Raw genomic sequence first — 72,089 nt, forward strand, 5'->3', positions numbered from 1 at the left:
ATTACAACCTGTAAAGAACAATGATATATACAACCTGACATTAAAGCTACATAGTACATATAAGTAAACAACGTTAAGCTAAACTCAATATTAATAGCACTATTCGACACATATGCACCAACATAAACTATATATATTATATTTCGATTAAAGTCACATCATATAAAGTCAACATCAATTGCATATTATTGTATAACCAACTTTGTTACTCAATTGGACAGACGGTTCTTTAATTTTCACTGGGAACTTACCAATAAGCTTAAATCCAGCTAATTATTGGAAATTGATGAATTTATTAGTTCTACAAGTGGAAGTATTAAATTAATTAAGTCAAAAAAACTTTAATGTTTAGCTGGTAGAAATAAATTAGAAGCACCAATCTGTAATAACGATTGCTAGCTAGTACGACACAGTTTCGTAGCAGATGGTACGTACACACATATCCTAGTTACTGCATTTGACTTGGATTATTTAATTATGTCACTCACTCACTTTTAATCAATTAACTAATTATTAATTACTTTAAGTTTACTTACGAATAAAGTTATTGCTGCTTAATTTTATCACACTAATTGTGCATGCATTACGGTTATTGTATGCATGTAATGACAAATTATGGAACATGCAAGTTGCTAATCCTAACTCATAAGCTTTGTTCTAATAATGATTAATAAACTGATTAACGATAAGGTTAGTTACTTTTTGTTAATTACGCACAAAGATAAGGTATTGGATTTATGTGATTTTTAGCAGTATCTATGTTTGATTAAGGGGTCAATTAGGCAGCGTAAGCACGCACGATTCGGGCTGGTTATGATGTATACTTACTCTAAATATAATTTGATAATATACTCTATCATATCGATCGATTCAAGAAGCTGGGATGCGCCATGAATACGAATAATACAACTTCTTTTTTATTAGATTTATTTTGTATTTAGGTAGATCTTTTGGTTTATAAGCTTATCATGCTAGAAAAAGGGCCAAATGTATGTAACATGCAAAGGAGGGTTTATTTTTGAGTGTTTAGAGAGGCACAAGGGTAGGGGTGAAAATCGATCTCAGAATATTCTAAAATCGGGAGGAAACGAAGCTCTAACCTCTTGAGCTATCCCTCACTTTCATAGATATTCGCGGAATTAGCTTCAAATGTTTTGCACCATGCTTATAAAGCTACCATATGTCTAACACCAAGTTTAATTTGCTCCAATATTACAAAAAAAATGTAATCAGAGAACTCTCTAAAAAAAAAAAAAAAAAACTGCCTCTTATGCTTAAATTATGAATTAGGATAATATGCTATTATGCTCTTTTGTGGTCAGAAAGTCTTAGTTGACAAACTGTGATGTTATAATGTCATGTACAAAATCTTCTAATTACGTTTTCAAATCTTAAGACCAATGTAATTAGGCCTTAACTTATTATGCAAGTTGACAAATAAAAAGTAGTGATAAAATAACAATAACTGAATAATTCATCTATAATTTTCACACCCGCAAGTTGCAATGCCGCAGCTAGCTAGCTTAGTACTATTAATTAGGTCATCGCATTCGCATGATTCTAACAATAACAGATCTAATTATTGTCTAACTATTGTTTAAAACAACTAGCCCATTAAATAAACATAGTATGTTATGTTTCGAAGTTATGGGACTGTTCGACAAAATTAATTGTGACAGCAGCCGTAATTTATTCTTGATTATTGTTGAGATTGTTAGTAGTGGATAATTGATGTTATTCTAAAAGTTGAAAAGTAACAATAATGATATCGATTGAATTCCAAAAAATTAACCCGGTCACAACTTCATCACCATACATTAACATTTGAATATGTATTGTTTTGTCAAAGCATTAATCGTGATGACTATGGAAACTACACGAAATATGTTTTTCTTTATGTATCGAAAAATGGATATAGTATATATATAGGTCATGCTGTGAAATTTTAATTTCCTACTAATTAACTAATGACTAGCTAAGATGGCTTTATGTTCATATCCAAGTTGGCTAATAAAAATTGAGTAAGAAAATTTGATTAGTACTGCATTACTCAGCAATAGGATTGGATCGAATATACATAAATATATAACTAATCCACTTTCATACACTAATCACGATTAGTAATAATGATAATCAAGAAGTAGCTAGCCATGTAATGCTAATTCTTCATGCATGTGCTATTTTATGGATTCAATAAAATAGATGTAATATTCATGAATTAATAAATGAATATGATTTTATTTATTATAATTTATAAATTGGAAAATCTGTGGGCGTAATTAAATTGGTCGTCTTCCTCGAGGTACTATTCACATGTACTGTATGTGTAGGTGACATCAAAGACCAACGAACGTCTAAATTTTCCAAGCATCATCATTTGCATTTCAGGACTATTCTAGCATAGCAATATAGCATACACGTCTTGGGTCGTTGCTATCCTTAGTCATGCATAATACGATAAATCGTTACAGGCTGTGTATTTATTCTCTATCGGGAATTTGTAGTCACAATAATATTGTCAATATACGACGCATACTTCTTATGTATCATAATAACAGTAACATTTTTTTTTTTAGACCAAACTCGATCTTAAAATGCATTTTTTTCACTAGCTATCTAGTGTAATTTACTAATTTTGCTATCTAGATCTACTCATTTCAATTTGTTTATTGTAAATAAATCTAACTTATATTAATATGTATTTAGTTCTTGTTTAATTCACCTTAGTTTTACTTATTTCAGAAAAAATAAGTTCTGATCATATCAGATAAAAAAAAATAAGTTCAGATCAGATCATCGTTTTATGTGCAGTTTTTTTATTGCTAAATATCTTTAATTTCGTAATAAAAAAATTCTGAAAATCACATATTAATAAAATACACATTATTACGAATCTAACAAGACCCCACTTGATATATTTTTTTCCGTATAAATTATCGTATATGTAAGGTTAAAGTTTGGTCAAATCTGACATTTAGATCAGATCAGATCAAATCAAATCAAATAAGTTCAGATAAGCAAATATAAGGCAAACTAAACAGGGCCTTAGTTGATAACAGTAGATTAGTTGTCCATAATTGTATAAGTAAATTGTTGTAAATATTGTAAAATAACTAGGTATATATGACGTATTTTTTGTTAGATTGTCAAAGTAAGGTTATCACCTTTTTTATTAAGCTAGGGAGTAGTAGTTTTATGACTATATTTTTAGAACAGTTTTTTCACCACATACCCATGAGTTTTTTTGTTTATTCACCATATACCCATGAAATTTTTCAAATTCATCTTATATCCTTAAGTTATTACAAAAATTCACTATATACCCCTAATGAAAATAAGATGAGCGGAATTTGGTTAATTATACCTCGAAACCACCTTAGATCTCACCCGCTCATCCCCAAAATTACTCCTCTTCTTTTTTCAGCTCCCAAAATCACTCCAAATCTCCATAACCATATTTGTATGATTGATTTTGAGGATGAGAAAAGGAAATTTAGGGTGGTTTTGGGGGTGTAAAAAAGGAATGTGGGTAGTTTCAAAGGTAGGGGAATGTATTTAGGATGGTTTCGGTTCATAATTAGCTTTAATGATTGACAAAATTAAAAATCATTAGTCATCAAGGGTATATGGTGTATTTTTGTAAAAACTCGGGAGTATATGATGAATTTACAAAAGTTCAGGGATATATGGTGAATAAACAAAAAAAACTTAGGGGCATATGGTAAATAACCCGTTCCAAAGTGAAAGGAATTGATCAATAAGAATCGGATCAAACTATTAAGTAAAAAGGGTTTCACAAAAAAGTATTGTTATTCATTAGGTCCATATTCACAATATTGTAGAGGATGAAAATAGTTTCGAATAAGGAAGGGTAAACAAATTTATCGGTGAGTGTAATTTTTTTTCATAGTATATAGTTTTTTTTTTTTTTTTTTTTTTTTTTTGACAAAGGTTACAGACAAGAGGTACAGAATTAACAGCAACTACTTCCTTCTCTCTGCAGTTGCCAATTTATGGGCAGCTTCCACCATATCCCTCTGTACTTTGATGCATATCAAGAGATCAAAACTTGTACTCATTTGAATGATGTCTGTTGCTATTGATTTGATGTCTACTGGGGCTTGTGCTGGATTCAACAGCGCCTTCACCACCTCAGCAGAGTCCGTCTTGATAATCACATTCCTGCAAGCCTCATGGTCCTTAATAGCCCACCAGACTGCATAAGCTTCTGCCTGTCTTGCACTAGTGGCAAAGATCTTTCTGGCTGATCCAGAACTTTGGCTAGGCTCGTCCTCCGCACTCCATGCTACAGCAGCTTCCCATCCTGGTCTGTCTTTGGCATGTCTTCTTTTCCAGGCTGCATCCACCTTCAGCACCTTGGCCGTGCTCGTTCTTGCTTTCCCTGTTATGAAGATTAACGGAGCAATGGCCCTTTCATTCGAACACTCTTGCGTTAGGGTCAGAGTTCTAGCTTTGATTCTTTCTGCAATTGACCATCTATGAATGTGTACCTGCACCAAACGTAAGATAGACAAAGGATTGACACTCACATTCCTAAAGATTATATCATTTCTATGTTTCCAGATTGCCCAGATCACCAACAAAAAGTATTGTTGGGTGTTGCCATCTTTTTTATCCAGCTTCCTCGCATAAGTCAGGAAATTTAGCAACCATCTTGAAATGGGTACATCTTGATTTGCTGACACGTTCAGTCCCAGATCACTAGCTCTCCAAATCCTCTGAGTTATGCTGCAATCTTTGAACAAATGCCCTGCTGTCTCTTCCTCCCTTCTGCACAGGACACATTGAGTTGGTCCAAACATGCCTCTCTTCCTTAAGTTATCCCCTGTGGCCAATTTATTGTGCAGTATTCTCCAAGCTAGCAATATACACTTTGGCCACAGTTTAATTCTCCAAATCCCTTTCCAAGATTCACTTTGCTTACCCTCCCTTAACTCAGTATCCTGCCACCAATACCCCGATTTGAAGCTGTAGGTTCCCTTCCTTTCCGGCCTCCAAATGAATGAGTCTTCTCCTCTCTTAGGTATGTGCATAGCCAAAATATCTCTCGCATCTTCATTCTTAAACGATTTCCAGATAAGATTTGCATTCCAAGCCCTTTCATTAGTCATAAGGTCAGAAACTTTGTTTATTCCCAGACCCCTTATATCCTGTATTGGCTGTAGTTTCCTGTCTCCCACCCAGATATCCTGAGTTATATCATAGTATATAGTTAGATCTAAAGAACTTAATGATGTAACAAAGAACTCATGGTTTCCTTTTATAAGCGCACACAACATTTATTTTTATGCGGTATTTTAAGGAGACTAAAGTCATGCATGTTGTACACGTACAAGAGACTACATATTCTATTAATGCAATTCAATAATGCTTAATCCTTATTTCAAAGCCATCTCATTGTTCGTTTTATGATCGAGTTTTGTCGGGAAGAGAAACTTTTACTACATATTATAGAATTTTCAGTGAAATGAAAAGTTATAGTTTGATCGATTATTATCGTATTCAAGAAATCCTGTAGTTTAAACTAAACATTCGAGTATTACTTCTTGTAAAATTTTATTAATACCCCCGTATCATATTAGATACAGCTTTAAATTTTATTATGTTTCGTAAATAATACCCAAAGTTATATCGAATATGAAATAGAGGTAGCATATTAATTTTCAAGGTAAATGAGAATGATATAGTGATAGCAACGAACAAAAACAATAATATTACTGCGTGCCCTTGTTATTATTAATTTACTACATACTTGTACAATAACTGTTATAGTTTCTTGATTTCAGCAAATTTACTCATTCATATTATTGCCTACATCTTTTATCAATGTGCACCATGTAATATATTCAAAGATTGCTTTGTTTATTATAGGTGATAATGAAATGAATTTGCAGAAAGAACTCACTTTTGAGCAGATTATCACTTTGAAACCTTAGCTTATCAATAATCAAACCAATGCAAGTTGAGTCAAATAGTTTAATTTGGTCGGTTATTACCTTTCTACTTTGGACAGTTGGAATTCAACGTAACTCAATAATCAATTCTGCCGAAGTACCGGACTAGCTACTATTCGATCGATTCAAGCTTGACTCCAAGTTTAATTTATGTAAGTTGTGAGCAAAACCTGAATATGATACTTCCAAACTCGATAAGCTCGAGCATGATACATATGATCAAGTTATTTAATAATACGAGTGTCTACCCGAGTTCGAGATTTAAAGTTTTATTGTATTATCTTCTTCCCATATGGTTTTTAGTAGTTTTTTGGCTCAATATTTATAATTCAAATACTTGATATTATTTGATGGAGGTAAAGGGATCTTCGTCTCCAAGTACCATCATTTGGTAACTATGAATGACTGAATGAGTCTTACTTCACCTGCTAATCCTAAACCTTTAGAATCTTAAGAGATAAGACTTTTAAAAGTAAAACATACTTCTGCTTCAAAAAAAGAGTTGAACCTTGAATCTTGAAGATTTAGAGTTCGAATCTTATTAAATGAGGTAATAGCCTTTAGTTTGGTTGAACGAAATTTAAATGTTTATTAAAAGATAATACATTAATGATTTGTGTGTCAATTGGTTTACATCCCTGCAAATATAATCTTCCAAGAGTGTCCCCTCATCAAGAAAAGTATATATGGCTTTCATTGTTATTGTTATTCTTTTATTATACATGAACCACTTCCAACCAAGCACAAAACGACATTAAAAATAATAAATTCATGAATTAACATAGCTATCATTCTATTAACAATTAAAAGTAGCCAATAAATACAAAAATATATCTATCATCCCTACTAAAAAAAGGGAAAATAAACGTACTCAAAATTCAAACAAATTACTAGTAAATTAACTTGTACTAGCATCAAACTTTCATTGCCATGTCTAAAACACCCGCTCCCCCACCAAAAAAATAAAAAAATAATATGAACCAATCACATCATTCTCCATATCTAAAAACTATTTACCAATAATTTTTTTATGTATACGAGATTCGATATTACTGTCACGAGTCCTTACTGCTGGAATAATTAATCTTAAGACTCCAAACTTTAATTTCCCCATTAAGCCCACCACTAAACACCGAAATTCCATCTTCACCCTCCATTTTCGCAGCTAATGACTTAACAGGCTTACTATGCCCAGTCAAAACACTCAAACAACAGAATTTTCCTTCAAACCCACGTCTCCAAATCCTGACCGTCCGATCAGCCGAACCACTGATCAGAAAATCCGAGACATTGATCAAACACAAGATCGCCCCATTGTGACCTCTAAGGGCCCCACTAACCACCATATACTTAGCACTATCTTCTCTCTCCCAAACCAATATCGAACGGTCACAAGCACCGGAGAATAAAATCGAACCGTCAGAATTCAACGCTAACGCATTTACAGCTGATTTATGTTTCTCCAACGTGGCAATCCCTGAATGCTTCTTCTCCGACCCGGATTTTTTAGCCCAAACCCGAATCCGACCATCAGCCGACCCGGTATAAACCGTTCCGTCACTCGAAACAATAACGGCGTTAATCGCATCCTCATGCGCCGTTACAGACTCGTAACACCGTAAACTCTTTGGACCCCACACTTTCAACGTTTTATCCCAAGAAACGGAGTATATTTTTCCGTTGTTAACAGCCAAGCTCGAAACGGCGTCGTTGTGCTCAACCCATAACCGGGTCTTATGTCGCCTGACTTTCACGTGATTCTTCGGAACCGGATACCGGCGTAACCGGTCAGTTAAGGTGGGTAAAGTAGAAACCATCTTATGCTTCTTACTCGCGGTTAACTTCCACACCCGGATTTTTCCATCCTGGTGAGCGGAGAAGATTTTTCCGTCGGAGAATGTGACGGACTTAACGGCACCGGCGGAGGTTCCGTCGGAGTTGAAGGTCTCGAGGAGGGAGAGGGTGGAGGAGTCGTAGACGTTGATCTGGTGGCCGGAGGAGACGTAGAGGAGAGATGATGCGGAGGAGAGAGAAAGTGATGAGATGGAGGAAGGTAGTGAGAGAGTAGAGGAGAGAGAGTGGGTGAGGGTGACGGTAGCGGAGACGTCGAGGAGAGAGAAGTATTGAAGGGAAGGGACAGATGGCAGGGTTTGAAGGGAGAGGTGACTTTGTAGGCTAGTGTTACTTGCGGGTGAGGTGGAGGTGGAGGTGGAGGAGGAAGAAGTTGTCGCCGGAAAGTTGCTGGAGTCGTCGCCGGCGACGGTGGAGGTACAGAAACAGAAGCGAGTTTTAAGCTTCATTTTTGTTTATTTAATTTATTTCTGGAAATGGAAAATTTGAAAAGAAAAGTGGACGGTTTGAAGAGAGGAGAAAGAAGGGGTATAAATAGAAAGTGGAGGGGTGAGAGTGCCAGCGTGGAGGAGAGAGAAGATGTATGCAAGTTGGTACGTTGACAATTTTTGGAAGAGATGGGATGTCAGGTTGCATGCACTATGTATGTCTATGACTGCGTTGTGATTTGTGTGAATACTGATATATTTACTGTATCAAATTTACTCATGCATTAGCTTGTTTTTATTTTTACACTCGGATGAAAACCCTAATTACATATGGTAAAATAGATCTGACTTGACCTGAAATTGATGGTCCGAAATCAAGTAGAAGCAATTTAATTGATTAGAATTGCAGCTTGACCTGAAATATATTTATATATACCAGAAATTAACCTAAGTTGGAATTAATCCAAGTAGATCCATGCCTAACCTAAAATCAACCTCAACATATTATTGAACATTATGGACTATGTATAACATGTAGCTAGGAAATTATTTCAACTCAATTGAATTGATTTTTTTAATTTAAAAATAATGATGTTTCTGTTTAGACTCTTGACTTTTAAAAATTAGAGAGAATATTCTAAATTTCTCTTAATTTATAAGAACAAATATAATCTTATGGTATCTAGTTTAACTTGTTTTGATATGTACAAACATTATTAATACAGAGTATCTAATTTTTATATTTTTTTGCTAGTGTGAGATTAAAGATATTTACGGTCAAAGGTTTGCGAAAACTTACATTGATTTACGTAAAAAGAAATATCATTCTAAAACTAAGGGAATAACAAGTATACATTATTGCCTATAAAGTCTATTAGGGGCGTCCAAAAAGGAAAATGGAAAGAGCATTAAAAGACTAAGGTGATATTAAATACTTTAAACATAGTTAAACTTGAATATTAGCTCAAAAGCAATTATTTTATACTACAAAGTATAAATCCATTTGATAAGGAGCAACCTAATGATCGAAGAGTTAATTGAGCTGATTATTAGATATTTAAAAAGGATCCAAGAAGAATGTAAGCTTTGCGTATATAATTTAAATAATGCTTGTGTATGATAAGGGTAGATGATGGTCTACTCTAACTCTACCTTGAGGCTTGATGTTATAATCATGTCGAGTTTTTAATAGAAATTAGAAACTCTCCTAGGTCATAAAATTATTTATATGAAAATGGTGCGATACAAAATGTACTGATTGGTACTATTTGGAGTTGGTTGTAGTGATGATTTGGATAAGCATTAAAAAAAAAGGTGCGTGGTACGGTAGTTAGTCGAGTAAGGATGATGAGAAAAAGTATTAAAAAAAGTAATAGTGTGCAAGTTGGTGGGGAATTGAAGTGGTAGCAAGACTAGCAACTAGCAAAAGCAGCTTCGATGAAGTTTTGGTGAGTAGGGCCGAGATATAGCGCGCGGCTTGCTAAAGTCTCGTGCATTACCAGTATTATTCTCCGAGACCTTGTACGACGCGTTTGATTAAAGCTAACTGTGTAAAGCTAGCTGCCGTACACCACTACGTTTACAGCTTTTGTTAATTATCACCTTCTACGAATATCATCAGGCCCCTTCGTCGGGCCCGGGGTGTTTATCAGAATTTTTCTTTTAAAATAAATATTATAATTTTTTCGGTTTTTATATGTTTGTCTTATTTGAATTGTTTCATTCATTTTAATACTATTGCACCTTGTTGACTTTTACACTACTAGGGCAGCCAGAGCGCGCGTTGCGTGCGGGGTGACTAGCTCTTACGGCTTAATTTTTCTTGGCTTGAATTGTGTTTGCACTTGATATAGAGTTAATGGACTGATAAAGGAATATCTCTCTATTGCGAAGCCTTAATTTTTCTCGGCTTGTGTTTACACTTCACATGGAGCTTCATCAATCGTTGTCGAGGGCTCTTGTCTTTGATGTTGTAGGGTACTTTCGGAAATGTGATACAACAAGCTGCACCCTTTATTTAAGTAGTGAAAGAACACAACATGCTAACACTTTATATAAGAATTCATGATACTAATATGTCTTGGCACTTATTGACCTAATTGGAAACAACAAGGTACATCATATAGCAATACAGGGTACATCACAATACATAGTAGTGGCATTAATGTATAATAATAGTATTCACATACACATGATTTCACAGTGCTCAAAAGTTAACAAATAATCAGAAAATGAACTCGAACAAAATGCTTTTAATAATTTGATTTTGCAGTAAAATAAGCTTTATGCAGCCCCATAATTCCCTTGAATCCCTTTTTGCTTTCTTCCCCTTTTCACTGTAGTCAGTTTGGTTTTCTTTCTTCCTAGTACATCTATTTCGGCACAACCATTGATTAATTTCATTAGTTTCAATGTCCTTTAAACACAATTATGTATTTATGTGTCAGTCGTTAATTTTGACCTTCACAAAATATAGAAAAAAAAAAAACTGCCACATAAAGCAACAACCTTTCGTTGTCCAATGACTAATGTTGTCATGTAATTAAATCATAACCCCATTAAATTAAATGTAGAAAATTTTAAACTTTATTATTTCATTCTCCATTTAATTTTTAATTAATTGATGGGTCTTAAGAAAAATAACAAAGTTACACATGGGGGTAAGAAGGTAAACAAACATTTTGAGGGGTATAATGGTGTGCGCGTGCACTATTTATAAGAACAATCTCCTACTTTTTATAAGGTAGGGATTTACATATTCTCCTTTAACTTTAACTATGATTTATATAAGTATATACTTCGTATAATGAATGATATAGTCATGCGAGATTTTGTTAAAATTGTCTCGATTTGTACTTTTTAATTATCAACTTTTTTATAATTTTATTAATTGCAAGTTAAATTTATTGACAATCAAAGTTGTGCGTCAACAAGTGTTAAAGTCACCATGGTGTAATATTTGTTGAATGAAGGAAGCTTATCATTTGAAAATATGAAATATTTGACCTATACTTGTGAGATATTGTCAAACCCATCTTGATTTGTATGTAGTTTTAAATTATCATTTCATAATTTTACAATACAATTTTAGATTATACATTATTAATTAAGATAATATATTTCTTGAATAAATTAAATGATTTTAAAGCAGTAAAAAAAATGCTAAGTATAAAAAAAAGGAAAAATACACTTTAATAATCCCAATTTTCGATTATACTGTAATAATCCCAATTTTCACCTGCGTTATCTTTCTTCAATCCTAAACCGGTCAACAAAAATAAAAATAAAAAATCAATAGGAAGGAAAGAGAAAAAAGTTATTTTTCCACGTGTCATCATATGTTTATTGATTCAAAAAATTTAAATTAAATAAATAAAAAATAAAACTAGCCCCCACCCCCGACAACCTCCTCTTTCCTAGCCTCCACCCCCATCGACCTCCAACTTCTCAGCCCTACCCACCGCCGACAACCTCAAGCTTCCCATCCCTACCAGAAACAACACCTCCCTCTTTGCCAGCGTCGAAATCGGCCCCCTTCCCTCCCTGCGCCGCTGAAACAACCTATAATCAAATCTCCTTCCCCAAAACCACCATTAACTAAACCCCCGCCAACCAAATCACCACCGCAACACTATTGTTAGCCAAAACCCTCGAAACCATCGTTAACCAAAACCCCCAAAACCACCACCCGTGAAATAACATTAAGGGTTTTGGTTAACGGTGGCTTGGGGGTGGTGGGAGGGTGGGAATGACCTTTTGAGGAAAGAAGGGCCACCAGAGGTTTCGGGGGTTGTTCCTAGTTTCCCTGTGGGTGGTTCGAGGGTGGAAGTGGCCGGTTGGGAAAAGAAGGGCCACCAACGTGGTGCCTGGTGGTTCTATCTCTCTCTCTCTCTTTCTCTCTTTTTAATTTAGTTTAATTTAAATCTGTTAAAAAAAATTATTTAATTTAACTTTGGTTCAAAAAAAATCATCCTATTAAATTGCAACACGTGGAAGAGAATTTATTTGTTGAATGTAATAAGGGTTACTGGTAATTGAGATTGAAGAAAGAAAATGCAAGTGAAAGTTGAGATTATTACAAAATAATCAAAAGTTGGGATTATTTAAAATAAATTGAACAAAGTTGGTATTATTAAACTGAACTTTTCCTAAAAAAAAAATTACTTAACTACGGAGTTATAAAATGCTAAAAAAAAAAAGAGTGTGTTCCATTTGTCAAACTTATTTGCATATTTTAAATTTTATTCTATTTGTGAATTGAAATTAGATACCCTTATATTTCTTGAATTGAACTAATTTTTTTTTTGTGAATGTGATTAATTATATACACTTATTCTTTTCTTGAACTTATTTTTCATAAAATAAGTGAAAATGAAATAAACAAAACAAAAATGTAATATTATTGGTAAGAACTAATAAATAAAATGATAGAAGATTATTAGTGGTAGTAATACAGTAGCAAGGCCATTTTAGCCTTGAAATATTGATATTATTAACGAACACAACACTTTTTTTATCAAAAAAAAAAAAAAATAAATAAATAAATAAATTAATAATTATTTCCATCATTAAGGTGGGACAAGAAATATCATCAAATTAAAATCAATCATTCATACTGCTATATATGTGATGAGCTAGCTCCAACTAACCATTATGCTACTCGAAGAATCGTCTTCAATTCGTCCTTGTTTCCTTCTTTGGATAGATTTTGTAACGAGTGATAATCAGTAACTTCTTGTAGGTTTGATTGACAAAAAGTGTTATGACAAATTAGGAAGTCAATAAAAAGAAGAATTAAAGTGTATGTTGTTATTTGTGTGGTTTATTGGAGTAACTCCTAGTAATTATTGCTTTAAAAGAAGTGTAGTTGTTTCTAGCCACATGATAGAATACCAAGCACTAATTATATCCAAATGTGCTTTGAAAGAGAACTATTTTATCGGATCAAAACTCCATACAAGTCAACTCAATATGGGTTAACGAGTTAGGCATATTGACAGTAAGAGAATGATAAGGATTTCCCATGCGGGCTTTTCCAATACTCGTATATACTCGGTATTACATACTTCAATTCGTATATACTTATGATCAAAGTTGCTCGAATCAAGTACCATACCGACATGATCCATACTCCTCGCTAAAGGTTAATACAGAATCTAAAAAATCAACATAACCGTACGTGGTACGTCCGTACCTTTAGAGTCGGTAACTGTTTAGTTAGACATCGTGACTTGCATGTGAATGATTAGTTAATTCTTCAAGCTTTATTATAATGAAAGTATGATCTTTTAATTAAGCACAACTTATATCTGAATTTTAATGGACTAACTCACCTAATTTTAGTGAAATGATTTGTTTAACTTAACTCTAATTGTAATTCAGTTAGTCAACAACTTTTCTCTAATTATTTTGCTTTATCTAGGCTTTGGTAATAACGACAGAGGATGCTATGGTTAGTCAATTAATCACCCGATAAACACATTGATTAATTACAAACTATTTCTTACTACTATGATAGGTCGATACTTAGTAATCTATCCCCATATACTTCTTTTATACATACAGATAAATAAATTAAAAAAGAGTTAATGAAACCATGTATGTTTGGTCTGACAATTTCCCCTACAGCTGTCTAACTTTGACGGAAATTGATTTGATTTAATAAAATTTCCCGACTAACGATTTCTTCAAAAAAAATAATAAAAATTAAAAATGAATTTGAAAAGATTAGAAAGTACGACTAATTCTTTAATGAGATGCTTATACGGTTAGTCGGTTATGTACGGTATATATGGGTGACTACAGTATAATTTTGAGATTAATTGATTGATTATGATTTATGAAATGACTTTTATAGTCACATGGTGTAGTGATATTCTTCTTTTTGTGGTATGACTCAATTTGGGTGTCGGGGTTGGATTTGATGAGGTCTGATCAAATCAGGTCTATTTCAAATTTATGTCATGCTAAATTATAGTATTTATATGAGTCGAAATTTGAATCAAATATTTTCAAAACGATTTCAAATCGGGTCGATCGGGTCCTATTTTAACACCACTAAGTGTGACATTGTCTTGTATGTACAATTTGTCATTATGTAATTAAAAAATCAACCACCCAAATCATTAAATGAGTGAGGACTAAGGAGCATGGACCTTAACCGTCAAATTTCTCATATGAAATACCCTGTCATTATATATAAAATCATTAAAATCCTGTTTTTTTTTTTTTTTTTATTATTATTTTAAATCTAACAATTTTTATTAGTGTTTCAATTATTAATATATATTAATAAATAAAGTATAGCTTGAGTTAAATATAACAAGATCTCATATAATTATTATTTTCCTTAATTGTAAATCACCGAAGCTACTAAGTTGGTGAAAGTGGAGTATATGAATGACGTGAAAAATCAAAGTGTTATAATTGAAAGAAAACGGAGAAAGTAACATAAAATGTGTAGGCATGTACTAGTATAGTATTCCCTTCCCTTCAAAACTTTTTTATTAATTAAAAAAATCATGTTGAATACAAGTAAAGATGGAACTGGGCCGGGCCAAAATCCAGCACAAAAAAGCACGGCACGACACGGGCACAAAAAAAGCATGGCATGATAAGGTACTGTAGCCCGGCATGACAAAACATGCTAAAATCAATGCAATTTTACTTAACCATACAAGCCCGACCCGTCATGATGGCACGTGGGTCTGGGTTGTACACGGGCCAACCTTTTTAAAAACTTCAGTCCGATACGGCACGACTAAGCCATGGGCCAGGCCTAACTAACCCCAAAGCACGTGGGCCTGGCACGAGGCACGACCCCACACGGCCAAAAACCATCTTTAGATACAAGTAGCTATAGTCACCGACTTGTGTTCATTGTCCAAGCTAGGGTAACTAACTAGTATGATCTTGGTGAAACGTTTAACTGATTATTGACACATAATAATATCATGCAATTTCAACTTTAAACTATGATTGATTCAAGGCTCTAATGTATTTTATTAATTTGTGTGATACAAATTTCTTTTTTAGATGAAATTTTAGTAATGATTTATTTGAATGTACAAAATAATAATGTTATCGAAGCTAAAAAACACACATAATATGTGTATGTGCAATATATGTGAATCAAGAGGGGAATTATTTTGAAGAGCCAATTACAATGATTTTGAGTCCAATAGAGTTCAAACTTGGAGAAAAAGAATCAAGGTTGGGTTAGATGCTTGTTTAACAAGGAAGAAGAAAAGGAGTTGTTACCTTCCAGCGAAGACAACGGCGGTGACGTGTCGACTTGGGTGCCACGCGCCGTCTCCCCGGCTCCGACATGATCCTAGCTACACGCCGGTCAGGCGCGTGTCCATGGTAGCGGTGCGTGTGGTGGTCTGACGATGGCGACATGAAATGGAAGAAATTCCATACTGAGTTGTTTTCCTAGAGTTTTGCTTGCAAGTTTTTACCTTTCACTTGAAAGGGTTTTTCTTGGTTTAAGCACTTAGGATTAGCTTTATTTTCTGTTATTTAGTTTCTATAAATTTCCTAAAGTTGTTAGGAATGCTTTTAGTTAATTAAAGTTTGTTTAGGATTAGGTTTAATTTCCTATTCTAATAAGAAGTAGTAATTCTATTCTAGTGAGGATACTTGGGGAATAAGGTTAGGGGTTTGTCCTATTCCTTGTAGGAGTAGAATTAGTTAGTTTTTAGTCTATAAATAGAGGAAATTTGTGGCTTTTGGAGACATAGAAAATCAGATTAAATTCAATACAAATTGTTTAACTTTGTTTAAACTTTTCTTTGCTAGTTTTCACTTCAAGGAGTTGTTTTGATAATTAGCATTTAATTCTTAGTTCTAGGAGTAGTCAAAGTTTTGTTCATCAAAATATTTAATTCTAGGAGTAGTCTAAGTGATTTGAGTAGTCTTGAATTCGTTCCAAGAGTGGTCGGATTACAAGTCATATCATGTTCACTGTTCTTAATTTGTTCGAGTTTCTAAGGGAATTCGGAAGGCTTGTGTTACTTGTGTGATTTTAGATCCTTTATTAAGTTAAGGGGCTTAAATCCACATTACAATATAAGATTTAGGGCGTGTTCGGCGCTAGCGTTTGAGTAGCTTTTAGTGGTTTGACTTGGTCAAACTACTACTTAACACAAAATGTGAGTGTTTGGCAAAGTAGTGGTTAGGGTAGCTTTTAGTGGTGGAGGTAGCTTTTATGAAAAGTTAGAAATATTAGCTTTTGAAAGTAGAGGTAGCTATTGAAAATTTAATCTATAGTTTTAAATACAAATATTGATTTTTATATGTAACAACTAGTCAACCGCTATTTTACCGAACACTCATACTTAAATTATCTATCTTTACAGCTACAGCTTGTTGACAGCTAAAAGCTACCTACACAACCAACAGCTACCTTCACAACTAACAGCTACCTTCACAACTATATTTTGTTGAACATGCCCTTAGGCTCTTTTTCCTTTCCCCAAATTTTTTTGCAAAATTTATAGGTTAAATGCAATTTAATTAACCTGACAGTGCTTCTAGATCCCTCATTGTCACACATAACATCAAAAGTAATTACGCTTAAATTAGTATGTCTAACGTAACATCTCTCATTTTAGTTGATAATATCATTTCAAATCCAATTTTTTTGTATTTATATCAATATAGTCTGGAGTACAGTCGACTATAGGTCAAATAATACTCTCTTTATTCAGATGTTATCTTCAAAACTACTATATATGAAGTACTTTGCTACATACGAGTATCTACGAATATGGTTAATTATAATTCATAAGAAAGAAACAAAATGAGAAGGTTCTATGAGCCTTCCTTGATGTATAAACCTCTCCATCGCTTGGTAATAGCAACGTATTTGAGAGTGACTTACAATGATAAGTTTAACTAAGTAACAATAATAACCAACCTTAAATCATCAATACTTTATTAACGAATTGAACATGAGAAAAAACTCGAGCTTGGTGAAAACCAAGCTAAACCAATCACCTACGTGATTGGTATAAACTCATTATCACTAAAGATATTATTAGGGGTCGTTTGGTATGAATATTGAAAATGAAGTGGAAAGAAAATAAATAAGATGGAGGAAAGGAGATAAATAACTCTTACCTTTTTATTTATTTGGTTTAATTACGGAATGGAATCACTTAAATTTACCTCTTTTTCTTTTTGTTTGAAGAGGATAAGGGTATTTGTTACCTCAGAGAGATAACAAGTAGGTGGAAACCATTACCCCTAACTAATGGTAATTGGTAACTTAGCCTTCTAACTAAACACTAGATAACGATAATAGTTTAGTTGAATCTATTTCCACCCCAAGAAACACTTTTACTTTTACCAAACATGCTATTAGTGTTATACATTTATAATACATAAATCTTCTTACGATTCTTGTTTTTGTAGTCGTCACTACTCACTAGTGAAGTAGTGAAACCACCATAGATAACAATAACGTGGTAACGGTCGTGTTAGACTAGATATTTATCAAAAAAAATAAAAAAAGATTTTCCTAATCACCTCCGTAAAATATCCTAAACAAGCATAATTAATAGACATAGTTTACTTTATTATTAACTTCATAATATAAAGTAACAAAAATAGAAAGTGAAGAAGCTAGAGTATGAAGAGATAATGGTGAGATTAGACAAATAAAGAAGTAAAAAAGGGTGACCACCAAAATCATATCAACATATCTCGAGCTCAATCACCAACTCCCATTATTTATAACAAATATCATGTTTCTCAACTTGCCCACTTGTTTCAAACAAATATACAAGTATATGGCTTTTCAGCAAATGTTAGTTGCCCCATTAATTTACATTATAATCATAATTCCTGTAGAAGGATAGTAATAATGATCAACTAGCGAGATTGGTATTTAATATTAACCAATATTTCATATGAGACAATTAAAATGAAACGGAGCGACGAATAGTAATCACAATCGTTACGTAAAATTTCTTTTAAGATAAAAAATACGATAATTTATTAAATAAATATCCTTTTGATAATACTAATACGGAGTACTACAAATTAATAACTATAATAAATAATTAATATAAACAAATATAGAGTAATAATAATAATAATAATAATAATACACACCCTAAGTATTTGGGGTTCTATGATGAGCGCTTTGACAATCCTTCTATATCTTAATACCATTGTTCACTTAACACCAACAAGTATTAATTTACAAGTCTTACCATCTTAGCTATTTTTATTATTGTGATTTTTATCCAATCAAATTGTAGTTAACTTAAATAAGATAATTAGTGTTAATTAATTATACTATTTGATTCCATTAATTAAGATCATAAGACGCTTTCACAACTTTTATTTTGAAGTTTGAAAAACTTTGTATTGTTTTTCGATTTGGTGAAAAATAATAACTTAATTTTTTTGTTAAATATAACATATCAAATATTGAATATGCATGATTCTCAATACAATTTTGTTTTTAAGTTATGAAATTTCAAGATAATTATTAAAATATTAAGAAAAAACAGTCAAATATAATTAGCAAACTAATCAAGTACAAACTAGCAAAAAGTGTAAATGTTTATTGCAACTTAAGTAAACACATGGCTTACTCCATAAAAAAAATCATATAACGACATTTATGTACATACATAACATTTTCTTTTATTTTCATATATAAAAATGTTTATCTATATGTAAAAATGGAAACTCTTAATCACAAGCTAGCTCTATATACATAAAATTATATGACTAATTAATCTAGAAAATTGTCTTAAATTTCCATATACAAGCACTATATATTGTAAGACAATTCAAGGCTCCAATACAATGAATGATACCAAACCAAATTGACAAAATAAAATCAACTCTAGCAAGAGCCACAACACAAGGACTAATAAAAAAATGAAAAAAGGCGTAAAAGTGAAGCTAAAAAAGGAAAGGTGATTTAAATTAAGAGACAAAAACAAAAGAAGAAAACAAACTCTGTTATATTGCTATCTATTGGCATATATAGTTTAGGGCATTATTGATACTATTTTTATACTTATATTATTTCCGTACCTCTCATATACTTCACTTGAAAAACTAACGTAACGTGGCGAGTTATGTAACTTGGAGTTCCAATAATGCCTTTAGCTAGTTGCATTAAGCATGCATCCAAAGTATGAGATGCAACAACTTTCACTTTTTGTTTCAAAAGGTCAAGTAAATCAGTGTATGAGATATTTTAGTAGATCAAGCTAGCAATGATACATTATTTCCCAATCTACACTTTTCCCTTGATAATGAAAACACAAATTAAAGTGTGTGTTGAGGTGTGCTCAAATCACTTGTCCAATTCTATTATTGAGATGTGCTCGTTATGCTTAGTGTGGGACTTTGTCGAAAGTAAAAGACGGATTTTCGTTTGAACCGCCTGATTCAAAGGTGAAGGAGATTGAAAACCTTTCCTCATTAGCTAACTAGTTCGAGTTAGCTAATGTGATTTTTTGAATTAAAATATTCGGCTTTTATGTTGGGTAGTTTGTTTTTTTGTTGTTGTTTGTAATTGAAAATTACATTTGGATATGTTCACTTTTCATTTTATACTTGTAAAATTAAATTATTTATTTGGAATATAAGTTGTAATAAGTCTTAGACTAAATAATAGGGGGCTAAATTAAAGTATAAACCTTATATCTCTAGTTTAAAATATTAACACATATTGTAGCAAAACTTTTATATTCATATTTTAAGAAAATAAATTCATTTTATCAACTGAAAAAAATCACGGAGGTAATCACACTCCTAATCTCCTATGAGCCTTAATGAAGATGTCCTCTTATGCTACTTGTATTAGCTAGGAAGGTTTATTATTAGCATTCATGCACTAGTGATAATTCATTCTTTTTCTTGTATTATTATCTCAAATTTTATCAAAATATAAAATTAGGTACTTTAAGGAATAATATCTAGCTAAGGTGTGGCTTGCCAAAAGAAATTTCTAGTCAAGCTGAGCACACTAACTATCGGTCAACCGCGCATCCACTCAACTTTAATTTATACATTTATACATAATATTGCCTTTATAATTCATTGTATAAAGCCTGTATAAAATACATTATCTCTCCCAAGTACGGTGTATATAAAACGTGACTAGAGTTTCACACAATTGTATTATTAATAAAAATAATAAAAATTGAGCATTATGCTTATCTATAACTAGGTCTACTTTGGCCTTCCAATAAATAAAAACAATAATTCTTGTAAATAAATGAAAACTAAGTCTACTTTGACAATGTAATGCATACATTATCGCAATGATGTTGATTTCTACCTGTTAATTAATAATACAAACGGGTTGGGCCGTTGGAGAAAGAGAGAAGGGCCACGTTCGAAATTGAAACTAGTGTTGGCATATTATAATTTTGATTTTTTTTTTTTTTTTTTTTTTTTTGGAACTGGAATTGGAATAAAGCAAAGAAGAAAAGAATATGATCCTTGTAAAAGGTACCAAAAACTTATAAAGAAACCGTGTATTGAGATACCAATTCCACAAATAGAATTATTCTCACCAAGAATATTGATATTAATCCAGGTTTGATTGATCCGTGAGGGATTTTATAGGACCCTTCATCTTACCCACACACACCAAATACAGTACATAAGCTAACTACATAATTTTTTATGACATGTACATCATGTTTTCGATCATGTGTCATGCACAGTCAAGGTAATATTAATAGTCATCTTATCCAAAATTTATAATCCCTCGTAACTAAGTGTTCACTATAATTTCACTAATAGAATGTAACATATATCTAATTTACTCTATGTTTGAAGATTATTTGAGCAGTATACAATTATTTTTCGAAATTAAAATGAAGAAGCAAACTAACATGCCAATCATAGAGTATATATGAACTATATATATGGAGTACTTCATTAGTAGCTAGCTAATTAAGTAGTATTCAAAGCCAAAACTATGGGTGATTTTCACGCTATCAAGATGTTAACTAAAATCTGCAGAGATCCAAACCAACGACCACAAATCATCAGGAGAAAAAAGAAGGGACATAATTTTTGGGAACTCAAAACTTATCATATCTTTGAATGTACGTACGAAAATGGACGATCTTATTAAACCATGCATGCAATTTGCGTAAGGTCTGTCCAAAATTTACCTTGGTTAATTATTTCTTTAAATTTGACGTCACATAGAGAATAAAGCCACGGGTTTGTCAAATTGACTTGGATCGCACCCATCAATATGAGAAAATACGGAGTAAATAAGTTTGAGCTACTCTATATATACTGCCTTTCAGTAGGAAATTCATTAAGGTGCATTTTTTCTTTCTCGTGAAAATTTATATATATTTGCATGCGGTAATTTACAGCTCTTGACTAGAGGTGGTTATTGGACAGGGTAGTCCAATGATAATAGGGTCAGGGCCAAGCTTATAGGGCTTTTAATGGACAGGGCTATTAATGGACAGGGCCTTATTGGGTAGGGTCAATATAGGGCCAACATATTTTTCAAATTTAGTTGATAAAGAAAATACATAATGTAAAAATAATTATATAGATTAATTTGTATTCATATGTATTTAATAATGGCTTTGTCCAATATTTATTTTAATTGATATTTTGTAGGCCCGCCCATTATCGGCCCGCGACCCGCATTGGCCCGACCCTATATTGACCCTATAAAATGTGACCCTCTTTGACCCTGACCCGCAACCGACCCGCACCGACCCTGACCCGACCCGCCCAATAACCAGGTCTACTCTTGACATACACTCTCTATAGACATAATGTCTACACCTCGCCTTAGCTTCAAAATTCTAATTTGGACACTACTACATGATATACTTACAGCTGCTACTAAACAAGCCCTAATAAGTCGAGGTTACTTCAAATTAAAGGTTCTTATTAATAATGCGCATTAGACTCATTTAACTAGTACTCTGTGTTTTTCATTCATTACTAACATCGAATAAGTCACATGACTTTTTCACGGGATCTTTGTAATAATATTTGATCTCAAACGTTGTCATTGGCATCGAACATGCACCAATTACCACCTGGTTGGTAATGTAAGTACCATTAAATGGAGCATAACGCATAAATATACAACATAGAATTTTTTTTTGAAAAAGAGAAACAACCCAATTTAGCTCAATGCGTTTAGAGTTATCTAGTAAAGTCAATAGGAGGAGGCAGCTGGGGCCTAAAACTGGGAACCCCTCAAAAACATTGCATAAAAAAATGGTGAAAAGCAGCTGTAAAACAATACCAAGTACTTGTACTAAGTTAATACTCTTCATTATTCCAAAGATCTACGAATGAATTAGTGGCTTTCTTTTTCAACCAAAGATTATATTGTATGTATTGCCGACTTGCCGTGTCTATTTTATCTAGTTATTGGAATCATATGATACACGATTTTCTGTATGTTACACTACAAACATTCAAAGTATATAATCATGAATCATTGTTTGTATTGTGCTCTTTATGAAACTTATTTGTTTGCTTACAAATACTTGTTTTTTTTTTTTTTTTTTTGCTTAAAGATTGTTTTATTTGTAATTTACACGGTTTGTAATATATATTGTGACCGCTATTCCAATAATGTCATTAATTAACAAATTTTGGAAAATAATAATTTTTGCTGTCTAATATAATGAAAATACATAATGAAACAAATTAATTATCACAAGGACTCATTTTCTTCATATTCACAAATTGTTAAAGGTGAGAGTGAGGGATAGCTCAAATGGTTGTTAGAGCTTCCCTTTCGATTTCATATTATCCTGTGATCGATTCTCATCACCTACTCTTGTGGCTCTTTAAACATCAAAAAAGCAAATAGTCACATGCAATCAAAGTTCAATTAAAATTTAAATCTTAGGTAAAGGACAACATAAACTTTTATCATCAAAGTTAAGTTTTAAGTATTGCATGTATTGTGAAATGAAGAAAGTATTGAAAAGATTATGGCATTGTTTAAGAAGATGATTCATCTAGTACTCTTTTTTACAATTACCTTTTAGAATTTTTATTTATTTTTTACTTGAAAAAAGATGTTTAATGGATATTAAACATTCATGTCAAATTTGAACCAGATAGTTCTAGTATGATTTAATATATTCTAATTATAACATAATAATTAATAAGTTTATGAAATAAGTTATGGAGAATATAGTCTTATACTCTACATCAGTACATTGCTTATATGAGTGATAGAAACCTAACCTACCTTTTAATTTCAAACCATGAGGTTGAATATTTGAATTGGAATATTTCTAGCATGATATTGTTTGTGAAATGCTTGTTGTCTAAACCATAATATATTTCCAAGTATAAAGTATTGATAGATTGTGATGCATAACTAATCGATCGAATTCAGAAACCTATAGTGTATTCATTGGTCCACAACTCCACACTAGCCTCAGATTTGACTTTAGCATAGACGCATAGCGGTTGAGTCCACGCAAATCTCTTAATTTTAAGATCAAACGGTATACTCTTTCAGTTTCTTTTTGTTCACTATACTTAAACTTTTTCCGTTGCACAAAAAAATTTTAAGCAGGAAGCACAAAAGGAAACGGCGAGAGTAAACTTGTGAGTAGCTTCATGGGACGAAACCATGTTGGGTTGGGCTTGTTAGAGAAATGTGTTAGGCTTAGGTGCTTGAATTACAATCTAAAACAAGTAGAGAATGCATCAGATTATGTTGTTGATTATCAAAAGCATTATGTTCATATTTTCTGGGAAGATTATGATTATTTAGCATAATCGTTCGGAAAATGAAATATCATGAAGGTCCATTATTTGGTCTCACAGGTGTACGAAAAAATATAAGTTCTAGCATCAAATTCATCATGAAAAGTACGAGCGGGGACCGGAGGTTGGAGCCATCAAGAAAAAGTTAACAACAGCTGTAAATCAATACAGAATAAGTATTCGATCCACTGCTCATGCTTTTCAATGTGGTATTCTTCTTAATCGACAAATAAACTTTTTACGAAGTGTTACATTTCCGTGTGGATATTAGCTACCTCAGTAAAATGATTTAATGCCGCGTTGTGAAGCAGATAATCTCGTTCTAGTCTGTGAAGCGATGGGGTGTCTGCACATATGCCACCCTCCAGCAGAATTTATAATCCGACAGGAATGTAGCTTTCCTTACATGCTTTGACACTACGGTCATGTGGTCTATTTCTTAACATACACCCCTCAGCATACAGCAACCCCGGCTACCTCACTTGACAGGGCGCTGCCCTAGTGCCCTCCATCCTCAGGTCATATGAAATTCTAGCAACAAAAAGTCCCACAGGTTGGCCTAGTTGGCTCAACATCTCCTTTCACAATTTAAAGACTACAACTTTTGAATTCACTTTATCCCACCTAAGGTTGAAGTGAAAAATCTGTCTAAAAATAAGAACAATAGACGATTTCAAATATTTTGATCAAAGAAATAATTTTCAAAAACCAAAAGGGAGCATGAGAAGCAGAGAAGAACATCTTGAAAAACAACACATAAATTGAAATTCCTCAAAAATTGTGAAAATTATTTGAAGATGTGTTTAACCAAAAATTTGAAGATGAGATGTGTATACCCTAGTTTATTTCCTATTGAAGTCTTCACCTGAAATAATAAGAAAACAGAATAAACACTCCACAGTTTTCAAGCCAACAATGGGTTACAGGCTTGAAATGTTAAGTGTGAATCCATGTCCACAAGAAGGTGCAGAAACATAAGAGAAGCTCGGCCGAAAATGCATGTGCCAGGCATGCTGCAGCCAAGAATTCCAAAATACCGCCAAAAATGAAGTGAAGCTCGGCAAAGTAACCCTACTGGAAACACCATATGTAGGTCGCAGTTCAACATTAATATACATGGAAACCTGGAGAGAAGCAAAAAAAATAAAAATACAATGATTATAAATTATACAAGACATTCTAGTATTTGAGCTCACGCAGACATATAGTAGTCACCTCATAGATGTAATAAAGAACATTGCAAGATTGTTCTATCATTGAGATAATCAGACATCGTCAATAGTTTCAAGGTTTGTTATTTCATGGCAAGAGATGCACGACATGGATATAAAAGTGTATAAAGACCTGAAGTCTTTGCAAGAAAAGTTACAATTGAACAAGATCAGGAATGCAAAAAATTGGCCCAGAAGTACAAAAACTCACTAGGAAAATGCTTTACATTATCAATCAAATCACAACAACAAAATAAAGGGTCTAAAATTCTTCATTAGATATACTTAAGAATAGGGATATCCAGCAGAAGTTCCTTCCTCAACTAAAAGTTACAATGTAAAGAACAAAACTATCTTCTTATAGAATTATATGCTCGAGTTGCTGGACGCAATGACAAGATAAGCTGAAAAATATAGTCTGAAAAGCCTGTAACAGGAAACTATTTCAAACATATAAATGGAAGGAGCCTGACAGCAATAGGATGTAGTAGTTGAGTAGACATACAATTCCATTGCAACTTTTAAGTGATGAATTATAAAAAAAAAATAAATAAATAAATAAATAAATAAATAAAAATAATAAAAAAAAACTCTAATTACCAAACAGGCAATCAACATAGATAAATCAAATAAAAGTTGAACTATCTTCCTGATTGCCTGATTGGTAACTAAAGTAATTTCATAGGAGCCCCAACACTAGAAAAAAGTACTTAGAATATCAACGCTCTAAAGAGAAACCCTGGGTTACTGATTACTAAAAATGTTGGCAATTATACCCACAAAAGCATTGTGAACAGAATCAGGCAATCTGGCAGTGTCTGGTACAGGATAGGCCACATAATTTAAATCAATTAGTCATCAATTAGCATTTACTTTTGCTACTAAATTAGCTTACAGTGCTATAAAGATTATAGTAGGGAGGAAATCATAAACTAAAAATTTACTAAAATACAGGTGAAGTCAGAGCTTTCAAAGTTTTCCAAGAAAATCTAGCCAAAAGAGCTTAGATGCTCCAGCTTTCACTGAGCAAGTAATGGATAAGATACCAAAGTTTGCATCGACAGTCCACGAGGTTGTTTACAAGAAAAGAGTCAAAATCAAATTATTGAGGGAATCTTATAGAGAAAAGTAGGGAGCTCAATTAGTTAAGGGAGGGGCAGAGAAGTTAGTGTTACTGTGTAAAGATTGAATGTCTTTAGTTATATAATTAGCATCAAAATTGAGGATGGTTAACAGTAACACTGCGGAGAGGAAAGCTTTAAAGGTATCATCGTAAAACAAAGCAGGTTGTAATTGTCCAATTAGTCTAATTAACACCAGAATGTTGCTTTTAAAGTAGCAACCCAACTTCCAATTATGAGTACAAATTGGTCACAGATGGACAGGCAAAACTTATCGACAGACTGCTTCTAGAAAATTGGAACCCACAGATGGACTGATTGCTCATTATGAGGACAAATTGGTCACAACAATTCACACTATCAATTATTCTAATCCCATAACAGTGCATACTGAGCACAACACCGTTCCCTCGTGTTCATTAGCTAGATAATAAAAGAAACATTAAAAGGAATAGCGACTATCATGCCCTACAGAGTACAGACTGACGACAATCCTGACTGGCTCAGGGACTCAGAACTTCAGAAGTAGTCCTAATACCTGTCAATCAACACACACAAGACTTATCAAATTTCCTTCGTCACAGTACTTGAGAAAACCTCCAAGAAAAATATAGCGTCACTGAATTGTACAAAACCTAGGAATTGTTAGTGAGTCCTCTATCCCCATCACATCTACCATGATCAGCAAATGTCAATTGCTAATCACCCATTTGGGCAGCATTGAGTTAATGGTCTTGAGGACTCTTGAAAATTTCTGACATCAGAAGAGCCCTATGCCATAGAGAGGCAGTGCAGGGTGATGACTTTTAAGCTACATTAAGGACATGAAAAAGAAAAATGAGTTGCAAGTGATGCCACTTGTGTACAGGTTATACTAGATACACAATCCTCATAGAATTGCAGAGGTTTGTGGACATCATTAGAGAGTACAGCAATTAATTTTGCCTATCATCTGAAAACAGGGAGCTGCCACATAAAATTGCATTTACTAGCAATTGACTTACATCATTGACAATACTTTGGCAATAGAAAATTGGGTTGGTACAAATAAATGCCTATGTTGATAGCCAAAGACTTGTTAAAATTAAATTCTCATAACAGAGTTGTACCAAAGGTATTTGGTTAGTGAAAATTCAACCGGGATTTTCAGATACTACTCACACTAGTTCTTTTTGGAAGTCAAAATAAATGAATCAAGGTCAATTTTGAAACAAAGAGCAGCTAAAAGTGTAACTCTCCCTCCAATCTAAGTCTTGTGCAAAAAAGGTTCTCGCATAAGAAATAACATTCATAGAAGAATGAATCAATGTAAGAGAAATTTAAGGAGTCAAATATCTTAACATGGAAAAATGATAATTAAGAAAGAAATGCCAAGGGAAAAGAGACATTCACACTGGATTATATTCATTACAATAAGATGTATCGAGTACTACGTGTTCCAAGAATCATAACAGCCACATTTATGAACGAAGGAATTCGAACTGTATAGCAGCCGAGCATGAAGAACAACCTGCTTCATTAGTGCAACAGCATATACAGAGTTCCAAGTTAAGGCTCCATGTATAAGTGGCAGCTTTTCACCTTAGGGCAGTGATTTTGTCTTCAGGAGAGTACCTTTTTACATGGGCTTTGGACTTCTTTCAATCACAACACCTACACCTAATACCTCCTTGTATAGTTTTATGGCAGATAGGTAAATTATCCAACTAACCAATAATCTCAGCAATTTTTCTCCTTAAAGACACTAATTTAAGTGGAAAACTTTACTTGGCCACTGAAATAGTCATATTATCTCCAAAATTGCAAAATCAACTGAGGTTACAGCTTTGAAAGCAGGAAGTCTGTTTGCTTCAAATTCCACTTCGATGCCATCAAAGTTTCAAGACAGTCTTTTGTTCCTCTTAGGTGTGTTGACTACTGAGCTAATAACTCAAAGTTAAAAAGGTGAATGATTGGAAAAAAAAAAATTTGCCAACAGCAGGTTTACTACTTTTACTAATTTAGAATATTTGATCAATAGCTCTTATAAAACTAAGTTCGGGAAGGCCCAAATGATAATGTTAGACAAAAACTTAGGGCCTGTTCATATTTACTTAATTTCAGTTCAGTTCAGTTCAGCTCCAATCAGTTCAGTTCAGTTCAGTTCAGTTCCAATCAGTTCAGTTCAGTTCAGTTCAGTTCAGCTCAGCTCTTAATTTCCCTCTCACATAAAATATTCATTTCAGCTTAATTCAATTCAGTTCAGTTCAGTTCAGTTCCAATCAGTTCAGTTCAGTTCAGTTCAGTTCCAATCAGTTCAGTTCAGTTCAGTTCAGCTCCAATCAGTTCAGTTCAGTTCAGTTCAGCTCAGTTCAGTAAATATGAACAGGCCCTTAATCTACATAAATCCTATTACCATCAAAATCTATATGACATGAGATAGAATAAAAACAATATCATGATAAAGGTTTAGGTAGGGTAGCAGCATCCAATAAAATCAAAATTGATACTTCGTATAACAACACATGATAAAGGTTTAGGTAGGGTAGCAGCATCCAATAAAATCAAAATTGATACTTCGTATAACAGCACATGATACCCAAAAGGAGCACTAAAAGGCAAGAATCAGTGTGCAATTGACTTTTTTCACAAATAAACTGGTTATATAACTCAGTTACAGGACACAAGAAAACAATCCTCTATACTATCCCTCGACAAAAAAATGTACCCTAAACATACAGTGTGATTAAATAGCTAGATAGCCAATAGGATAATCAAAGGAGGCTACAACTTTAAAAACAGATAGGAAAATCCAACTTAACCTCATAATCATGTCTGTTTCAAAATCCACTTTGATGCCGTCAAAGTTCCAAGACTGTCTTTTGTTCCACTTAGGTGTGTTGACTATTGAACTAATAAGTCAAAGTTTGAAAGATGGACGATTGTAAAGAAGTCCTGCCTAGCAACATATCAAATGCAGTACCTAACTTAGAGGTTTAGAGCAATAGCTCTCGGTCAGACTGCATCTTAGTCCATATGACACTTATGATCATCAAAACGTGTATGCCAAACAATAACAATATCATGATAAAGTGTAGGGTAGCAGCATCCTTATATCAATCGATAATGTGATATAGACACACAAAAGGAGCATTGGTGTGCAAATATTGGGAAATCGATTCTTTTCACGAGTACGCTGCTGTTAATTGCTCTGTTGCCAGACACGAAATAAGATCCTGAATACTATCCCTTGTCTAAAAATGTATCGTGAGCAGTGACAATAGTTACATCCGACGGCATATCAGCTTAAAGGAATAAACCCATACCAATTAACATCACTCATGCATTACACATAGTGAACCAGCGATCAAGCAGCTAAAAATATTGCTACACTCAAACTATAATCATCCTCGCATTGTAGAATCAATCCCGTATTCATTTCAAACAAGTACACAAACTATTAACAACACTACTACAGCAGAGTTCCGCCTTCAAGCTAACACCACTCCTACCACCTCTGTTATACCATAGTACATCAAAGTCTCATAAAGTTCCAAAATACAACAAAATCACATAGAAATGCTTGCAAATAGCTTAATCCAACTTTCAGAACAGGTTATACATACAATGTCATAGCACAAAGTAGTACAATCACAAGAACAAACAACCACAAACAAAGTAACACAAAATCTTAAATAATTGTTCAAACAACAATGAAGGAGGGAAAACCTGATCAAGTCTTAGTCTTTCGACGAAGACGTTTCCTGAGCTTCTTATACTTATGCTTGTTCATCTTCTTCTTCCTCTTCTTCTTCACACTATCAGCCCACATCATTCCCGGGTCCTCCATTTCGGGTCCGAACCCCAACCAAGGTGGTGAAACCGGGTCCAAAAAATACCCAAATGAAAAACTCGGGTAAATCTGCGATTTGCTGAAATGGGTAACTTCCATTAAACCCTGATTGCTAGGGTTTAACCCATCTCCATGGTCAAACTTGGTTTGACCAAGAAGAAATGATTGATTAAACAACAATGGAGGAGAGAGATTTGTGGGGTTTTGATGGGTAAATGTTGCAATGAATCTGGTGGAAGATGGTCTGCGAATTAGTTCTCGCAAAAGCCGAGCCATGTTTTTCTGGGTAGGAGAAAAATAATGTGGAAAATGCTTAAAAAGATTGAGTTTATTAGGGATTTAGGATAAAAAATTCTGGGAATTTGAGCATACTGAAGTATGAACTTTGATTTGTTTAAATTTTTGGGAGAACAGATTTAGAAGAGAGGAAATTAGGGCAAAAGTTTTGTAGCAAGGGTTTATTGAACTAGGAAAGAGAGTGTGGGAAAAAAAAATAGAAGAAGCACATAATAATTAATAATGCCCTCACGCAGGATCGAACTACGGACCTCAAGTTTACAAGACTGGCGCTCTACCACTGAGCTATAAGGGCTTTCTGTTTACGTGTTTCGCTGAAATATTATTGGCTTAAAGACTTACAAAGTCTGATTCATCAAATTTTGACTTGCTCTTAATATTTCTATTTTGATCTACCTAATTACGTTATTAATACACTCTCAAGTGTTTGATAGTAATCTTCATACAGGAATTTGCCATAAAATGAATCTCTAGTCACACATACTCTAAATGCCAACAGGTTGTAATTATTTTATTTTTTTTTTTTACAGGCACTAAGCAAAAACCTAAGGTCATTGGGGTTCCCTGTTCCTAGCTTGAACTGCTAGGTCGTGGGCATCCTGAATGACTAGTCTAGATACATAGATAATATTACAAAACAAAAGTAAACTTCCCTTAGCAATAATCTCCTTAAGGAGGTGTTGTAGCTGTACTGGTTCCGCTGATGGTGATTTTAGGAACTGGATCGCTAGCTGGCAATCCGTTTCACTTGGATCTCTTGGAGTTGGTTCTCATAGAACCATTCCATCGCCACAAGAATTCCGCTAAGTTCTGCATGAAGCGAGGATTCACATAAGACTAATAGCTCACCTTTCTCAATGATGGTCCCTCCAGCAGCTTCTTTGCAGCTCCATCCAATACCACTTCTAGGAATTCCTACACGTGCTTTTCTCTTCTTCCATGCCCTATCCACATGAATGATAGCTCGAACAAATCCTGCCGATTCCTGCCCCATGTTGATGAAAGGGGGTCTTTACCTTGTTTGTCAGTTGTTGCTTCCTTTCGTTCTGCTGGGTGTGCCACTGCTTCAACATATGTTTTTTCCCACCAACTTATAGTCTCCATTAGTGCAGCCGGATCCAGATCAATATTAAGAAAAATTGACCTTATTCCTATAGTTCCAGATGGCCTAAAGGCCTACAAACAGGGAGTTTATTCTTTCAAACCCCAATTTGTCCTCTCTTATTAAAACATGGATCCATGACTTCACCCATTGGTCTATTGGGATTCCTTTACTCGCTCGAGTATTGAACCCCAATATTAATGCAGCCCACAATCTAGAGGCCCATTCACAATCTCTAAACAACCCCCGGGACTCAACCTCCATCCCATATAACACGCAGACGGGGTCTACTGTCACCCCTCTTTTCCCCAAATTTATCTTATCTGCTAGTGCATTATTACAAAGTTTCCACACAACACAGCTTGATTTTCGAAAGTGAGGGAATTACCCAAAATTTCCTCCAAAAGGTGGAGTGGCTCTCTAATCTGGAGTGTCCTTCACTCTCAAAAATTAGGACATTATACCCTGACTTAACTGAGTAGTTACTCAAGATTGTGCGGCCCTAAAATCGTGTATCCTCCTCCTCATTGGCAGGAACATGCATGCTGAGGGTTGCTCGGGTGTCATTGAACTCAAATAGTTTCCAGATCAGCGGAGCTTTCCAATTTCTCGTGCTTGGGTCTATCAACTGGAGTGCCAGTTGAATGCCTTCTATGTCTGTGTCCAAGACATCACCCCTAGCTGTCGGGGGTCGTCCTTGTATCCATGCATCCTCGAAGCATCTTATCTGACTTCCTTTGCCTAGCTTTCAAATGGTGTGCTTTTTCATTTGTGTTGCCACACGAATGATACCCTTGATGCCTCATGACCAGTGACCCTTTTCCAACCCACTCTCAACAGCCTCCAGCGGCAGGGCGACAATTGCTTGTATTTAGCCCTATATATCATACTAAGCAGGCTAGATGGGTTATCCTGGCATCTCCTAGCGTACTTGTATAAGAGGGCCCTGTTGAACATTCCCATATCCGTATTCCCAATCCACCATTTCCTAGAGGAAGCTCTAAGAGATGTTTGTTTCTCCAATGGATGGATCTATCGTTACCCTTAGATGCCCACAAGAATCTCTTAAACGGAGAATCTAGGGTGTCTGTAATCTTCTTCGGTACTAGGAAAAGTGAGAACACATGAGCGAAAAGGGCTGAGAAGATAACATTTATGAGCACCAATCTACCTACCTACGAGAGTGATTTCGAAGTCCATGAAGAAACTCTGGCGTTCACCTTATCTATCATATCATGAAAGGTTGTAATCATTGTACCATGCATATTTTAATTTGTTTAACGACAAGAATATCAAACTACAACCCCCACTATTCAATGGTCCAAAATTTAAGAGTTAAGTGCTGGATTTGACTCGGGGGGGTAATGGTAAGGATTACCACTTTTGTCTTCCAAACACCTTTGATTGGAAAGATTTGAACCCCAAAAATAATGGGATATGAAATTGAGCTTAAAACATAATGATGCAAAAAGAGTTTGGAAATGTATCATCTCATTTATTATTAACAAAATATGTGTCATCCACTATTAAACAATGCTTGACTTAGGCTTTGTTTAGTTCACCATATGTTTGCTGATCTAATCTAATTTGGTTGTCTGATTTGATCAAAATTTGATCTTATGTGTACGATAATCTATAAGAGTTGGTGTTTTGTTAAATTTGTAATAATTTGTATTTATTAAAAGTGTATTTTTTATTTTTTCTGTCATTATAAAATAAAAGATATTTAGCGATAAAAACCACACATAAAACGATATATTGCATAAGATCTTATTTTTATTGATATGATCTAATCTGATGTGAACTTATTAATTTTTTCTATAAATAAAAATAAGGTTAACCAAACATGGTATTTAGGTTAAAGGTTTAACCTCATAGCTTATTAACCATGAAATCAAATTCAACTAATATTATTTTGGTGGGGATTTCCTTATTCTTTACCCGAGGTATTGATTAAGTAAAGTTCTTCTCTTCCTTTTTTACCTTTTAAAAAGTTTAAGATAACTCGTATTAATAGTGTTTGAACAATAGGAGCAACTCAAATGGTTGTAGATAGGGACTTGATTACAATATTATGTAATCCCTATTTACTAGCTTGACCATTGGAGCTGGAAAATGTAATTAGTTTAGCCAAACAAGCTAATTTACTTGGAAAAAACTTGCCATTTTTTTTAAAAAAGAATAAACTAAATAAAATAAAGAAGTTAATTAAGGAGGTGGGGTTTATTTAAATGCTAAGCTAGCTAGCCATTGTAGCTCAAAGTAGTTAAAATGACAATTAGCTTAAAACTTATGTGACAACTGACAAGTAGCTAATTTGACAATTAGTTTTCCATTGGAGTTAATAGCAACTCCAATGGCAAGCTAATTTGACAATTAGCTTAATATGCCACATAAGCTTTTAAGCTAATTATCATTTTAGCTACTTTTTGCTCCAATGGCTAGCTATTAGCTTTATAGTAGTTGTTGGATAGAAAATACATGGAAAGACCTTAATTTATGCAATGAGCATTTTTATTTTAATTTGGCAAGTTTAATTCCCAAGCAAATTAGCTTGACTAGCCAAGCTAATTGAGTTTTCTAGCTCCAATGGTCAAGTTAGTAGTTAGACAATTAATGAAATTGCATGCAAGTCCCTAACTACAACCATTGGAGTTGCTCTGAGGCTCTAAAATTCTAAATTGCTTATTTAGGCCCTGTTCTTTTAAGCTTCTAGGCAAAGCAGAGCAGATTTCAGCAGAGTATAGTAGAGCAGATTTCAGCAGAGTAGAGTAGATTGAAGCAGAGCAGATTTCATTATTAGTTTTATTATTATTATTATTACTACTACTACTACTACTACTACTACTACTACTACTACTAATAATAATAATAATAATAATAATAATAATAATAGTAATAATAATAATATAATATTATTATTATAGTATTACTACTACTACTACTACTATTATTAATATTATCGCATTATTATTATAAACATTCAATATTATTATTAAATATTAATTATTATAATAACAATTATTATAAAATATTATTTAATTATTATTATTATTATTAAAAATCAATAATTAGTATTATCTCTAAATATTAGTTATTATCTTTAAATATTAATTTTTATTATAAAAAATCAATTATTATTATTATTAATAATAATAAGTATTATTATTACTATTATTATCATTATTATTATTATTATTAAATATTCATTATTATAATTAATATTATAATTATTAAATATTAATTACTATTATTAATATTATAATTATTAAATATTAATTTTTTGTTATTATTATTGTGAAATATTTATTATTATTATTATTCAATATTAATTATTATTATTATTCAATATTAATTATTATAATAATTATTAAATATTAATTATATATTATTATTAAATATTAATTTTTAATAATAATATTATTATTAAATATTAAATTTTATTATTATTAAATATTAAATTTTATTATTATTATTATTAAATATTAAATTTTATTATTATTAAATATTAAATTTTATTATTATTATTAAATATTAATTTTTAATATTATTATTAATATTAAACATTAATTATTTATTGTTATTATTAAATATTAATTATTATTATAATAATTCAATATTAAGTATTATTTTTAAGTAGAGCAGATCAAAGCAGAGCAGATCAGCTCTAAAGAATGGGGCCTTACTTGTTTGTTCTCATTAATGTTAATTGCCTCAATTTTTAAACTCTTAAAAAATAATGTCCGGACATTTATACCTATAATTTTTGCTTCTTTTCTTTCATTAATGCTATCAACAACTAGAGGTGAGCAAAAACTGAGGGTACCTTGTTTTGGAACCGAAATCAGTTTCACCAATTCTAATTCCGGGTCCAAAATTAAGGACCCAGTTGGTACTGGTTTCAATTCTGGGTCCACAATTTTTGGACGTATTGTATAGATGAGATAAAATATTGTAGAGCCGAGGCAATAACTAAAGTTTGAGTGTTGTGACATAATGAGTAAGGCAAAATAAAATAAAAATCATCGCACATAACTAACTATATTTTTGGTGTTTAGAGAGCTACAAGGGTGGGGGTGAGAATTGATCACAAAATCCTTTAAAACCGGAAGAGAAACTCTCACCACTTGAGCTATCCCTTGTTCTCCGGACATAACTAAGGCCCTGTTTTCATCAGATTATTTTTAGCTCAACTCAGTGTAATTCAGCTCATTTCATTCAATGGGAACAGACCCTAACTACGATGTTCCCATAGTTTACGTTGACTCCCCTAGGCCCCTTAAAAAAAAATTGCTCGTTCACTTTGAAGATTGGGCCGTGATCTTGAAAGAAGGCCCATAATTTTCCATCGTCCTCCAACCCTTATTTTCAACCTTCTTATAAAACCCCAAATCAATCTTCCTCTTCCCAAATCGTCTTCACCTATTCGAAGAAACCCTAATTCATCGTCTTCAACCTCCCTCATTTTTTGTTTCTCATCATTTTCAGCCAACACTTCCCTGCATTTTATTTTGTAATTTATCAATTTTCTGCAAATTTGCTTCACGAGGCGTTGCGTTAATCGGCTTTTTTCGATTCCGATGAACGTGTCAAGGGGAGCATATATTAATAATCTTGCAATTTCAACTTCGATTTGATTTTTTTCAAATCTTTTGCAACTGCGATTTAATTTTTGATTCGTAGTTTGCATTTTGAAGTTCGAATTTGTGACATTTAATTTTCTAATTAAAATTGAATTTATTGTTGCTTCATATGGTGAACTCTCTCCCTGTAAATGAGAAGTGTTCTAGTTTCCGAAGCATAAATTGATTAAAATTGCCAGTCTTAAACAGCTCGATGAATGGATTAAACTATTAATCTCTTTACTTTCATCGCGTTACCTGTCTACTGGTACATTTTTGATACTTTCAATTTTAACGCATTTGATTGCGATTGAATTGAAGTTCATGTTTTTGGGTGCAACTTAGTTGTTTATTTTAATACTAATGTTTAAAATAAGTTTTGTTGAATCTATAATCTTGTGAATATTCTTGAAAGTTTAGTTTTGGATTTGGGGTTGTATTGTGGTTTGTTACATGAAAACTTTTTAATGATGTTATAAGATGTTGGATTTGATGCTATGTTGAATTACAGAGAGAAATAGGAATGTAATTAGGGACGGAGGGAGTATAAAAAAGTTAAGGGTTCCACATTATTGTTCATTACACTGGTGTGGCTGTTGGAAATGTTAATTCTGTTGTGGTTCAGGGCGATACACAGACTTGATATAATGGTTTAGGAAGACTGGACTTTTGGACCTGAATTTTGGACTCTTGAAAAACTTGAATGTATAATTTATGTAGAAGATTAAAGTTGGTTAAACAAATTACTACAGTACATCGATAACTCGGAATTTATTGAGACATTAATACATTCTTACCTTCTTTCAACTCTCTGTATTAGTACTAAATTTACAACAAATGATCAGTTATAATGGACATATGGTTAGGTTTATTTTATTCTTGTGCTATGCTTCTTATTGTGGAAGACCTATAATGTGAGATTTCTTAGTCAGTACAGCAGCGATACATGATAAATTTCTCCATGGCACGGCCACATTCTGCACAAACAACCTTATCTGGAACGCTCCCAGTTGTGCCTGGTAGAATGAGACGATTGCAGTGGTGTGGTGTTTGGTTTCTTTGCAAATAATCGGTTATTGCTTGCACAAAGCCTTTCACTGGGACATCGTCTTTCCATTCGTCAAATTTATCCAAGCACATCATGATGGTCTCACCCTTGGCTTTGGTCATCTCTGTTGCCCCCCAGCTGATCAAAGCCCACCCTTGATCACCTGCATCGAAGCTCATCATTGTTACTATCTCTTGCATAATGGGGTCATCCTGCACCGTCTTTCCTTGTTGCACCTTGGAGTGCCACATGCTCTCTAGCCGCACCCAGAAGTACCACACTAGAGTTACTTCAGGCAGTACATGGCTCAAGCCCTGAGCAGTAATCTCCTTATTGATCTTACTGATTTTTTCCTTGAGGTTGCTTTTACCAACATATAACATCTCGAGTGGAATTTGAGCAGCTTGTGCAGTATTATGTAGTTTGGCGGTAAATTTCTGTATCCACTCCAGGTCTTCTCCTCCGTACAAACATATAAATTTCTGGTCTTGCATCTGTTACAAAGTACACTCATGAGCTGAATAAAAAAAACAAGACTTCATGCTCTTACAACATTAGCTTTGCTTTTGGTGTCCATTAAACTAACAGCTGTCTTTTCAATCTTTAGTGTTTGCATGACATTCGCTACACTTTTATATTACATTTTTATCTGTTTGATAAATTATAAATTATGCATTTGTACATGCATAACAGATGCTGGTCAATCATGTCATATATCTGTAAATTGATGCTTTGCTTGTACACTATAGAACTATAATATGTGCATTATTATAAACTGTGGGAATATATATGGACATAATTAATTCCTAAATTAATTATGGCTAATTTAAGAAGGATTAATTTAAGAGGAGAGAAAATGATGGCATGCAGAATGGTAGGATGAAAGCAAATGTTTCGTTGTTTTCTGTAGTAATAGAATCTATTTAGAGCATGTAAGACCTTATAAATTGTTTAGGTTGTAATGCAGTTATTAAGTAATTCATTCATTGTAATTCACATCAAAAGTTTAGAAAAGTTTATTTTCTTACAATTATTATTTTCTTCATAGTGGTTATTTGTCTATCCCAAAATATTATTTATCTTTGTGAGGTATCGGTTTCATATTATCTAGTAGAAGTCACATTTCCGCTGCAAAAGCTCTAACAATTGGTATCAGAGCTGCCGTCAAAATCTTAAGTGGTACAATTTTTGATTTTGAAATTAATTATAATGGCATCTACTAGTGGAACGGTTAAAGTTGGAAAATATGAAATTGAAAAATTCAATGGTAAAAATGATTTTTCCTATTGGAGGATGCAAATGAAAAATTTGCTTGTATCACAAAAGTTGCATAAGGCATTGGCGGGAAAAGAACAAAAACCCGGGGACATGAAGGATGAGGATTGGGAAGAATTAGATCTTGAAGCACGAGCGGCTATAATCTTATGCCTTGAGAGGGACGTTGCGTTCTTGGTAAATGAAGAAGCAACGGCTGCTGGCGTGTGGACAAAGTTAGAGACTAATTTCATGACAAAAACTCTAACAAATAGGATCTACTTAAAATCCAAATTGTATACATGCAAGTTGGAAGAAGGCACCTCAATACGGGAGTATATTAATAAATTTGATAGGATTATATCAGACTTGAAGGATATTGATGTGAAGGTAGATGAGGAAGACCAAGCACTCATGTTATTGCTTTCATTACCGAAATCCTATGAAAATCTAGTTCAAACATTGATGCTTGTGGGGGATACTCTAACCATGGATGAGACTAGAACATCGCTTTTGGCGGATGACCTTCGAAAGGTTGCTACAAGCGGAATGATGTCTAGTAATGGAAGAGAACACAACGAACAAGCTCAGGGATTGTTTGCAAACAGAGGAAGGACTAATGAAAGAGGGCGAGGCAAGGGAGGAAAGTTTAGATCAAAATCTAGACCTCTTGCGGAAAGGCCATGTTTCAAATGTGGTGAGCTTGGTCATTTTAAAGCTAATTGCCCAAATAAGAAGGTAATATTCAAGAAGAACAACAACGACAACTCCAAAGGAAAACAACATGAAAAACAAGAAGCTAGTTTTGTCTCAAATGACGAGGATGATTATTGTTACTCAGTTTCAGAACAATGCAATGAGATATCCGGTAAATGGATGCTTGATTCAGGTGCATCACACCATATGTGCCCAAACAGGAAGTGGTTTACAACTTACCAGAGTTTGGATGGTGGTACTGTTTTGATGGGAAACGATCATGCTTGTAAGACTATTGGGTTAGGTACTATACGAGTCAAGATGCATGATGGAACAATAATAACCTTGAAGGATGTGATACATATCCCAGATTTGCGGAAGAACCTTATTTCTCTTGGGTTATTAGAGAAAAATGGTTGCAAAATAGTCTTGGAGAATGGAGTTTTAAAAGTTGTTCGTGGTTCCTTGGTAGTGATGAAGGGAATTCGTCACGGTAATCTCTATCCTCTTTTGGGGACAACTGTAACAGGTGATTTAGCCGTTGGAATTAGTGGAAGTAAAGACCAAACAGAATGCACGAGGATATGGCATATGCGCCTTGGGCATATGTCGGAAAAGGGTCTATCATTGCTTAGTGGACAAGGTTTGTTGAAAAACATGAAGAAGCCACAAATGGAATTTTGTGAGCATTGTGTGTATGGAAAAGCACACAGGGTGAAGTTCTCTACAAGCAAGCACAAGAGCAGAGGATTGTTAGACTATGTGCATACGGATATTTGGGGTCCGGCTAAAGTTGCTTCCAAAGGTGGTTCCAAGTATTTTGTTACATTTTTTGATGATCATTCTAGATATTCTTGGATTTATTTTCTTAAGCATAAGAATGAGGTATTCAACATTTTCAAGCGATGGAGAGCAATGGTTGAGAACAGAACAGGTCGAAAGCTAAAAACTGTACAGTCTGATAATGGTACCGAATACACAGAAGGAGCTTTCAAGGAGTTTTGTGATCAGGAAGGCATTGTGAGACACTGGACGGTCAGAGACACACCACAACAGAACGGAGTCGCGGAAAGATTGAATCGTACACTACTTGAGAAGGCAAGGTGTATGCGCTCTAATTCTGGATTAGGCAAAGAATGGTGGGCGGAGTCGGTTGCTACAGCTTGTTATATAGTAAATCGATCCCCACATTCTTATTTAGATGGTGACACGCCTTATAGGGTGTGGTCAGGGGAAAATGCAGATTACACGAGACTTAGAGTCTTTGGGTGCACGGCTTATTATCATGTTAAGAATAATAAGCTTGATGAAAGAGCCAAGAAAACAATCTTTTTGGGGTATCCAAAAGGGGTTCAAGGCTATCGTCTTTGGAGTGTAGAAGATTCTAAATTTGTAATTAGCAGGGATGTGAACTTTGATGAAAGATCTATGGTAGCTTTATCGAAAGCTATGGTGTCTAATGATGATGATGTCGGTATGAATACAAATACTCAAGTGGTGGAGATAGAATCTAGAAACCAACAAGATTCTAGTCATGTTCAGGTGGAGCATCCTGGTGTTTCTCAAGATGACGAGGAGGATGATCTGGATCATGAGGAGATTCAGCAGGAAAATGCACATGTACTACAACAGCAGCAACAGGATTCTTTGGCATCCACTAAGCCAAAGAGAAATTATAAATTAGTTCAGAAGTTTGGGTCAGACGAACCTCTGAGACATTACGGGCAGGTAAACTTGGTAGAATATGCACTCTCAGTGGAGGATGATGAGCCGGTCACCTTCAAACAAGCTGTCAAAGACAAGGATAACGATAGTTGGTTGGTTGCTATGGAAGAAGAGATGCAATATCTTCATAAAAACAAGACATGGGAAGTAGTCCCATTGCCTGTGGGAAAGACTGCTATAGGTTGTAAGTGGGTGTATAAAAGAAAAGAGGATCCTTCCAAGTTAGATAGAATAAGGTATTAGGCTAGGTTAGTGGCCAAGGGATTTGCACAGAAAGAAGGTGTTGATTACAATGAGATATTTTCTCCAGTGGTAAAGCATACTTCTATTCGGGTGCTACTGAGTCTTGTAGCTCATGGAGATCTTGAGCTGGAACAACTCGATGTGAAGACAACCTTCTTACACGGTGACTTGGATGAGGAAATTTATATGTATCAACCTGAGGGATTTAAGGTTGAGGGTAAAGAGAATCAGGTATGTCGCTTGAGGAAATCACTTTATGGATTAAAGCAATCTCCTCGACAATGGTACAAGCGATTCGATTCTTTTATGTTAAAACAAGGATTTTCTAGAAGTATTTACGATTGTTGTGTATACATTCGCAAACTTAATGGAGGTGATTATATTTATCTCCTATTGTATGTAGACGACATGCTTATTGCTTCAAAAAGCAAGGTGGAGATAGATAGGTTAAAAACTCAACTCGGTGAAGAGTTCGAGACTAAAGACTTGGGCGCTGCAAATAAAATACTGGGTATGGAGATTAGAAGAGAGAGATCAAGCCGGAAATTGTTCTTGAGCCAAAAAGGCTACATTGAGCGGGTTATAGAAAGGTTTGGAATGAAAGGTGCTAAGTCAGTGGTGACTCCATTGGCTCTACATTTTAGGCTCTCTGGTAAACAATCTCCTACTACAGCGGAAGATAAGGCATACATGGATAATGTACCTTATGCTAGTGCAGTTGGTAGTTTGATGTACGCCATGGTGTGTACACGTCCAGATATTTCACAAGCAGTCAGTGTTGTTAGTAGGTTCATGGCGAACCCAGGTAAAGCACATTGGGAAGCAGTGAAATGGATATTACAGTATTTAAAAGGTACCATTGACACAGGTTTATGCTTTGGTGGAGATACATGTCAAATAAGTGGCTTTGTTGACTCAGATTATGCTGGTGATCTAGATAGAAGACGATCTACTACTGGTTATGTGTTTAAAATACATGGTGCTCCAGTTAGTTGGCGATCAATGTTACAAGCTACGGTGGCTCTATCTACGACAGAAGCCGAGTATATGGCTATGGCAGAAAGAGTTAAGGAAGCATTGTGGTTGCGGGGACTTCTAGATGATTTGGGGTTAAAGCTAGATAATGTGAATCTAAATTGTGACAGCCAAAGTGCTATTCACTTGGCCAAGAACCAGGTTCATCATGCTCGTACCAAACATATAGATGTCAGGTATCATTTTGTACGGGATATCATAGAGGAAGGTAGTATTTCTCTTATGAAGGTGCATACAAATGAGAACCCTGCAGACATGTTAACCAAAGTTGTGTCAGGAAGCAAGTTCCAATACTGTTTGGAATTGCTTAACATTGTCCCATGTTAGACATTACATGGAGAAATAAATGGAACTACGATTGGTTTGATCCCAGTTAAGGGTACGTAGGCAGTCATCGTAAAAATGGTGCAACCGGATACATATTACGCAATTTGTTCGTCCAAAATTTGAATGTTTTTCAAATTATGAACGAGGTGGAGAATTGTGGGAATATATGTGGACATAATTAATTCCTAAATTAATTATGGCTAATTTAAGAAGGATTAATTTAAGAGGAGAGAAAATGATGGCATGCAGAATGGTAGGATGAAAGCAAATGTTTCGTTGTTTTCTTTAGTAATAGAATCTATTTAGAGCATGTAAGACCTTATAAATTGTTTAGGTTGTAATGCAGTTATTAAGTAATTCATTCATTGTAATTCACATCAAAAGTTTAGAAAAGTTTATTTTCTTACAATTATTATTTTCTTCATAGTGGTTATTTGTCTATCCCAAAATATTATTTATCTTTGTGAGGTATCGGTTTCATATTATCTAGTAGAAGTCACATTTCCGCTGCAAAAGCTCTAACATAAACAATGATAAAGCAAGGATTTAAGAAAAGGAAGCATAGGACTGTCATACCCATTGGAAGATCATTGGTTCAATGGCGTCTGCCAACAAATCGAGCCTCCATTTCTCTTCTGCCCAAAGAGCTTCTTCCCTTGTTCTGGTGAAAGGAAATGCCAGACTGCCCCAAATCCACATCATGTATAGAGCATTGGGGTTAGTGACTCGACCTTGTGGATCAAGGACGACAAGCATGGGCTTCTTGCTGAAGTGCCACACCTCCTTTATATACCTAAGAACTGCAGGGTCAATCATTGAAGGGTGATAAACAGTGTACCAAGGCATCATTGATTGTAGAAGTCCAAACTGTTCTTGTTTTTTATCGTCCCAAGGGGAAGATCTGTCGACCACCGGGAGCCACACTACTTCATATTGACTCTCCACCCTTGCTGGGTGTTGCCTTGATTCTTGGTACATTTGATCAAGAATTGAAAGCTCTTCACGAGAAAAATCCAGGTCTGTAATTAGTAGTAGAACATTTCTTCTCCTCAATACATCTATGCTTACCTGTATGAGAATGTGTTGAGGTCAATGCTAAGCTATTTTATTTGCAGTTATAAAGTGCTCAACTCTTAACCTTAATCATAAACTTCTCCATCTTTTGTGTAAAATAAAATTTAGCTAGGGCAACAACAGACAGGAGCAGAGGAGTAAACAGTAAACAAACCCTTTTATTTCCTGAACAATCCCAAAGGGGCAGTTGATCGTCCTTGTAATAAATCAGAAGCCTGAGAATTTTCATGTTGTCAAGATGGGGTGTCTCAAATGTGCGAATAAGCAGCTGGTATGCTTCTATATGTTTCTTTTCATCTGCATTACACAAGAAAAATTTAATTAGTCTTGCAAGAATACATGCATAATATGTACATAGAGTATACATTATCATGTGCATTGTGATTATTTCAATCCTTATTTCTCAACAATTGCTGAAAGGTAATATCTGTTACAGATTGTATGTAGCTTTAGCTTACCAATGTGTTGGTAGCAGAGATCTAGCTGCTTTCGTAGATGTTCATATATGCTGCTGACCTTATGAGCTAAGCTTGACAGCTCCCAAGCCTCTGTTGTTGATGATATATACCTGATTGTATCCAAGCATTATTTTAGCATATTAACTGCTTGTGAAGTTTCAAGATGAAAATCTAAAATAGATAAAACAAAAACTGTGAAGTATGAATTCAGGTAACAAAATGTTGTTTATCTGCTGACTTGTTTATCGATCACTTCTTGAATAGTTTATCTGCATGTTAGTTCTCTTCATAGATTTTTCAATGATGTCTTATAAGCATCATAGCTAATATTATGAACTAAGATGTCTTGTATTAGTGATAATATGGTAGGTTTACTCAAATTATTCATCCTATAAGAGAGCATAAATTAGCATGTTCCTTACAGTAAAAGCTTAAGAAATGTTCAAATCATGATCGAGTTGTTGTTACAGATTGGACTCATAAAAGAAAGGGGAGGATCACATACTCGTTACTCATGCTTATTAGACCCGCAATTTGTGATGCACAGGCCAGTATACTCCTGATGATCCAGTAAGCAGCTGTTGGGATCAAAGCATCAGCACTTTCATATACCGGTGTATCTGCAGTTATGTACTGTGGTGGGAGCTCCTTGAATTCGACGATACATTTGGTAACGTTTACCATGGCTCTGATTAAATTGCCAATTGCTTCAAACTTGGGTTTGAGGCTATCTGGGTGCTCCATTATCTCGGGAAGTTGCTTAAGGATTGCAACAGATTTTGCCAATGAGTTTACAGTGTAGAGCTGGGCAATTAACCAGAAATCACCATAATACGTTGCAAAGGCTGCAAGAGCAAGGACCACTTTTGCATCCCAAGAGTAGTTTGAGACCATGTTGAATATTGACAGAGTTGTTGTATGTGCATCTCCACTTCCAGAACACTTGCAAATTATCTGTAATAAGAATTTCACTCCATATCAGGTTAATCCTTATTGGTTGATGTCTTATTCTAGTTTGTTTTTATAATAGCAGACCCACCGGTTGATGTCATTGCAAATATCTTCTTCTGATACTAAAACTTAATCGAAATGACAATATGGATCCTCTATGTTTTTACATAAAGGTATAGTTTTAATACATTGCTATATGCTGCTCTTTTCGTTATCTGCATAATATATGAGATTTTCTTGTTTCTAGTTAAACAGCTTCTGAGATTTTAACTAACCTCGTTAGAGATTTTGTTTATGGTGAATGCCAATAGTTCTATCAGCTCTCCATAACCAGCTTGGAATGCCTTGTCATCTAGAGCATCCATGTGTGCTTGATCTCCCTGTTACATGTTCAATTGTAGACAATTCTATAATCATAGCAGCCAACTTTATGTGTATCACAGATAATATTATATATGGAGTTGCATAGTATGGAATTTTGTACCTGAGTAGAGCCAGGGACGGTGGGTGCAGCACGGTAAAAGATGTCCTCAATGATGTGAAGTAGAGGTTTCACATCAATGTCACGGCCATCAGGGGCATGTGTGGCTCGAAGTTGGTTCAACATTGTTGTGTCATCAGAAGCCGAGAACAAATGTCTATCACCCCTGAATCGATGTTTCCTGCCAGGTGCAGTAGAACTTGCCATTGTTTTGGTTTATATGTGGATTTTAATAAATGAGCTGCTGATTTTATATTTCTCCTTCTATACCTTTTATAGTTTCATTCGATGGTTAGTTTTTGGAATAAAGGTCAAATGAACCTACTACCTTGCTTGTAACAGGGTCAAAAGTTTTGATCAACTGGCAAGGTTAAGAATTTTAGGATAAGAACTTGACTGGCTTTGTAAGTTGTCCTTGCTTTAAATATAGATAGTCTAAAGATTCTTATGCTGGGAAACTCGAATGGTTTTGGTACTATTACTGCCTGAGATCGATTCGTCTTCTTGAATTCTCATTTTTCCTCTTTGTATGTAATTGGTATTTTGATGGCTAAACTGTCTGAGAAATCTGGGATTCTTTATTCTGAAATCTTAACTGATCACAACTGTCACATAATTTTATTGTATTATATTTTGCCTAAATGAATGACTTCTTATAGGTTTTTCAGCATATTTCTTGTAACATGAACCTAGAATCTCCAAAAGCAGCAACTCTTTCCTCTTAGGAGATGCATTATCGGAAAACATGCTTTTGATCATAATAAGTACACAATTATAGTGCGTTACTTTTGTTATGAGCATGCTATATGTAGTTAGGTTATAGAAAAAGCTGAGAAGATAACTGAAAAGAGAATTCCTTATGTCGAGGATCAATCTCTAAAGCTAGTGTATTATGCTTCTAATTGTGATATAATATGTACACCTAAAAGTACACTTTGCATATTAATATTTTACTGCTTCTTTTGTCAAATTGCAGTACAACATGCCTATCCTGTTCCATAACCACTGGCTTGCCCAATGTTAGTGCTGAATATTCAGAGGTACCTAATTTATTGAGGCTAACTCATTTTTTATATGGTGGTGATTTATCTCCATTTTAGAAGTAAATTTGGTAGAATACATGTAACATAGGTGAACTGCAGTGAAGATTTTCCCATCGTAGCATATTTCACCCAACATGTCCATCTGTTTTTGGAAGGAACACCAAAAATGTTTCTAGTTATGCTGAAAATTACTTAAAGTAGTCCTTGACATCAGAGCGGACTAAAAATTCGCTCCCTGAAAATCATCTACCCTGCCTCAGCTGCTACAAGGATCTCAATGCTTTCTGAAACCTCATGCTTTCTTGCCCTGGCTTTTTGATGTTTATTATGCTGTAGCTTTTTACTGATAAAAAAATAGCCCTAGGATCATTCAACAATATCTTTGCTAGTATTTATAAAGTCCGTGTTCCATGTTACTTTAATCCGAGGATGAACTGATATACAAGTACGAGTAATATTTAGTGAGAGTCCTAATAAAAAGATCTATGTATGTGATGAAAGATATCAATGTTTTTCATTTATTGCTGGTCTAAATCATTGTCTTAAAATATGAATCTTATTACATGATCTGTAACGTCCATAGTTCTATTAGAAAAGTGCATCATTAAGCATGCCTGTTATTTTGTTTCATGCACCAATTAACTACTGATGGCATGATCACCACTTTATCAGAAGAAAGGCGGATGAAGAATGCATCAGCTGTACAGCTGAAGCAGGAAAAACCTGGACTTGGCTAGGTATTTTTAGCTATTACCTAAGCACAATTAGAAATTTTACTGCACATGGGCTTTGTTGCTGTCCTTTGAAACAGCTTGTAGCTATTCTACCTTCATCGAATTTGCGGGGATGATTCTTAGTTAGCTAGCTACGTTTTAAATAGCAATAAACATTTGACAAGACATTGAACTGAATCAACCTTAAGCAATATGGAGTTGAGTTTTTATTAGCTATATCTTCCTAAACACGGAGTTTCATTATTGTTACTTCCACAACAGTTAGAAAGTCGATTATTCTTATTTGGAAAACCTACACTACATCATAGGCAATAAGCTTCTCCATTGGACGCTTGCACTTCTTACAAATGACAGTTTCTTCCATTAGCTCTTTATTATATCTTATCATTTTTGAGTGGGAGCATGGCTCAGTTGGGGGTGGTTCCTGAGAAAGTCTAATTGCATCTACCAAACCAATTTCTGGCAGATACTTTTTCCATGTCAAGTACTTACTCAAGAACTGATTCCATTCGTTACCATGAAGCTTTACAATATCTGCTGAAGAACCCCTACCAAAGATCACCCAATCTTCATCGTTATCATCTTTACAGGTATCTAGCAATGCTTCTACCTCTCTTAGAATATTATCAGTGTCAGTGGTGGTCTGTTGGTGCCTGAGTTTTGATCGTCTGATACTTTCAAGGCGCTTCCAAAACAAAGATAACTTGGACACAGTAAGAGTGTGACTTAGCTTCTCTTTTTCTATGGAAGAGACTATGTTGCTTACTAGAACACTTTGATTTGTCTTACCAACATAAATCACCTCAAGTTGTCCAGCTAAGCTTTGGATATCTTTAATTTCTGCACTAAACTGTCTTACCCACTCAAGCTTACTGCTTCCGTAAATGCAAATTGTTCTTCCTTTTTCTACCTGACATTATTATGAGATCACAGTCAGTGTTCAAGTTTACAGCAATTATATCAGAACAGAGTTCAACATTTCAGAGCAAAGATCATACCCACATGGTGAACAAAGGGTCAATACCGTTAAGTAAGAGCCTCAGGTTCCATTTCTCTGTGCTCCACAGTTCCTTTTCTCTTGAGGCTGAAAAGGGGTATGCTATGGCACCCCAAATCCATACCATGTCAGCAGCATCGATGTTAGTTATCATACCTGTAGGGTCCAAGGCAACCATAATGGGCCTTTCTTCGAATTTCCATTCCTTTTTTGCATAGTAGATTGTTGTTGAGCTGAGTAACCATGGTTGTCGAATTGAGTACCACGGCAAGGAGTTTGATATAAGATTGAATATGGTGACTTCATTGTTGCTCCAATTCTCAGAAGTTGATATGGGGATCCACAGGATATCAAAGCTTCTATCTTGCTTGTCATGGAGAGGATGATCATATGTCTGCTGAACCAGTAAAAACAATTCATGTACAGGCAGGAGTTCTGGTTTTGAAATCAGCAGAACAACCACCTTGTTCTTTAGTGAGGTGATTCCAACCTGTCACAAGAAGGTAAAAACCTGTTGAAATCTCCTTGGAAAATAATTGATATTTCATTGACTCTGATCAAGTTGCAGTAAGTACAAGAATGGAGGACAAGTTATCCTCTTAACAGCAAAAACAGATTATATAGTAGTTAGTCTTTCGTTAAAAGTTAATTAAGTTATCCTCAGATTATCATGAAAATTTTGAAGTAGTTCTCCAAACCTTTTCTTGTGAATAAACATAAATTAGGATTAGTAATCTTTTAATTCTTTTCATTCATAAGAAATTATTACTCTGTATGATGTTTGTGATATCTGCTGAATACTCTTAATCTCAATTTGGATTAGTATGCATGATAGGTTTCATTATTAAGCTCAATCTAATGTGGTCATATATTCTTGGTTTACTTAGGCTACATAGAATATAGATCACCAAGTCTAAGTAACAAAAGAATGTATTTTTCTTTGCTGAAATTTTGGGAATAGTAATAGAAAGTCAGGAAACCTTTGCTTGCATAGATGATTGCTTTAGCGGCAAGTCATTCCTCAGTCCAAATAACATCCAAAGGATTTCTTGGTTGTCAATGTCCGGCTCCTGTAATGCATTCATGAGCTTCCTGTGCATCTTCTGCTCTGCATTTTGAGCCAGATAATGAACCAATTGTCGTTAAGATAAGAGTACTACCTCGGTCTGGATCTAGTTGTCACACTACAAGTTTAAATTTTTTACTAAATATATTTTAGAGACTATTTAATACTCGTATTTAACTATTTACTAATTTACATACCTGTCTGTTGCTGGCAGGCATCTAGCTGTGTTCTAAGCTGAGAGCCAATGCCGTTAATCTTGCTTCTTAAACTTGCAATCTCCCATACAGCACTTGATATTGAATATGGATCCCTGAAGTCAAAAATCGTGTTTAACAGTCAGTTTTCTTTTTCAGAAGTTTGGCATAGAATATTTTTTTCTGCATATTCTTATTGCAAAACTTGAAAATATAAGCACTGGTAGAAATAAATATGAACTGCATAACTGAAAGGAAAGAGGGTGCACTTGATCATCTTTGATGGCTCTCAAATTTGTGACGATAGAAATGCTGACAATAATGCTCCTGATGATCCAATAAGCAGCAACATACATTAACGATTTTGTAGTAGTTACAGTATCATCCTGCAGTTCTACATAGGTTATTGGTAGACCTTCAAACTGTGAAACACGCCTAATGACTTCTACCATTGTTTTAACTAATGAGGTCAATGCTTTAAAGATTGGCTCAAAAATGTTGCTGTCTGGAAAATGCTTAAGTAATGCAATCGACGCAGCTAACAGGTTCTTGTTCTGTGACTGCATTATGATCCAGAATTCACCAAAGACTGTTGCTAAAGCTGAAAGAGCTAGAAGCAGTTTTGCATCCCATCTATATTTCCCAAGTAAGTCAAACACACTTAATGTTCTTTCGTGCACATTTTCATCTCCATAGCACTTGCAGAGTATCTGTCATTTTGTATATTCACCACATCAATCACCAAATAACAAGATTCCCTTCGTCCCAAATTGAACTTCACACTAGGGATTGGCTCAAAGATTATGAATAGTTCTTTTTGCAACACCCCTAAATGGAAATTGCAGAGTTCATTTTGGGACGTAGGAAGTAAAGTTCATTCCTTCTATGGGGTTGAAGGTGAGGGGATGTTAGTTTGAAGAGGAAAACCTCGCTTGATATCTTATATATCGAGTCTTCTAGTAGATCTTGTGATTCTTCTACTGCGGTGCTTAGATCAAGGGGATCCTGCTGCTGAACAAACACCTACCATGACACCAGGCTTAGTTAGCTGCTATACTTGTATTAATGCATCATTTTTTTTTTTTTAGCCTTTTTCTCCCTTTCTGTATGTCGTTTAGGTGATGGAACTAATTTTTATGCTTATTCAATTTAACATGTTTGTTGTTACATCATTGGCACAAATGTGTGGCAGCAAAACACTTAAACTAATTTAGTGGACACCTAAATAATTTGGCAAGCAGGTGTTATTTATACTACAACAACAACAACAACAACAAAGCCTTAATCTCAAAATAAGCAGGTGCTATAATAGAGCTAAAATTTACTTGTGATGCAGTAGCGCGATGCATGATTGTTTCAATAACTCGAAGCAACATCTCTGAATCAAGTTCGCGTCCATCTGGATCATGCATGATAAGGATCTTCTTAATGAGGACGTCTTGCTCTGAAGAGGACGAGGACTCTATGTGAAAACTTTCACCGTAGAGGTAGCTCAAGGCCATCGATCAGTGACGACGACCTATGTACCAAGTTTATTAAGTGACATGTAGGTATGGTATCTATGCTCTGCTTCTTTTAATTAAAATTGGGTTGCTGTTTAAGAAAACAAAGGGATAGCTAAAATAAGATAGATAGTTTTTCATAGTATAAGATTTCATCCTACAAGGGGTAAGGTATATTGCTAGTGGCATTATCACAGTATTTGTATAACAGTATTACAGTAGGAAACTTTTGCTTTATTATATTTATTTGTCACTTTAAAAAGTGTATTTGTGCAAGTTCTGTTTTAGTATCTAGAATTATGTCTTCCAAATCTTAACAGTAATTAGTGACTCTAATCATATAAAGCGAAGTTAAGGATTAATCCTATCTTTTGTTAATAATAATATAAAAGCGTTTAGGTTTTGATTATTTGATCATACAGCAAGAAAGAATTAAAAGGTTTTAATTTAACATTGGTTTTAACTTTATAACTGACTCGACTATAATAAATCCGGCCTATCCAACCTTGAAGTACACTCGAACTAGATAACCATTATATGGATGAATGAAGTAGATTAATGTTCCATAATAATCTAAAAAATAATAAATTAGAGATTAATTATAATCTAATCTGAATGTGAATATGTGATAAATTAGTGTAATTTACGTTTCTGTAGACAAAAAAATAAAGAGGCACACTTTGTGTTACTATCTTGTCATTTTATAATCCTTTTTTCTATTCCAAAGAACAAAAGAAAGTGAGGAACCATCAACTTATTGGTAACATATCAATCTTCACTCTTCAGGAACAAACATCACTTTCTTTATTTTTATTGTGCCTAAATGTTAGTGATATGGTCCTGCATAAAATTCTTGCGTTATTAAGTGAAGCAAGAATAGCTGATGCCTAAGCCGGACGAATTCAAACCATCAAGACAACCAAAAAGGAGATCTCTCCTTTAGTATACTCCTTTCGTTCTTTAATATTCTACTCAATATTTATAATTTGGATAATTTTTTAAAATGAGATGGGGCATTACATGGATTGATCCAAGAGGTTAATTACGGATTTTAAAACACCCTTTTGAACATTTTTTTAGTGTACCATGCATGTATAATACGTTATAGTGTCTCAATAAACTGGAAAATAAGCATCTTAAATAGAAAGTTACAGTAGCATAGCCGTACATAGACAAATACATGTCTCAATATACAGGTTATGTTTAAGTCCAACAATACCTAGAGGTGTTAATTTAGGTGTCTGAATCGGGTTCAATAAGGTCAGGTCGGACCAAATCTATTTTTCAACTTTTTTTTTTTCTTTTTGAAGAAAGGTCTATTTTTAAACTTGAGTCATGCTAAATTTTGTATCAGGTCGGTTTTGGGTAGGTCGGAATGATTTTGACACCTCTAGTAATGCTTGCTAAATTGAACTATCATAGTTAGAGATATTTTGTGTAGGAAAGTTCTCATTTTCTCAATTATTGCTTTAAATGCATGATTTCAATGTTAGGAGATTCTCATTTACACTCTCATGCAAGATGCATCCAAGTGTATTTATTACTTAATTTGATGATTATTACTCATTCAATCATTGAACGATCGTAACCTTTGGGTGTACCTTACATTCGGTTGTATTGTGTATATCAGTGACGTATCCAGGAATATTCAAAAGTGTGGGTTCGGAATCGTTAAAAAAAAAAGATATAGGTCCTTCTTTCGTTTTAAATTACAACATTGGTGATTTCACGCTTGCCAATACAAATTCTACAATCTAAATATCTTAAATTATTGACAAGATCCCACTTGATTAATTATTTTTTCCCCAACGTTTGAATCACAAAAAACGATCAAAGAAGTATGTGTATATATTGTAAAATTACGAACGTTGCAATTAAAAAAAAAAAGCATAGGAAGTATATATTTAATTTTAATATATATTTTTGAATTCCGGATTATATTTTTTTTTAAAAAAAAAAGGCTAAAAAATATATATTGTTCGTGGGAATCGAACGGACGACCTTGAAAGCCCAAGCGCTCAAAAACAAACTCAATTTGATCACTGGGCTATGCTACTTTTCCTATCGTAACTTGCGCGAACAAAATGGTTTTTTTTTTATCTTTTTGTTTTTTCATTTCTTTTTTTCAAAAAAACAGTGTGTTCAATGAATTCACTTGAACCCAACGTGGATGCCACTGGTATATAATAATGTTCATTCAAGCATCAGGCTAAATTAACGAGCTAAATTGAAATTTAATCGGAAATTTTATCTATTTCAATAAAATATTTCTAGTGTAGGAGTATGTACTCGTTTTTGTTGTACGTGTAAATTTTTTGTTCAATCCCTGTGTTGATTTATCTCCAAATATACATATTACATTTTTTTAAAAAAAATAATGAGGACCTATACTGGACCTCAACCCTATCGATTTTTTTGGTCCATATTTGCAAATATGACACTTACGAGTAACGGAGAGATTAAGGGAATCCCTACTCCCAAATCCCAACTTCCCAAGTATCCTCACTTGGTAGGATTTAAACCCCAAACCTATACGATGTGAGGTAAGAAACTTACCAATTGAACCAATTTATCTGACTAAGTTTTACATATACTCCGTATAACATTCTAACGGTCTAAAGTAACACATTAAATCTAATTTCAGAAGCCACTGCAACATTGCATTAGTTATTGTTAGAACATCTATCAATAATATAACATGAAAATCAGATCATATGAACTTTGAGGGCACCACCTAGCTTAGCTAGCTAGCAAAGTGACTGTACAAATATTATTGTTTATTTATAGCTTCATTTGATTCATGTCAATAAATCTGCCCTACAAAATAATGTACCAACTTATAACCACCTTTAATACAGTAAACACTCATTTCATTCTCCAAATTAATTTAGATAGACACTTTACGTCCATTTTCAACACTTTGGGGACATAAAATTTTGTGGAAATGAAAGAATGGATTTTGTGAGGGCTTCAAACTACCCCTCAATCTCCTCTTTTAATGTCACCAACTTTATCCCTAACAAAATTATCAAGCTACTAGAGTCTAGAGATAAGGTCCAACTTTGTCCTCAATCACTTAATATGGCGTATTTATTTTTTCTTTTTTTCAAGTTAAAAAGACTCCAAAACAAATGTCATCACAGTCGCAACTCTTGAACTAAGGACAAGCTAAGACGAGTATACAGTGCTCACTATACAAATATATTTACAAGAACGACATGAATATGTTTTATTACATGTTACACTTGTGCTTCTCGGATTTTTCTCAAATGCACTCATATTTGTGATCTAACTTGATTTATATATATTGTTTTTTTTTTTTTTTTTTTTTTTTCCTTCTAACAAGATGAATTGTGAAGGGCTGGACAATCATATATATGAAATGGCATTGCATGTGCAATCATATGCATTGAATTTTATTTTTTTTTATTTTTTATTTTTATTTTTATTTTTATTTTATTTTACCTTAGAGGCTTAGATAAGAATGCTAATGAATTCTAATGAAATAATAATCAATGTGGTCATTAACTCATTACGTATAGTTACTCTATTTTAATTGAATTTTTTTGAGTGTAGAAATCCAACCATATCAATTTTCTTTCACTAAGATTGTGCTACATCACACATTCACACCCTAGGTTATTATCACTTATTAGTATGTTTTTGGTAGCCTCATATAAAAGTCTAAAATGCATGCAAAAAATTTACTCTTACGTCTTGGGTTTATATACGTATTAAATTGGATGACGTCCACATAAGTTATTATAATATGTGACGATTAATTTCAATAAATGGATTTAACTTTAAAATGCGGTTGAAAAATTATAACATTTTATTTTACCATTTAAAAATGTCACTGTATTATGATATAATGGACACACAACCATAATTGGACCGCCATTTGGTGGCAAACTAGTACGTAGGCCACGTACTAGATATCTTGTGCCGTTTAACTCCAAACTTTATGTAATCTCGCTTGGTTGAACCACGAAGTCAGCAAGGAATACTAATTAGTCAATTACTCATAGACATTGACAATGCAATCATGGAGTTGAATTAAATGGACTGTATGTCCATTTTTAGTTAGAGAGATTGACTTTATGGTTTGTAGTTCATATTGTGGATAGTTTGGGATTGAAAATGGTCATTTTGGTCTTGTATTGATGTCTGAAATGGACTATCTTAGCTAGCTAATTTATTCGATCAGTCTTTAATTAGTCAAATGACAACTCAAATAAAGAATTCCCATGTGAGAGATTGAGGAGAGAGAAAATAAAGATTAGTACGGTTTAAACATGCACAATATTAGAGCATTCAGGATGTGTTATTGAACGGATCAACAACAACAACAACAACAAAACCTTAGAGCCTATTCACTTCAGCTTAATTTCAGTTCAGTTCGATTCAGCTCAGCTCCATTCAGTTCAGTTCAGTTCAGCTCCTAATTTTCTTCTCTCGTAAAATATTCATTTCATCTCTATTCAGTTCAATTCAGTTCAGCTTCAATCAGTTCACTTCAGTTCAATAAATGTGAACAAGCCCTTAGTCTCAAGATGATTACGTTATATTGGTTTAAAAATAATATGATGATGAGATCTTTCACTGAATATTACTGCTCATACAAGCATCAATGTCATATATGTATAAAGTACAACAACTACATTATAATTATGCATATATATGAAGGCTTGTTGAGGTAATTGCAATATTTCACAATGGATGCTTATTAGGGCATCTAGAACTTTTCCCAGTTTTCATGAATAATTTTTAACGTTTTTTTTTTTTAATTTTTTTTCAAGGTGAGAAAAAAATTTCTAACGTCATTGAAAGAGTTAGTTACACATGCAAAATTTATGATACGGAGTATTAGGCAAGATCTACGCAATGGCCCGGTTTGTGTGTCAATGTCATGCATATACGACCATGTACGAGTTGTTTGTTTTTTGGTATTTAAGTAGTAGGGTCTTAAAAGACCTTGAAAGGTACATACAAGTTTATAAACTTCCTTTAATTTTCAAATGAGATGTAATTGGTCCAGTGCGATTAGAATTAAATTTCAAAAATAGTGACAAGAAATTTAGAGCATGTTTGGAAAGATTTTTTTTTTTTTTTTTTTTTTTTTGCTTGAAAACTGATTTAATTAAATCATTACCGACCATTACCTAGTGTTTGGTTTGAGTTGCAATTATCATTATCTAAGGGTAATGGTTGAATGGTTTCCACCTATATCGGCTATATGTTACTATTTTAACACCTAAGATAACAATTACTCTTACTCTCCTCAAACAAAAAGAAAAGAAGTTATGTTAAGTTATTTCTTTTCATGGTTAAATCAAACAAATGAAAAAGTAATTGTTAAATAATTCTTTTTCCTCCTCTTTTATTTGTTTCCTTTCCATTTCGTTTTCAATTTTAACTTCTAATCGATCGATCTCATGGTGAAAAGGCCTCATGTTGAAAATAAAACTAAGCTTAATTACCCTTTTGTTCACCACTTCACGTATAAGAGAGAGAGAGAGAGAAAGAGGACAATTCTATTGCAAGACTTGAGAAAAAAAAAAAATCTAGCCCCGAAAAAAAAAACGCATACGATAATTCATTCAAACCTTTGTTCTTCTCTTTTTTTGTAAGACACACAAAAAATATAAATAAATAAATAAATAAAAATAAAATAAAATAAAATCAAAGCAGAAAAAACAAAAAGGATCAAAGGAAGCTCTTAATAGCGCATTATATACTCCATTACTCCGTAGCGTTTTGGAATTAATTAAGCAATGGTAGCTGATTAGTTAGGTGAAAAAACTTATACTGTACTAAGATCAAAGCCACCATTAAATAGTTAGGTCATGAGTATTATTTATTGTTACATTTATTCTTGTATAAGGTTTTTTATTTGCAGGTAAACGTTGGAATGCCTTTAAATCGAGGAATCTATATGCTTAGCCGCTTACTTAGGCTTCTATTTAAGTTCATCCCTAATTTGAAGATTGTCAGCATTAAATGATACCCAGTACAATTACATCAATACAGTCTTTCCAATGTTTAATTTGTTTTTTGGGAGAGATTGTTATATATGCGGTTGCATGGCGCACCCACGAGTAATTTATTTTCATTTAATCATTAAATAAAGAGTAAAAACAAATGGTTTAATTAGGTATACGATGCACTTTGGTGTATATAAAAATTTTCAGTTTATGGGCACTTGCCATATAATCTATCCAATCTATGTTTTAATCTTGGTGGCTAACAAAATTGTTAAAGAAAACCATAAAAGAAAGAGTATGGTAAACCAAAAGAGAAATCATAATTTCTTGAGTTTTAAGCTAAGAGATAGCTAAACAAGTGTTCATGGCACTCGGTAAAAAAAAAAAGAAAGAAAAAAAAAATATTATAACAAAAAAAGAGACTGTGTTTCATTCAATCCATTTACTTAACAAAATACAAAATGCGTATTAGACTGTTCAACATATGAATTTGGCATGCATTTCCATATTAATACTATTTTACAAACTATTTTAAAGGGTTATCGCTAACAAGATCCTATAAATTTATACAATTGCAACTGAATATAGTTAAAATAAAAGCGACGTACTATTCAAGCTAAAAATAATTAAAAGTACTAGGGGTGAGCAAGACCGGGTACCCGGTCAAATATCTCGGACCCGGAACTGGATCCAGTCACAACCGGGTCCTGAAATTTGGAATTGGTCCCGGATCCGATCATACCGGGTCCTAGTTTTCGAGAACTGGTCCCGGAACTGGTAGGTACCAGTTCCTATACCGGGTACCCGGTTTCTGCGAAAATAAATTATTAAAAAGAAAAAAAAAAACTGCAGCAAACACTACTCTCATCGCACCACCACTACTTCTTCCCTTAATGCATCTTCACCAGTTCACCACGCCAGGCTACACCATAATAAATCCATACCAAATGAAAAAATACCCCCAAATTCTCAAAATTTCAAATCAACTCAAGATTATCACCCCAAAAGCATAGTAGATCTACAAAGAAAATTAACTAATTTCAAAAAGAAATGTAAACTGAACACTACATTAGTAGTTGATTCAGAATAAAAATGGCAAAAAAGAAGAGATAACTTACAAAAAGTTCTATGAATAAAGAAGAAAAGGAAAAATAAAAAATTAAAGCAAGAAAATGATAAGCTAAAGCTGACTTGTAGTTTGTATCTAGAAAGTGAATGAAGGTGAAATGTAAAACGGCGCATGATGGTAGCTTAGGTTTAGTAGTATTTTGGATCTTTTAATTAATGGGCTGGGCTAGGCTTACTTGCAAACTTAGTCATACTTAACTTTTAAGGATTTTTATAGGTACCGAGTATAGGTACTGGGTACCCACTGGATACCGGGTCCAAATTATGAGGAATTGGAACTGGTTCCAGTTAAAACCGGGTCCTAATTTTTGGAATTGGAACTGGTCCCGCCGGGTCCAATTCCAAGTCCGGACCCGCCAGTTCCTAACCAATTCCGGATCCAATACCGGGTACCCAATATTTTTGCTCACCCCTAATTAAAACGACACACGTAGAGCCAAGTGATTAGCGACTTTAAATGAATTAGCGATTTTAATCACACCTACCTATTCTTCTATCAGGTTCTTGCTTAATAATATTGTATTTATTAAAAAAACTTACTACAAGAAGTGGTAGTGTATCCATTATTAGTATATCATGCAAAACGTACGTTGTCCCAATGTCCTCCATGCAAAGGGACATGAAACTTCCACCCTCTTTTTCCAGCTCACTTAATTAAGTTCGATCCATATACAATTAATTTAAGAAGCTTGTGAAAGAAATTCGGCTAGCAATCTCAATCAAAGGGTGTCTATAAGATAAAAAAATAATTAAAATCTCAATCAAACGGTTGGGAGATTGATTCATCAATTAATTTTCTCTTATCAATAATCACAGTACTTAATTTGTCAACTAACATAGTTAATTGATGTTACTGATTTGATATATACGAGTGTTTTGATATTGATGGATAGAGTTGTGATGTTTCATCGGCATAGATGGATTATACACAAATATAATAATTTTGTTTGGATGGAAGACCGATACCTATCAACATCCATTTAATTCATCAATATATACATAACCTTTTATCAATATATTATATATATAAAGGGGAGTTTTTTCCCGAGTTTTTAGAGAGCCAAGTGGGATTTAATTTTTTTTAGTGCGCCATGTAGGATAATAAATTTTAGTGGTAGCCAATTAAATACGAGATTATTAATTTCTTTTAGAATTAATTAATTTAAATAACACGTAAGCAAAATTGACGAATAAGATTTCCCAGTTTAAATTAATTAAATATAAAATATTATCTTTTGATATCAGGAATTTTATCTAAATATATAACAAATTTTAGCACATAAATATATGTATAAAAAAAATTATTTTAAAATTTTCAAACAAACCGTATATGCAATGTGTGGATCTGGTTCGTGCAAGCGGATGCACGATCCACATGGTGCATCCCTTCTAAAAAAAAGCAGAAAGAACATTGTATAGAAATATAAAGAACATTTAGTTTAAGTGAAAAGAACATATTATAGAATTGTAGTGAACATTGTATAGAAATGTAAAGAACATTCAGTTAAAGTGCAAAGAACATGTTATAAAATTGTAAAGAACATAAAGTGCAGTTAAATAATGTTTTTTATCTTCATGTTCTTCGATTATCAAAATAATGTAGTTTTATTTGTGACATAATGTTAATTGTTTATTTTGAAATGTTTTTTGAATTTTGTCTTTAGATTACGGTTATTGAATAAAAATAATGTTCATTACATTATATTATCATTAGAGGTGATAAAAATTTCGGGTCGGACTGGGCCTTAACATAATAACTCGTGTCCAAACCCGGAAAATGTAGTAGCCTTTTCGGGCCGAATTTGGATTTTTAACTAAAAATGCATTTTTAAGCTTGTCTAAACCCGCCCTATTTTCAGGCCGGATCGGGCCGGGCTAAAGTTGATCACCTCTAATTATCATGTTTTTTATTAATATTACGGATGTTCTTTAGATATATATAATGAACATGAAGTTGGATGTTTTTTTTTTTTTTTTACAAAATAGCTATATGTTCTTTATAAAACAACTATATGTTCATTACAATACAGCTATGTGTGATGTTCTTTATGAAATTTCTATATGTTTCTTTACAAAACAAATGTATATTCTTTACTGAACAATAGAATATTCATTCCGCTTTTTTTAAGAAAAAACTGATGCACGGAGCATCGTGCATCCGCCTCCATAGAAAAATTTTCATATTATATGTTATCCTCACATTAATTACTTAAATACTCCGTGCGTTTTAGAAAAATAAGTTAACCTCGGTAAAATATGAGTCTGATTAAACAAAAGTTCAATAAATAAGTTTATTATGTACATTAATATAAGCCGAGAGAGTAAGGAATAACTCAAGTGGTTAGAGCTTCTCTCCCGGTTCCAGGAGATCATGGGATCGATTCTCATCCCCGCCCTTGTGGCTCTCTAAACACCAAAAAAATATATAAGCCGAGACAAGACCAAAGTAGATTTAATCCCAAAACCATATGTAGTGTACAACTCTCTTTTATTTTTCTCAATATAAGACATTTACATATGTTGTTTGGGAAGACTATGCCTCTAGAGAGACAACACCGATCATTGTCCTCCAGATAAAGCATTCGTTAGTTTGTCATTATTATGACACATTAGTCGATTTAGACCTAGATGATTATGATTGACCCTTATTGTCTTAACTCTTAAGTTACCAAAATCAGAATATATGTATACTACGTATGAGGCTTAAGTTATTTTCCCTTTTTTTTTTTCTTTTTTTTTTCTTTTTTTTTTTTTAACTATTGGGTTTCGGGTGAATTGAAAAAGTTTAATTTTTTTTTTTTTTTTTTTTTGACAAAGGATACAAACAGATTACATATTAATACCAAAGCAAATAAAATTAACCGCAGCTTCTCCAGCTATTTGATTAGCTCGATGAACGCGCTGACGATCCGCCTTGTGTATGCTACAATATTGAAAGGTAGAGCCAAGAAGTATAATCTTGCGAATGAGCCAAAGGTAAGCAACGTTACCATGACCATCCCCCCCAAAGAAGGGAAACAAGATTATAGGAATTAGTAAAAATCGTGAGGGAATGAAACCCCCGATCAAAAGCCCACTGTAACCCATACATGCATGCCAATGCCTTCGCATGTAAGGCTGAAGAACAAACCCCGAACTTACTTCCACCAATGATTCGATCATTCAATGGATCATCATTATCTAGGCACCATCCCATCCAAGCTTCTTGAGAATATTTGAACCAAGACCCATCTATTTGAAGAGAAGATAAAGCTGTCCCTTGGATATTCAGTCCTAGCTAAGCTAGTAAGCAATGTAAAAACCCGGCAGAGGAGAGACACCACCACCACCATTCTCCACAGCACAGGGGATATTCGCAAAAGCGTCTGCGTTGAAAAATATTGTATGTGCATCCATTACCTCAGCGAATTGTGAAGCAAACGGCTGGGAAGTAATAGAATCCCTAAAGATTTTGGAATTCCGACATAACCACAGGCTCCAAAGCGTACCGACGAAGGTACCTAAGCGAGTGCTGGAAGGACCATCCCGACTAATAAAAAGTTGGATATAATCTTGGATCCAATCTGAGAGAGAAAGGTCTCCATTAAATTCTGAGTCAATACCGAGGCATCCACCCCTCCAAAATTGTTCATGCACTAAAGCACATTTTCAAGAGATGATTTAAATCCTCTGGCTCTGATCTACAGAGGTTACAAAACACATCTTGAATCGGAACACTGTGATGATGGAGTTCCACTTTAACTGTAAGAGCATGATGTAGCAGTTTCCATAAAAACAACTTCCAGTTTGGCTGTAACTGGAGAGACCAAAGAACTTTCCAGAAGGAAGCAGTACTAGAATATGTGGACGCAGGAGAAAGTTGTTGTACAAGCATTGCATATCCTGTTTTCACCTCCCGACGGGGTACCCGACCAATAACGGAAGTCTTCCTACGTCATATCAGGTAACTTCATAGCTAAGATTGTTGAAGCATCCATAGGAACAAACCAATCAACAATTTTATTAGTGTCCCACCCCATTGTCTGAGGGTCTGTATTTTGCAAAGAAAGTCCGGGTTGAACTCAGGAATGCTACTATGGATCCAATTAGCCGAACCAACAAGAGTACTTCGCCCATTACCAATTTTCCAATTGCATCCCTGTTTTAAAAGAGTATCCACCTTAAGTAAACCCCGAAATCCATACGAATGACAACCGGTAAATCTTGGCCGACTGTTAGGGTTGTTGGAAAGAAAGGTCGTACGCGCACCAAAAACTTTAGATACTAGCAACTATGGGTTAGTAAAGAGTCTCCACCTGTTTCATAAGCAGTGCCTTATTTAAGGATGACAAGCAGCGAATGCCCAAGCCACCCAAGCCACAAGGAAGCTGCATGGTATCCTTGTTCACCCAATGCATACCTTTAGTATCAGAATGCGCCCAGAAGAAGCGCATGAGTAAGGAATCAATCTTCCCTGTAGCAGAGACCGGTAACTCATAGCAAGCAAGAACATGGAAGCCATAGCTACAAGGATAGAATTGATAAAAATTAACTTCTGCGATTGAGAAAGCCGGATAGCATTTAAACAATTAATTCTTCCAATTATTTCGCCGATGATGAATTGGTAGTGGTCCTTCTTTTTTCCGACGAAATCAATTGGAGCCCCCAGATGATGATCGAACACCTAAACTTGCTTCATTTGGAATATAGATTTGAAATTAGCCTGAGTAGAGGTACAAATATTCGGGGTAAACTGTATCAAGGATTTTGACAGATTTTGATCTTCACCAGAAATATTAGTAAACCGTTGAATGGTCTGCATAATATTAGTACATGACGTAGAAGTTGCCCAAAAAAGATAATTGCGTCATCCGCAAAGAATAAATGCGAGATACATAGAAGGACTCGTTCTGGACAATTTAATTCCTTAAAATAAATTCAAATCCTGTCCAAGATGTAACATCCGCGAGAAAATATCCATGCTAAAGAGAAAGAGGTACGGTGAGAGAGGGTCACTTCGGCGAAGACCACACTGCGGTTTAAAAGGGTTCGACATCGTACCATTAATTAGAGGCTTTTAGGAAACCATGGAGAGACATTGTTGGATCATTTGCAACCAATGAGCTGGAAACCCGTAGGCCTTCAAGACCTGTAAAAGAAAGCTCCAATGAACTCGATCATAAGCTTTATTCATATCAATTTTTATCACGGCTAACCCGTTAGGACCGGATTTAGATGTCAATGATACACCATTTTAATTTTTGGTAATTCTTTTCTCCCTAAATATTACGAGTACCAATGTATTAAATGTAATAATACATTTTTATAGATTTATTGAAATTATTGATGGTCTATATTACAGAGTACTCCGTACTTATTTATACATATTAGCAAACCAAACTTGTACAAATTAAGGGCCTGTTCTGATTAATTGAACTGAGCTGAACTGAACTGAATATTTTATGAGAAAAGGAAATTAAGAACTTATCTGAAGTGAATTGGACTTATTGGAGCTGAACTGAACTAAAAATAAGCTGAAAAGAACATGTCCTGAGTTATAGAATTGAGAGAGATATATTTAGGCTTGTACTTGTCAGATGGATGATGAATTCCTATTCACTTAATTAAAACATTAATCTAATACAAGTATACTTGTATAAATCAGCATATAAATTAAAGCATTTATAGTTATACATAGAAGAGTTTCATGAGTCCTACATTTGACATAGCTAGAGCCTAACATCTTAAAAATTAAAGAACCAATATATACTGATAAGTACGGAGTAATTAATTATGGTGAGTTGTCCTAATGATCTAGACTCCTTATTATGGAGTAATACATATGTCACATGTCTAATTTAGTAATTTGACATGGCGTCCAGTGTCCTAATATAAGAAGTAATTAATACGGAGTAATATACATCGTATAATAACATATTCGGACAATTTTATTTAAAAATCTTTCAAGATTAAATTGAGAGTTATATTCACATTTTATTAGGGACACTTTGAGGATGAGGGTGCTCTTACATACCCTCCTTCACTTTCATTTTCCAAAAAGGTTAACGTGGACTAGATTGACCTATGATTTGTGAGAGGTTCAAACACGATTTTTATCCAAAGCGGTACAGTACTCCGTAGTATATATAAACCGGCGTCATCAAATGGTTGTTTATCCTTATCAGTCTAACAATGCCGCAATGGTTAATTAGTGACGTATTTGCTTTGTTATCTTTCAAAATATTTCCGATGAAACAAATTCAAGAGTTGAAAATGTTATGGGAACTAGCAAGATGTTAATATTAGTTGGTAGATTCATGCATTAATCTCTTAGCATGCGGCTGGTTTAATTTAATTAAATCCGCTACAAAATCTATCTCTAAAATAAAATGCAGTTTAAGAAATTATACGGACTACCTAACTTGGCTAGCTAAGTAACTAGGTTTAGTAATCCATTTATATATCTTGACTTTTGTAGTTTTGTTTCGGTTTGATTGAATGAAAAATATTCATTATGTGATATTTAAATAAGTTTATAATTTTCATTTCCTTAAAAAAAAAAAGTTTATAATTTTCATTAATTAAAAAGCTAATCATTCATGATAAAGTTAATCCGCCACATGACACTCTCTCAACTCATCTTATCCAATGATCCAAGTGATAAATGTGCTATTTCGTTCTATAATGAGAACTTGGTTAATTGTGTTGGTATTAAGAGTGCAAGATAGCTCAAGTGGTTAGAACTTTCCTCCCGATTATAAAAGATCTTAGAATCGATTTTCACCTCCGCCCTTGTGGCTCTCTAAACACCAAAAAAAAAAAAAAGATTCTCACCCTTGCCCTTGTGGCTCTTTAAACACCAATATAAAATAAAATCACATTGGTATTTGATAACGTAAAGACGTTGCCTGGAATTATATATATGGTATTTATATTATACATTTATACGAAGTGAAATACTATCGCCTACAAATATACGAATTGATTATCTGCATATTATACAATAATACGAAGTGAAATACTATCGCCTGCATATATACGAATTGTTTATCTGCATATATATATATATATATATATATTTGAAAGTTTTATACTAGTCATTTGAAATATAACTTTCACAATGTTTTCATGATTATATGGTTCATAATTGACATATTTTTCTCCCAATAACAAATTATATTATTTGGTATAAAATAGTATTATCAACATTTTTTTATTTATCAAATTTTTATTAGTATTTTTTAATTTTTGAAAAACATTTTTTTTTTTTGAGAGGTGAAAAATAATTATTTTATGTTGGATTAAAATTTTAAAAAATTATATTTTCATTGTAGGTATTAAGAGACTAATTATATTCATTTTATAATGTGTAAAAATAAACCGATCTTATTGTTTATCATTAAAATAATATAATAGTCATATTTAAAACGACCGCTGTAATCTTAGACAAAAAAACTTATGAGTATGGTAGATTGAATGGTAAAAACAATATTCCCTTCTTTTTTAAAAGAGAGCTATGTTTACCTTTTTGGTGTTCCCCTTTAATGTTAACGTTTTAATTATTTTTTTTAAAAAAAAATAAATAAAAAATAAAAAAATAATAAAAAAAAAGGAAAATGGTATACATAGTGCTAAGGGTTACATATAAGCATTAAAAACACTCTTGAAAACTGTATAAATTTAAAAAACCATGACAAAAACACACTAATTACACTGATCTACGCGTGTTTTTGTCATGAATTCTTAATTTTATACAATTTTCAAGAGTGTTTTTAATGCTTATATATAGCCCTAAGGGTTATGTATAACATTACCCAAAAAAAATACAGAATATGTATTATTTGACACATTATCCTCATACATACATATTTTCTATACAGATATCCTTATTTATTAATATTTAACTATTCCCAATACAATATTCCTACGTTCAAAGTTAATTTAATTTTTTTCTACTATCAAATTTTTTCTTATTAACCATAAAAAACCACCATACCTAACCTTCTTTTAGAGGGAGTATGTAATATTACTTGTAAATTTTAAATTAAGAATGCTAACAACCACCCAATATTAACTCCTTGAGAAAAAAAGTCCTAGAAAGTCCAAAAATCACATCACAGCACTCCTCATGCATTATATAAACCCAAATAATCCAAATTAGTCATTGCAAGTTTGCAACCATGACACTATAAAGTTGCCATTCTTCCTCATCATCTATCCCAATCCAAATATCCACTCAATTCCTCCCTAGTTTTTTCATCACTTCATCATATCTAATTATTTTCCAAAATACTAAAACCTTTTAAAAAAAATGGAAATTATAAACTTTGTAACAAATATATTAAGCCAAATACAAATTTCTGATATATTTTTAGCATTACTTGGATTCTTCATAGTTTCATGCATCCATGAAAAAATCACAAACAAATTAGGGCCCACTTTATGGCCTATTGTTGGCATGATCCCATCTTTTGCCCTTCATTACCAAGAAATTCATGAATGGAACACAAAAGCCTTAGAAAAAAGTAAAGGAAGTTATAGAGTTAGAGGTTTTTTAGGTGGATTTCCAGGAATTATGATTGCTGATCCTATTAAGATTGAATACATACTTAAAACTAAGTTTAAGAACTTTCCTAAGGGTGTTTACTATAGAGAAAGGTTTCGAGAGCTTCTCGGCGATGGCATATTTAACGCCGATGACGACGAGTGGAAGGAGCAACGCCGGATTGCTACGTCTGAGATGCATACTAGTCGGTTCGTGAAGTACTCTTTGAGGACCATGCAAAGTCTTGTGCATGACAAATTACTTAAGGCATGGTCCTTCTTAACCTTTCTTGTACAATTTTTTTAAAAAATGGGTTAATTTATTATTGTTATTAATAAGTTCGTATTATTAATGTAGTTGTTAGGTCACTTGGATGGTGGGGTATGAGATTGCACTTTACCTGGCTTATTGATGAGAAGAGCCTTGTTAAAGTGAATAGTAGAGATGACTAGTAGGTCGGGTGAGGTTACTCGATATAGCTATCAGTCTTGATTCAGACCGTTCTTCCTAGGAATTGGCCAAGTGGGTCGTATATTATCGAACTCTTAATCCAGGACACCAACTTGGTTAGCCGACTTACAACTTATTAGCTAATTTTCTAGAAAAATTATAAAAATTACATACATAGCCTATGGGCGGGGTCTGGCTGCCTTCTAGTCCGGACCGTTAGCCAAGTGCAATTGTTAGTTTAACACTAGTAGTCTAGCTATAATGTTATAAATTAATATCGGGTTACAAAATATGCTAAAAACTCAAATGTTATTGTACAAAATTTGACAATTTTCTAGGAGTAATTGATTGTAAGCATGTTGAATTGAAGCATAGTCTTGTTTACCATCAAGTTAAATTAAATTTAATAATCTTGACATATAATATTGATTATTCATTTTCTTAATTGAAGGTAATAGAGAAGCAAGTTAACTCATCAAGAAACCATACTATTGACCTTCAAGAGTTGTTACTTCGTTTCACGTTCGACAACGTGTGTGTGGCGGCTTTTGGTGTCGATCCTGGTTGTTTAGCCCTTGATTTACCGGACATTCCCTTTGCGAAAGCATTCGAGGATGCAACAGAGTATTCTCTGTTCAGGTTCTTGGTACCAGCCTTTATTTGGAAGACAATGAGATTGTTTAACTTGAGCAAAGAAAATAAGCTCAAAAATGCCGTACAAATTGTGCATGAATTTGCTGAAACCACGGTAAAAAATCGTAAGGCTGATTTAAATAAGCCCGGTAAATTAGACCGCGATCCTTGTGATCTTTTATCTAGGCTAATCAAAATGCAAGAAAATCAGCTTAGTAAAAACACTACAAAAAATTTTACTGATAAGTTTCTTAAGGACTTTTGTATAAGTTTTATCCTAGCAGGGCGTGACACTAGTTCCGTGGCATTAGTCTGGTTCTTTTGGCTAGTACATGAACACCCGAATGTTGAGGCTAAAATCTTGCAAGAAATAAGCGCGATTTTATCTCAAAGGGAGACGAAAGATGGACTAAATGATGTTGTTTTCCAAGCGGAGGAATTGGATAAAATGGTGTACTTACAAGCTGCATTATCCGAGTCCCTTAGACTCTACCCTTCGGTACCAATTGACTTTAAACAAGCTAAGGAAGATGATGTTTTTCCGGATGGTATGAAAATTCCTAAGGGTCATAGAGTCTTGTATCATGTGTATGCGATGGGGAGGCTGAAGTCGATTTGGGGTGAAGATAGCTCGGAGTTTAAGCCGGAAAGATGGTTCAAAGACGGAGAATTTGTTAGCGAAAATCAGTTTAGATATGTTGTGTTCAATGCTGGACCGCGGCTTTGTGTTGGGAAAAAATTTGCTTACACACAGATGAAAATGGTGGCTGCTTCAATTCTTCTAAGGTATAAAGTTAAGGTTGTTGAAGGTCAAGTTATAACTCCTAAGGTTACTACTACTCTTTATATGAAGCATGGTTTATCAGTTACCTTTGAGCCTAGGCAACTTGTACTTTGAGCTCAAAGTTAACTATTCTTAAGTTCTCTTAAATGTAACGCAATTATAATTGTATGATACGTACTATTTTTTTTTTCTCTGTTAATGTCAAAGATTTGAGATCAAATGATTCACATTAGGAGATCTGATAAACTTAGACTGTGGAGGTGAGACGAGGCTCGAACTGTTGGCCTGTAGGTGATAACTGGTGTGAAAAGTGTCGTTTTATAATGGTAAATGTATTATTATATGTCTAAATGTAATGATTGTATATGAAATCTAGAAAAAAAGATGTTAACAAATTTATCCTTTATACTAGTAAATATTACAGTTTCTTAGGCTTATTTGGAAGAGTTATTGTTAGTTCTCAAAATTTTGAGCACCAACTACCAGTCTACTACCTAGCTCAACAGTTTTGTAAAGTCCAAATACAGGAAAAAAGCTTCAACTACTACTTTATATGTTACAATGTTACATCTCACACTTCATCCCATGACATGAAGATGGACATCGATCTTTCGGGTTCATATACTTTCTATATTTGATTACCTTATAAGAATATAAACTAATCATACGAGTTATAATATAATTATACATTAAGTACGAGTTTCAAATAATACTTCACCTATAAAAAAAGACTGTCAATACAAATTTTCTTGTACAAAACTTTTCATTGACTATTTTATTTACATGTATTAATTCACTTTTTACTTTAGACTCGTCCATTTCCTATCAAGAAGCATGGAGCTTGGATAGTTTGGATGTGATGTTATAGGGCGTGTTCGGCGCTAACTTTTGAGTAACTTTTATGAAAAGTTAGAAAGATTTGAGTATTTGGCAAAGTAGTGGTTATGGTAGCTTTTAGTGGTGGAGGTAGCTTTTATGAAAAGTTAGAAAGATTAGCTTTTGAAATTAGAGGTAGTTTTTGAGGTAGCTGTTAAAAATTTAATCTATAGTTTTAAAAATAAAATATTGATTTTTATATGTAACATCTAGTCAACCGTCACTTTACCGAACACTCATATCTAAATTATTTATCTTCACAGCTAACAACTAACAACTACCTACACAGCTAACAGCTACCTCCACAGATACAGCTACCTTCACAGCTATATTTTGCCGAACACGTCCATAAACTTATAATATGTCGACTGTCCAAGTTTGAAAAAATAATTCCATATATAGTAATACCCAAATAATATGCATTGTAATAAAAATATGCATCGTGGTGGCTTTGTAATCGATGTCGACCGTCGACATAAAAAAACTGTCGACATAAAACATAAGCACTAATAAAGAATTAAAGAGCCCGTCAAAAAAAAAAAAAAATAATAATAATAAAATAAAATAAAGAATTAAAGAGTCTGTTTTTATCAATTGAAAATTCAAAATCCCTTTTTGTGAGCCCAAATGTGGCCCATTTTTTTTTTCCTTTCTAAACCGACAATCTATTTCTTATTTATATCAATTTATATTGGATCCTTTTTGTTTTTGGTTTAAGGCTGGCCGGTACTCGTGTTATAAGGTTTTTGGTTAAATCCTGTGATAAAGTTTTTACTTTAGGTCTTGTTTACTTTACTTTAAAAAAAAAAAAAAAGTTTTTTATTTTTTTATAATTGTAATAATTTAATTTTTACATTATTTATGTGTTTCACTTTAACTAGATGTGATAATTTATACATAAGCAAAAATATATATTCATCTAGGATCTTGTTAGATTCGTCTCGATTTATACTATTTTAATTTCAAATGTTTATAATTTTAATATAATGGTAATTAAAGATATTAGAGATTGAAATTATTCATCGGCAAGCATTAAAAGAGTGTTGCAACTATAAAAAAACAGAGGAAGTAATATTCAATAAAATAAATTTTAGATCAGTAAAATTAATTTTAATTCATTAAAAATAGGTTTAGTTCAGCAAAAATAATTTCAATTCAATAAAAAAATCAGTAACTTTAAATAAGAAATAAAATCCAAAATCTGTAAAAATAATTTCAGTTCAACAAAAATAATTTTAGTTCAGTAAAATTAATTTAAGTTCAGAAAAAAGAATTTTAATTCAGTAAAAATAATTTTAGTTCAATAAAAATAAGGTGAAATGAAAAGGATCTTACTGTATTTCAAATTACTATTAGGTCTATAACTGATTTCTTAAAAAACTTACTATCGTTTTTATTAAAAGTAAATTATTTTTTTAAACAATTTAATTAATTAAAAATAATTTAAATATTAAAAAATAATACTGTATAAAAACAAGTGACGCAAGAGAAAAAATAATTTAGATGAATAGCATATGTAGAAATAAAAAAATAAAAATAAATAAATAAATAAATAAAAATAAAAAATAAAAATAGTGTTGCATTATTTTGGAATAAAAAGAGGTATGTGGTGCGATTAAGAGATGAAGAAACGAAGCAAGAGAAAGAAAAAAATAAACTACTATTGAAGAATTTAACGAGTGAAAGACTTCATTAATGGAAACTTAGCTTTCGGAGAATAATCTTATTGCAGAGAATAGAGTACTTTTTTTTTTTTTTTTTTTTTTTTTTTGAGGAAACAGAGAATAGAGCATGAAGAATCGTAATACAACCAAATTACACAATGAGAGAAATACTTCGTATACAGTAAATAATAACGTAAGCTGACTGGCAATTTGTTACATATGATGTAGAGTCAATTACAACAACTTTTAGTTGGGACTTAGGAGCATTTACGTGCAAATTTTATCCTACACCCCCTTGTAGGTACAGCTGCCTACACTCCCTTCCCACCATCTCCCTACGCTTCACCTCACTACATCCTTTCCTCAACAATCAAATTTATGTCATTTTAAACTGCTTATAATTTTTTTTTTTCCTTTTTTTTTTTTACTTTTCTTTTTCTGTTACATATGATTTTAAAGCCTGAATTTCTTTCTCTTTCAATTAATTTTTCCATTTTCTCTCTCCAAACATTTTTTTCTCCTAATTCCTCTAATTTTATCGTCATTATTAATCAACTTTTTTTTTCTCATTTCGATTCTTTTAATTGTGTTGCTTTAATAGATAATACTTTGATTTTCAATTTTGATTATGATTATGAAGTTGTGTTTCCATCTAGAATTGGAATTGTAGTTTCAATTGTTCATCAATGTGAGTTATTATGTTCTTATCTTTGATTTTTTATGAATTTTTTTTCTTCAGTTTTTAATCTCTGCTTCATGATTTTGATCCTAATCGTAGTAATTACAATTTACAAGCAAAATGCAATTTTGGTGTTATGTTGTAGTGGCAGCGATGAAGGCGAGATAACATAGATTTTTGTGGCAGGGGTGGCGGTCAATATTTTGTGGCAGCGGCGGTGGTCGATATTTTGTGGTAGCGGCGATTGGTTCTTTTGGTTGGAGTTGAGGTTGGGTTAAAGGAGACAAATGCAAATGATTGAGAAGGAGAAAGAAAATGGTAAAGAATGAAGTTTAAAC

At 33.5% G+C, this 72,089-nt stretch overlaps 4 protein-coding genes, 1 long non-coding RNA gene and 2 other non-coding genes across 7 annotated transcripts; 2 read left to right on the plus strand and 5 right to left on the minus strand.

Annotated features, from left to right (window-relative positions):
• Window positions 1-6,743: 6,743 nt before the first annotated feature.
• LOC145581686 (protein JINGUBANG-like) lies at window positions 6,744-8,318 on the minus strand. Its single transcript, XM_081638717.1, has one exon. It carries the CDS (start codon window positions 8,273-8,275, stop codon window positions 7,031-7,033), a length of 1,245 nt encoding a protein of 414 aa, XP_081494843.1. The 5' UTR covers window positions 8,276-8,318; the 3' UTR covers window positions 6,744-7,030.
• A 16,440-nt stretch (window positions 8,319-24,758) lies between these two features.
• On the minus strand, window positions 24,759-30,635 carry LOC145581687 (uncharacterized). Its single transcript, XR_014099662.1, has 2 exons — window positions 30,057-30,635; window positions 24,759-25,140 (listed from the first exon to the last, which is right to left on the minus strand). It is a non-coding gene; the product is annotated as an uncharacterized LOC145581687 (long non-coding RNA).
• Window positions 30,636-30,700: 65 nt separating this feature from the next.
• Window positions 30,701-30,772, minus strand: TRNAT-UGU (transfer RNA threonine (anticodon UGU)). Its single transcript has one exon. It is a non-coding gene; the product is annotated as a tRNA-Thr (tRNA).
• Window positions 30,773-36,321: 5,549 nt separating this feature from the next.
• Window positions 36,322-36,477, plus strand: LOC145583674 (small nucleolar RNA snoR137). Its single transcript, XR_014100276.1, has one exon. It is a non-coding gene; the product is annotated as a small nucleolar RNA snoR137 (small nucleolar RNA).
• Window positions 36,478-36,726: 249 nt separating this feature from the next.
• Window positions 36,727-45,726, minus strand: LOC145581688 (protein SIEVE ELEMENT OCCLUSION B-like). Its single transcript, XM_081638718.1, has 7 exons — window positions 45,497-45,726; window positions 45,288-45,392; window positions 44,567-45,015; window positions 44,062-44,171; window positions 43,758-43,900; window positions 43,106-43,597; window positions 36,727-37,743 (listed from the first exon to the last, which is right to left on the minus strand). The coding sequence occupies exons 1-7, from the start codon at window positions 45,698-45,700 to the stop codon at window positions 37,126-37,128; spliced, it is 2,121 nt and encodes a 706-aa protein (XP_081494844.1). The 5' UTR covers window positions 45,701-45,726; the 3' UTR covers window positions 36,727-37,125.
• Window positions 45,727-47,387: 1,661 nt separating this feature from the next.
• On the minus strand, window positions 47,388-51,187 carry LOC145581689 (protein SIEVE ELEMENT OCCLUSION C-like). The gene is made up of 7 exons (XM_081638719.1): window positions 50,853-51,187; window positions 50,455-50,550; window positions 49,777-50,237; window positions 49,531-49,643; window positions 49,248-49,375; window positions 48,269-48,757; window positions 47,388-48,180 (listed from the first exon to the last, which is right to left on the minus strand). The coding sequence occupies exons 1-7, from the start codon at window positions 51,027-51,029 to the stop codon at window positions 47,563-47,565; spliced, it is 2,082 nt and encodes a 693-aa protein (XP_081494845.1). The 5' UTR covers window positions 51,030-51,187; the 3' UTR covers window positions 47,388-47,562.
• Window positions 51,188-66,309: 15,122 nt separating this feature from the next.
• Window positions 66,310-68,799, plus strand: LOC145582771 (cytochrome P450 86B1-like). The gene is made up of 2 exons (XM_081639788.1): window positions 66,310-66,932; window positions 67,567-68,799. The coding sequence occupies exons 1-2, from the start codon at window positions 66,432-66,434 to the stop codon at window positions 68,644-68,646; spliced, it is 1,581 nt and encodes a 526-aa protein (XP_081495914.1). The 5' UTR covers window positions 66,310-66,431; the 3' UTR covers window positions 68,647-68,799.
• Window positions 68,800-72,089: the final 3,290 nt, after the last annotated feature.

Source organism: Chenopodium album, chromosome 15 (genome assembly GCF_948465745.1).
Source record: "Chenopodium album chromosome 15, dcCheAlbu1.1, whole genome shotgun sequence".
Lineage (NCBI taxonomy): Eukaryota > Viridiplantae > Streptophyta > Magnoliopsida > Caryophyllales > Amaranthaceae > Chenopodium > Chenopodium album.

What these genes read in the sequence shown, in the direction of transcription:
- LOC145581686 (XM_081638717.1), bottom strand. Translation starts at nt 8,275, where the DNA reads ATGAAGCTTAAAACTCGCTTCTGTTTCTGTACCTCCACCGTCGCCGGC.
- LOC145581688 (XM_081638718.1), bottom strand. Translation starts at nt 45,700, where the DNA reads ATGGCAAGTTCTACTGCACCTGGCAGGAAACATCGATTCAGGGGTGAT. An exon ending in CCGTCCCTGGCTCTACTCAG is followed by an intron (nt 45,393 to 45,496) that starts GTACAAAATTCC and finishes AACATGTAACAG; the next exon opens with GGAGATCAAGCACACATGGA. An exon ending in AACCAATGATCTTCCAATGG is followed by an intron (nt 37,744 to 43,105) that starts GTATGACAGTCC and finishes ACTTTGTAACAG; the next exon opens with ATGCAAGACCAGAAATTTAT.
- LOC145581689 (XM_081638719.1), bottom strand. Translation starts at nt 51,029, where the DNA reads ATGGCCTTGAGCTACCTCTACGGTGAAAGTTTTCACATAGAGTCCTCG. An exon ending in GTGCACCCTCTTTCCTTTCA is followed by an intron (nt 49,644 to 49,776) that starts GTTATGCAGTTC and finishes TTTTGACTTCAG; the next exon opens with GGATCCATATTCAATATCAA. An exon ending in ACCCTTTGTTCACCATGTGG is followed by an intron (nt 48,181 to 48,268) that starts GTATGATCTTTG and finishes TAATAATGTCAG; the next exon opens with GTAGAAAAAGGAAGAACAAT.
- LOC145582771 (XM_081639788.1), top strand. Translation starts at nt 66,432, where the DNA reads ATGGAAATTATAAACTTTGTAACAAATATATTAAGCCAAATACAAATT. An exon ending in TGCATGACAAATTACTTAAG is followed by an intron (nt 66,933 to 67,566) that starts GCATGGTCCTTC and finishes TCTTAATTGAAG; the next exon opens with GTAATAGAGAAGCAAGTTAA.